Source organism: Amblyraja radiata, chromosome 5, assembly GCF_010909765.2.
Source record: "Amblyraja radiata isolate CabotCenter1 chromosome 5, sAmbRad1.1.pri, whole genome shotgun sequence".
Lineage (NCBI taxonomy): Eukaryota > Metazoa > Chordata > Chondrichthyes > Rajiformes > Rajidae > Amblyraja > Amblyraja radiata.
In genome coordinates, this window is record NC_045960.1 from 22990359 (window position 1) to 23051306 (window position 60948).

General features: G+C 43.3%; 1 protein-coding gene across 1 annotated transcript; it reads right to left on the minus strand.

The window, feature by feature from the left end:
• Positions 1-35480: 35480 nt before the first annotated feature.
• Positions 35481-57474, minus strand: LOC116973729 (29 kDa ribonucleoprotein, chloroplastic-like). Its single transcript, XM_033022038.1, has 2 exons — positions 56889-57474; positions 35481-36993 (listed from the first exon to the last, which is right to left on the minus strand). The coding sequence occupies exons 1-2, from the start codon at positions 57369-57371 to the stop codon at positions 36433-36435; spliced, it is 1044 nt and encodes a 347-aa protein (XP_032877929.1). The 5' UTR covers positions 57372-57474; the 3' UTR covers positions 35481-36432.
• Between the last annotated feature and the right edge of the window lie 3474 nt (positions 57475-60948).

The window sequence follows — 60948 nt, forward strand, 5'->3', positions numbered from 1 at the left end:
ATGTGGGTCCTTGTCGAAGGCTTTTTGAAAGTCCAGATACACCACATCCACTGGCTCTCCCTTATTCACACTACTTGTTACATCCTAAATTTGCATCCTCATTTGAACACATTTCTCCAGATGAAGCTTCAACAGTGTTTTAAGGTCTAGCATCATTCACATGCATTTGTACACAATGCTTCTCTAAAAATGTTTAGGATCCACATGCTTTGTAACAAGACTGTTCAAATTTGTCCTACTATATCAAAGATTGGTACACGTTATCTTACAGGTAAAATTACATTCTCATTAAAATTGAACCACGGAGAGGGAGCACTGTGGGAACCACAATAAGTCTTAAAGTTCCAGGGACCTGGGTTTGATTCCTTCCTTGGGTGAAGTTTGCATGTTCTCGTTGTGACCACAGTCACCCCCTCCCTCATCAGGTACTCCAATTTCCTTCCACAGAAATATTTACTGGGGTGGATGAGGGAAATAGGTGGGAGTCCAGGTGGGGCACTGTGGAGGGAAGGAAAAAGGGGTTGCGAGAGGTTATGTTAAATTGGAGAATTCAATGTTCATACAGGAGAAAGTGTAGTCCAGATAACTGTGGGAATTGGTAGGTTTATAGTAGACATCAGTCGAGCCCGTCCCCTGTCATGGAGACAGAGGTGTCAGTAATCGTCCATGTGAATTTGAGGGCAGGGTGAAAGTTAGTGGTGAAGTTAATCCATGAGTGCAGGAGCAGTCCCAATTCAGTTGTTGATTTAGAGGCGAAAGAGTTGGGAGATAGGGCGAGTGTATACCTGAAACAAGGACTGTTCCACATAGCCGACAAAAAGGCAGGCATAACCGGGGCCTACGCATGTGCCAATCGACCATATAACCATATAATAACCATATAACAATTACAGCACGGAAACAGGCCATCTCGACCCTTCTAGTCCATGCCGAACACGTATTCTCCCGTAGTCCCATATACCTGCACTCAGACCATAACCCTCCATTCCTTTCCCGTCCATATAACTATCCAATTTATTTTTAAATGATAAAAACGAACCTGCCTCCACCACCTTCACTGGAAGCTCATTCCACACAGCCACCACTCTCTGAGTAAAGAAGTTCCTCCTCATGTTACCCCTAAACTTCTGTCCCTTAATTCTCAAGTCATGTCCCCTTGTTTGAATCTTCCCTACTCTCAGTGGGAAAAGCTTATCCACGTCAACTCTGTCTATCCCTCTCATCATTTTAAAGACCTCTATCAAGTCTCCCCTTAACCTTCTGCGCTCCAAAGAATAAAGCCCTAACTTGTTCAACCTCTCTCTGTAACTTAGTTGCTGAAACCCAGGCAACATTCTAGTAAATCTGCTCTGTACTCTCTCTATTTTGTTGACATCCTTCCTATAATTAGGCAACCAAAATTGTACCCCATACTCCAGAATTGGCCTCACCAATGCCTTGTACAATTTTAACATTACATCCCAACTTCTATACTCAATGCTCTGATTTATAAAGGCCAGCACACCAAAAGCTTTCTTTACCACCCTATCTACATGAGATTCCACTTTCAGGGAACTGTGCACAGTTATTCCCAGATCCCTCTGTTCACCTGCATTCTTCAATTCCCTACCATTTACCATGTACGTCCTATTTTGATTTGTCCTGCCAAGATGTAGCACCTCACACTTATCAGACTTAAACTCCATCTGCCATCTTTCAGCCCACTCTTCCAACTGGCATAAATCTCTCTGTAGACTTTGAATATCTACTTCATTATCCACAACCCCACCTATCTTAGTATCATCTGCATACTTACTAATCCAATTTACCACACCATCATCCAGATCATTGATGTACATGACAAACAACAGTGGACCCAACACAGATCCCTGTGGCACCCCACTAGTCACTGGCCTCCAACCTGACAAACAACCATCCACCATTACTCTCTGGCATCGCCCATTCAGCCACTGTTGAATCCATCTTGCTACTCCACCATTAATACCCAACCATTGAACCTTCTTAACCAACCTTCCATGAGGAACCTTGTCAAAGGCCTTACTGAAGTCCATATATACAACATCCACTGCTTTACCCTCATCAATTTCCCGAGTAACCTCTTCAAAAAATTCAAGATTAGTCAAACATGACCTTCCAAGCACAAATCCATGTTGACTGTTCCACATCAGACCCTGTTTATCCAGATGCTTATATATATTATCTCTAAGTATCCTTTCCATTAATTTGCCCACCACTGACGTCAAACTAACAGGTCTATAATTGCTAGGTTTACTCTTAGACCCCTTTTTAAACAATGGAACAACATGCGCAGTACGCCAATCCTCCGGCACTATTCCCGTTTCTAATGACATTTGAAATATTTCTGTCATAGCCCCTGCTATTTCTACACTAACTTCCCTCAATGTCCTAGATGGTCGATTCTTGCTTTTATTTCTTATTTGTCTTATGTTCTTATGAAAATTTGTTGTTTTGATATGTTAATGACTTCCTCAGAGACTGCCGAACCTGCCATATTCCCATAATTTCTATTTTTCTATTAAATCCACTTACGATGAAATTACTAAGATGAATATTACTACAAAGATCCCTTGTCAGTGATATTCCCTTCAACTGTCAACATTTAGATGGGTCTGAATTCCTAATTCCTTATTGTTAATGCATCAAAGGTTGTTACTAGACCAATAGCTACAAGGAGAAGGTACACAAAATTGCTGGAGGAACTCAGCGGGTGCAGCAGCATCTATGGAGCGAAGGAAATAGGCGACGTTTCGGGCCGAAACCCTTCAGGAGAAGATTGTTTTGTGCGCAAAGGATGGACTGATCTTGCTTGTACCTGCTGGTGTATAGAAGGATGAGGGGAGATTTTGTCAAAATGTGGAAGATTATGAGGAATCTTGATAGGGTGAATGTGGAGAAAATGCATCCCCATGCTTGAGAATCTAAAAGTAAAGTTACTGTTTGGAAAAAAAGGTGTTAGGATTTGTTTTCCCTCGCTAAGATTGTTAATCTATGCCTCGTTTCATTCCAAACTAAATTTAGTATTGCCCGTCCCTTGTTGGGTTTGCTGCTTGGTGGCTAAAATATCTGAATTCAATATAGCAATTCTCTACCTTTATACACTAACCCAAATAAAATTTGTATTTTCCTCCACGATAACTTCCATAGTCTTGTCATTTATCAGATATTTGCCCACAAATCTACACATCAATTTCTTCAGATATGTTTGGATGTTCGTTGCACAAGTGGTAAACACTTTGTTCACGTCATTCAATTATCCTTCTCACAAATCATTTTTCCTTACTGCCCCCTTCCATTAGGTCTGAAAACTGGAACCAGGAATGTTGAGGTGCCATTTCCACATTCATTGGGCACGATAGTTATTGTGATCAAAGATTGAAGGTGGACCTGGTAAAAGTTTATAAAATTATAAAAGTCAGGGTAGATATTCAAAAGATTTTTCCTCAGGGTGGAAATGTCAAATACTAGAGGGCATAGCTTTAAGATCAGAAGGGTGAAAGTTTATGGGGGATGTGCAGAGCAAGTTTTTTGTTGTTGCAGTGATTGGTAGGTTCCTGGAACAAGTTGTCAGGGGGTAGAGGAAGCAGAAACAACAGTGGCATTTAAGAGGCTTTTAGATCAGCACATGGATATGTAGGGAATGGAGGGGTATGGATTACATATAGGCAGAGATTAGTTTAATTTGAAATTATGTGAGACAAATATTGTAGGCCAAAGGGGCTATTCCTGTGCTATGTTCATACCAACAAATTGTTACATCTGTCAGTGCCTTCAGCTCATCTATTTTATACAAAATTTCATAATTACATATTTACTATTAAGCACAAACATATGCCTTCTCTATCCATTTTCCAATCTTTGTCCTTTCCTCCAAATTATCCAACCAATTTTGTGCCTTCCAGTTCTGCTTTTTCCTTCTGAATACTCAGCATATCATCTCCCAACAAGAAAATTAGAAAACATCTGTCGAGAAAAGAAAAAATAATCACAGGGCATCTGTTTCTCATGCTGTTTGTAAACTTGCAATCTGATTGTACCCACTGCCATGGCATCAGAAGTTACAAATTAAATTTGTTGGATGTTCACTGTCTAAGCGTGACCTGCCATTTGAACTATCTATTCCACACTTTGCTACTGTTTTTCACCTCCTGATTGTTTCAGTAAGGAACTAGGCATGAGGAACAGCATCATATCCAATTTGGCACATTATAGTATTCTGCCAAAACACTGAATTGAACTATTTCAAATTCCAACCATTCTTGTCTTGCCTCACATTTCCAGCATTCAGTCTTTCATTCTCTCATCATTGAATCAGTCAAAGAGCTTTACTGCACAGTAACAGACCATTCATCCTACCTTATCCATGCTGACCAAGTTGGCATATTGGGCTGTTCCTATTTGTCAGCATTTGGCTCATATCCCTCTAAACCCTATCCAAATATCTATATTTTACAAGTTGTAATTCTACCCATTTCTACAGCTTCTTCTGGCAGATTATTCCAGATGAGGGCTACCCCAAATGAAAAAGTTTCCCAGGATCCTTGCCCAAGAAGGTAATACCTCCCCTTTCCCACCCTCTTGCCTGTGCCCCACCCAGGGTTATAACCATTTCTCCCACTATTCCCCCCTCTCCACTTTCCTTCCCCCTGTCCCCTTCCACTTATATCCCTTACTCTGGCTTCACACTTCATCTCTCCTTATATTATACCCTCTTGTCTACTTTTTAAGCTCACACGTTGTCCACCCAACTAACAATCAAACCCCCTCTCACCTGTATCCACCTATCACTTGCCACGCTTTGTCCCACCTCCACCCCTTTCAAACTTTCCCCCATACTACAATAAGTCTGAAGGGTCCAGACCCAAAATGTTGCCTATTCATGTTCTCCAGCTGCCTGACCTGCTGAGTTACTCCAGCGCTGTTTTTCTTGTAAATCAGCATCTGCTGTTCCTTGTCTCCGCATCTGATGAATCTCCTCTGCAGTCTCTCTGGTGCAATTATTCCTCCCTTTAGTTGTGGTAATCACACACAATACTCCAGGTATATTGGTCTATATGAAGTTTTACATGCTTGTACCACAACTCCATGCTCTTATATTTAATGCCTTGGGTAATGAAGGCCTTGTGAGATAGTATTGACAGATAAGATAAAAGAGAATCTACCAGTAAATGTGCAAATGAGTAAATAGGGAGAGAATAGAGCTCCTCAAAAATCAACGTCACATCTAAATGTCAGTAGATGGGCAAGGTCCTAAACAAATATTTCTCATCTGTATTATCCATGGAGAAAGATACTACCTTTGGAATTCGGGGAAGTTAGTGATGTATTGAAGAGAGTACACATTACAGAAAAGGAGTCTATATTATAATTGATAGACATGGATGGAGTGCCAGAAGACCAGGTCGCTTATGCTATGCTGCAGGCCAGTGAGCTTAACATCAACGTTAGGCACACGAGAGTTTGTGAGAGACTGGAACTACATGTATTTGGAAAGCAGGGAATGATTAGGGATAGTCAGCATGGCTTTGTGACTCACCAATTTGACTGAGTGTTGTGAAGAGGAGACCTAGACACTTACCACAGCATGATAGGCATTGCCTACATATACTTCAAAACCTTTGACAAGGTAGCGCATGGTTAAACAAGATCCCATCCAGGGTGAGCTTGCCACATGGATACAAAATTGGCTTGATGGTAGGAGACAGGGTGGTGGTAGAGGGTTGTTTTTCAGACTGGAGGACTACAACAAGTGGTGTGCTATCCAGATCTGTGCGGCGTTCACAGTTATTTATATTAACTATTTGTATGAGAATGCAAGTTTACAAACTTGAATTGGTGTTTAATGGACAATAAAGTAAGTTATCTGAGATTACAATGGGATCTTGAACAACTGGGCCGAGGAATGGCTGATGAATTCAGAAAAATACAAAAGTTGACAAATCAGGGCATGATAACCCGTAGTCGGGATCAAACCGGGGTCTATGGTGCTGTAAGGCGGCAACTCTACCTCTGTGCTGCCCCAATTTTAAAAACATGAACAATTATCAATGCACATTTAAAAAAATCCATGACTCTTTTCTATAAAGCAAAAATATAAGGAAAATATTCTGGAAAAAATTGCTAGTTCATCTTTTGTGACATCAATAAAAATTTGTTTTTTAAGCTCCCTCTTTCAACCATCTTCTCTACTTACTATTCACTCTTATTCTTTCATGGATAATTGGCATTTAGTTTGAATCTGATATGGAGATGCATTTTAGCCAAGATCTTTAAATAATCTGGCAGTTTCACTACTTTTGAAATACTATCCCAGAATGTTCTATTTAATTCATTTTCAAGGAACACTGATCCACGCTTTCTTTCAAAAATTAATAAAGGTACCCATTTCCATTCATCTTGGAAATTTTACAGCAATTTATAGGATATTATACCAAGATTGAATCATACAGAATTTTTCCATTTATCTAAAGTTATATATTAAAAATCCAAACCTCAGATTCTCATGTAAACTTAAGTATACATTCTAAATTCACTTCCAGATCATTAATGTGGATAACAAACAGCATAGCTCCCTACTACTTTTAACCAGTATTAATGTAGCTGGCCCAGTTGAATTTCTAGTCAATGGTGACTCCCACAATATTGATTTTGGGGGATTTGGCAATGGTAATACCACCGAATATTGTCTGGGTATTAGATTCTCTCATTGGAAATAATTCAATATTGACTTCAGCACTCGTACGCTTGGCCCCTCGCTATAGATGATGTGGATATTCTTGGAGACTTAATACTCTTTGCTACCTGTGATGCGGGTTCATCTCAGTTTAGGCATGCCTGGTGCTGTTCGCAACATACCATACTGCCCTCCTCAGTGAACCAGGGTTCATTCCTTGACTGTATAATAATGAGAAATGTGATGGCTGTGATGTTACAGACTTTAGAGATGTAGATTTCTGCTGCTACTGCTAGTGTACAGTGGTTCATGGATGACCATTGTTGAGCTTCTAGGTCTGTTCCGTGTTGTTTCCATCCAGCACAATTGTAGTATCATATAGTACAATGGAGGGTATGCTCATTGTGAAAGGAAGATTTTTCTAAATTGAGATAGATTGCACAATCTGAGATTCAGAAGCAATCTTTAATAGCAAATAAGATAATTAAGATAAATTAAAAGGATGTTAATGTATTGAGAGCAGTTTAGAGGAGGGTCACTAGTCTGATTAATTGAATGAGTGGATTAACTTGATTATCCTGAGGCAAAATTGGACTGGGTATTTATTTGAGTTTAGATGGATGAGGGGGCTCCCTCATCTGTATCTATTATCTACCATAACATGAGACTTATCTAGACAGGGTTTGTTTTCCACTGAACAGAGGACGACAAAGGGGATTGTGACGATGTACACAATTAGAAGAGGCAGTTACAGTGATCAGGAAGCACTTCCAACCTCCATTCAAATTCAGACTTTGCCACAGTATTGAGGTGGCCTTAATTAAATTCCCTCATATTGTTATGTGATTATTCCTGCTATTATATTTTCTTGTCCTTCACAATGCTTTTACAGTCTGCTGCAGGAACCCCAGCCCATGTCTGCTCTTGTAGACAAAGTATTTAAATCACAATCCAGATACATTTTGGCCAATCTATTGATTGAATCTATTGAATGTCAGGGGTTGGTACTCTAGCTTGTTAGTACGTGTGTGACATAAATACCATAATCGAGTGTTGCCTGGGTCTTACTGCATGCAGTTGTGAATTGCTTCATTTGCCAAAGTATTATAAATGGAATTAAATATTATAATTTGATGAAGCACCCTTCCAAAATCCTTCACAGACTCTTGATTATTTCCAGAAATTTGTTTATACTTTAGATTTCCAGCATCTGAAGTTTTTTTATTGCATTTTAATTGTAAAATGATACAGTCAAACCACTGACATCATGATGTAAAGATCAGTTATGAAGCAGCTGAAGATGATTTGGTCAAGGAAAATGCGAGAAAATCCTACAGTGATTTCCTGGGGCTAGAGGACTGACCATAGTCATAGTTCATTGTGCAAATTGTGACTTCATTCACTGGAGCATTTTCCTCATAAAGTCACTGACTTTATTTCTAACAGGGCACCTTAATGCTACATAAAAACAAGGATCTGCAAATACTGGTATACAAAAGACAAAAGTGCTGGAGTAACCCAGCAGGTCAGGCAACATCTATGGAGAACACTGATAGGTGACATTTCAGGTCAGGACCCTTCTTCACACTGATAGTAGTGGAGGGGAAAATAAATCTGGAAGAGAAGAGGGGCAAGACAAAGCCTGGCAGGTAATATGTCGATACAGGTGAGGAAGGTTATTTGATAGGTACAGTAGATGGTCAAAGAGCTGCAAATTGTGAAGCTAGAGGTAGGAATGTAGGTGGAAGGGAGGAAAGAAATAAGTGTAAGCGAGTCCAAGTGAGCACAGAGGAGGGGGGAAAGAGGTGAGAAGGCAAGGTTTATGTAGTTACTTTGGAAAACTCAATGTTCATACCATTGGGTTGTAAGCGACCCAAGTGGAATGAGATGTAGTTCCTCCAGTTTGCATGTGGCCTCACTGGCAGGAGGCCTAGAACAGAAAGGTCAGTGTGGGAACGGGTGGAGGAGTTAAAATGGTTAGAAACAGGGAGATCCAACAGGCTTCAGTGAAATGGTTGCTGAGTCTATGTTGGTCTCATCGATGTACAGGAGACCACATCGGTAACACCGGATGCAGTAGTTGAGGTTAGACATGGTGCACGTGAACCTGTCTTACCTGGAAGGAATGCTGCGGTCCCTGGATGGAGGTACGGGAGGAGATATAGAGACTGGTATTACATCTTCTGCGGTTGCAGGGGAAAGTATCCGGGAACAAGACGGGTTGGGTGGGCAGGGATGAGTAAACCAAGGAGTTGCAGAAGGAGTGGTCTCTATAGAAGGTGGTCGGGGTGGGATGATGTACTAGTTTTCATTACAACAAAACAAAGTTTGCAATCTCCAGTGCCCTCATAACTGGTATCAAACACAGGAAATAGAATTAGATGGAGACTGGCTTCTATGCTCACAATACCATTATTAACCAAGGCTGATTCTATGCACGTATGTGCAACTTTTCTTGCAAAATTACACCCCTGGAAGAAATTCCTGTAGTTTGTTTCCTTTGCTCTTTAAACAGACATAATTTTCTAGTAAATTGCCCCAACTGTGCAATAAAATCGAAGCATATGCCCTGCCACACTTCTAATTCATTGGCTGAAGCTGTGTTATCAGTAGACATTGCTAATCATTGAATCACTTGTACTGCTGAATCATTCATCAACACCACCACATATTCATTTTAAAATCTCAGTTACCATTCCTACACTTTATATTTTAATCTGAAATCACATCCACCAACATTGGGTTCACATGATTAAATCGCTTTCATTATTTTTCAATTTTCACATCAATACCATAAATCAACTGAATATAATCTCTACAAACAGAGCTAAAGCATTCAATTTGCAATACTCGGCACCAATCTCTGACTGTAAAATCTGATTTGGTTTTGACAAATCTGCAAGCCATATGTCTCGAATACAAAGTTCACGGCTTTAGTGTTTCTTCCGTTCCTAATAGCAATGAGTTCAGAACTCCAAAGCGCATCTTAATTTGGCATGGAAGTGACTGGCTCATGCCGAATAAAACTTGACTTGACTCTTACAAACCTCTACAGATGTACTATTGAAGGCATAAGCATAAGGTGAGACTGGGAAAGTTTAATGGTGATGTGCGGGGCAAGTTGGTGGTGGTGGTGGAGGCAGAAAAGGTAGCGCCGTTTAAGAGGCTTTAAGATAGGCACATGGAAGTACAGGGAATAGGTTAATATGGATCATGTTCAGGTAAATGAGATCAGTTCAGCTAGGCACCATGTTCAGCACAATCTTTGTGGGCCGCAGGTCCCTTTCCATTGCTGTAATGTTCTATGTGTGAGAAAGAACTGCAGATGCTTGTACTCGCTAGAATTTAGAAGATTGAGGGGGAATCTTATAGAAACTTACAAAATTCTTGAGGGGTTGGACAGGTTAGATGCAGGAAGATTGTTCCCGATGTTGGGGAAGTCCAGGACAAGGGGTCACAGTTTAAGGATAAAGGGGAAATCCTTTAGGACCGAGATGAGAAAAACATTTTTCACACAGAGAGTGGTGAGTCTCTGGAACTCTCTGCCACAGAAGGTAGTTGAGGCCAGTTCATTGGCTATATTTAAGAGGGAGTTAGATGTGGCCCTCGTGGCTAAAGGGATCGGGGGATATGGAGAGCAGGCAGGTACGGGATATTGAGTTGGATGATCAGCCATGATCATATTGAATGGCGGTGCAGGCTCGAAGGGCTGAATGACCTACTCCTGCACCTATTTTTTATGTTTCTATGCTGGTTTAAATCGAAGGTAGACACAAAATGCTGGAGTAACTCAGCGGTTGAGGCAGCATCACAGGAGAGAAGGAATGTGCAACGTTTCGGGTCGAGACCCTTCTTCAGACTGATGTCAGGGGAGGGGGCGGGACAAAGATAGAATGTAGGCTGAGACAGCAAGACTAGTGGGAAAACTGGGAAGGGGATGGAGAGAAAACAAGGGCTATCTGAAGTTATAGGAGTCAATGTTCATACCGCTGGGGTATAAACTACCCAAGCGAAATATGAGGTGCTGTTCCTCCAATTTGCATTGGGCCTCACTCTGACAATGGAGGAGGCCCAGAACAGAAAAGTCAGATTGGGAATGGGAGGGGGAGTTAAAGTGCTGAGCCACTGGGAGATCAGGTAGGTTAAGACAGACTGAGCGACCCACGATCATCGCACATTAACCCTACCCTACACACTCTAAGGATAATTTACATTTACGGTATATCAAGCCAATTAACCTACAAACCTGTACGTCTTTGGAGTGTGGGAGGAAACTGAAGATCTCGGCGAAAACCCATGCGGTCTTGGTTCTTGGTTTCTTGGTCCTCCAAAATATTCCAAATGGAATTTAAACTGGAGGTGGTCACAGGGAGAACGTACAAACCGACCTGAAACATCCAGGTTCAGGAACAGCTACTTCCCCACAGCCATCAGGCTATTAAACACAACATCAAACAAACTCTGAACAATAAGTCTATTATTACTATTGCACTTTATGTTTATTTATTGTGTATATATATATATATATGGTCTATGGTATATAGACACACTGAACTTTTATCTCCTGTTCTGTATTATGTTTACATATTCTGTTGTGCTGCAGCAAGCAAGGATTTCATTGTCCTATCTGGGACTCATGACAATAAAAATCTCTTGACTCTTGACAGCTAAAGCAGTGTACAGTAAGTCCTTTAAAAAAGGGGGGGAGAGGGGGGAGAAGGAGTGGAGACAACTTTTAAGAAGCCAGAGATACACAGCTGTGAAGCTCGGCGGACATTTAACATTACTGGTCGTTTATCCTTGGTTCTGAAAACTACTGCTTACGTGTTTTTCCCCCAATGAGCCAATGAAATTCACCGGTCAGCACTGGCTGCAACCTACGAGAACCTTCGACCTCCTGGCAACCCACCAGGACCTCCTGGCGACCCACCTACGGCACGAAAATTCTCGCTACTCTCCATGGCCACGACTAGTTCCCAGAATGTGGGAACTCCTCACAACCATGAAGGCAACTACCCGGCAACCATTCGCAAAGTCTCCTGCAGTCGCCTTAAAAGTCGTCTAAGTGGTACAGGCCCATAAGGCAGCAACTGTACTGCTGCACCACCATGCAGCCACCGATGCCGAGAACTATATTCTGCAATCTATCTTCCCAATTCAACACCAGCAGATCCTTTGGCTCCTTACAACCCAATCCTTTAACTTCCGACTAATCTTTGCAATGTTATATTCCCTCTCTTGTAGTATTATGCTAAATCAAACAACTCATCTATACCCATGATGATACAAGCCAAGCTCACAGAGCTTGAACACAATTAATTCTTATTCCAAGACCAACATAGCTTTGGACAGATGATTTACAACTTGGAACTTTGTACAAATGAAACAAATTTCATCCCCTTTGTGATGCATGCCGATTAAAATACATATTGACGCATTCCCTAGCTAGCAATCATTACTTGAACAGTGAGAACATTTCATATGAACTATTCATCTTAAAATCAATGATTTAAAAATACAAATCTGTAGTTACTAAAAGTTCTGGTTACAAGGTAACTATTATAATCTATTCCTTGCATTTCACTCAAAATACTTTGTGAAAATGTGCATGTGAAATACTTTATCAATAACTGAGTAAAAATATCCAAAATATGATCCAATGGCAAAATGAAAGAATTAAATATTTTGTAAAGGCCTGGTGCATTCACACTGCATTGGGAAATAATCAAGGTCCTTTTCACCCCGATTATTCCTTCTCGTAAGGCAGAAGATGCAAAAGCTTCAAAGCATATACCACTAGATTGAGGAACAGCTGCTTTGTTGTAATCAGACTAATGAATGATCTTCCCATAAGATAGGGTGCAGTCCCGATCTACCAACGCACCTAATGGCAAACCTTGCACATTTCTTCCTGCAACTGTAACCGTATAATGCTATAACACTATATTCTGCACTCTCTCTTTGTACTACCTGTTGTGCTTATGTATGGTTTGATTTTACTTGTATATATTATGTAAATGGATAGCATGCAAACAAAGCAATTCACTGTATCTCAGTACACGTGGCAATAATAAACCAATATCAATAAATGATTTAAATACTTACCAAGTGCTTCTGTTGGGGATCCCAATCCCCTTGGCATCTGTGTGATCCAGATTGTCAGCCAGCTCAATCCAAAGCCAGCTATGATTTCCTTCAGAAAGCTACAAAACAATATTACTTATTACTTGACTGAATGGGAGGGGGGGGGGGGGGGGGGGGGGGGGGGGTTGTTGTTAATCTTAAAAATCAATATCATTTCCAATTGCTTTCAGAATAATAACCAAATGATGTTTTTGTACTGAATGTCTTATCGAAAATGAAGAGAAAAGGCTAGAAATATACAATGGGTTTGGTCAACATATTTTTTGCTGTATTGTTCTGCTCCCTGTTGTCAATCAGTCCCTCACTCCTTCACAAACTCAACCTGCAACTTGCCATTACAGCCTTCATAGCCATGCTCACCAGACTCGGATCAAAGCTTATGTCCTATTTTACCACCCCCACCTTCACAAGTTTCATTCCTTTAACCAGCATTAGCCGTTTACAGAATTTATAAAAGTGAAAGATGTTAATGATGTTGACATCCAATGTATGCATAGCAGGCTCCCAAAAATATCAATATGATAATAAAAGCCAGCTAATTTTAATGTCATTTGAGGGTTGAATATGAAATACAAAGAGTGTTACTGAACAGGTATGAAGGATAAGAAATGGGAACTATAAAATCAAGTTGAATTTATTGTCATATGCACAAGTAGAGCGCAGTACATGTACAATGAAAATCTTGCTTCCAGTGCTATTACTAGCATATCTATAAATTGTACAAATTGTCCACGACAGTGAAGAGAAAATTACTATACAAAAAATAAGTAATTGGTGCAAAAATACACAAATAGAAAAGTCCATGGTAGTGCAAGATGTGGCTCTCATGTTGTTGCTGAGGTAGAGCTTTTAAGATACCGCACCGTCTATTTATATTCCCAATTAAGCTAATGGAAATGAACTGCAGTTCCAACAAGCAACCAAAGACTAATTGCTACCCTAATCAGTTTAATATCAGCAACCACCTACAAATGTGTAAATACAATGTCTGAGGAATTAAATAATTTACCCTGACCAATATTTCTGCCTGTCAACTACAGATTCCATTTTTGATAAACACGTGTTGAGGTGAAGTCAAAGGTCAAAGGTATTTTATTAGTCACATTCACATACACCCAGGTGTAGTGAAATGCTTTTTGCCATTTTGCAGCACACTAAAAAAAGAATACAGACATAACACCAATGAGAGTCTTAAACACATAGAACATCCCCCCACAATGGCTCCCACCATGAGGGAAGGCACAAAGTCCAGTCCCCAACCCCAGTTCACCCATAGTCGGGCCTATTGAGGCCTCCACAGTTGCCTCTACGGAGGCCCGATGTTCCTGGCCGTTCTCGCCGGGTGATATTGCTCCGGCGTCGGGAGAGTCCTCCCAGCGGCCTGGGACACCTGGAACTGCCGCTTCCGCACGGGAGGCCGCGGCTTCCGAAGCCAACAAGTGCTTTGTTGAGTGTAAATGCTAAGGTGTTGGTTCAAAAGGCTTTGTTGAGGCAAGTGCTGAAGCTTTGGCTCAAGAGACTTTTGACTGGTGGTGTATGCATTGAAGCTGGCAGTTATGTTGAAAAATGATATGCTGGATGCAGAGGCTAGTGGAGTGAAAGCCAAGGACCAGGGGATCTCTATCCTTATTCTGTGGTGTGGGTGGACAATACAGGAGGCACACACAGGTGAAAGTTCCATCCACAACTCTGGGGGCGGGGGAAGCACTAGCAGATAGGGTGGTAAAGAAAGTCTTCTAGTATGCTTACCTTCATTGAGTACAAGAGTCAGGAAGTCATGATGCAGCTCTTTCGGAGTTAGGGGAATGATGTGGAGGGTTTGGAGAAGATGCAGGAGGTTTAGCAGAATACTGCCTGGATTTGAGGGTTTCAGCTACAGGGAGATATTAGATAGAATTAGGAGTTTATTTCTGGAACGTCAAGAGGTTGAGGGGAGATTTGACAGAAGTACAGTATATAAAATGATGAGAGGCATAGATAGGGTAGACAGTCAGGATCATTTTCCTAGGGTGGAAATGTCCACACTAGTGGGCATAGCTATAAGGTGGGAGGGGAAAGGTTTAATAGAGATGTGTGGGATACATTTTATTTTAAACAGAGTAGTGGGGACCTGGAACACTTTGCCAAGGGTAGTGGTGGAGGCAGATACGATGCTCTTGCATTTAAGGCTTTTAGATAAGTACATGGAAGTGCAGGGAATAAAGGAATATGGATCACATACATGCAGATGAGATCTTGGCATAAAGTTCAGCACAAAAATTGTGGGTCAGGGCCTGTTCCTGTGCTGTAATGTTCTATGTAAGGATGCCATCTTTGCAAGAGACAGGTCTCCAGTTTTCTGGCACTGAGAATATACTAAGTATGTAAGGAACAAGACAATAAACTAGTAGAATAAAATAGTAGAATAAGTAAAAGATCAGCTTGACCTTTTGGGTCCTGAATAAGCTGACGTTTGCAATTCTGTACCATACTTGAGGAGCTGTGGGAATCATTAAGCTTGCATACCAAACTCCTCTGATAGTCCATCCTGTTATGCTCAGGGAAAATACAATGAATAATGGTGGGATAGAATGTTGTTTTCTGTGGACTTGGAAATTGGGTAAACAGAGACTTCTGTGGTATAACTGATAAAAATCCTTACATTGTTTAAGAAGGTACTGCAGATTAGTTTCCTGTTATGTAAGAGTTTTTGTAACTAAAGCCTGCGATTGATTACAGTATGACATGTGTAGTATGTGACAAGTGTGCTCTGAATGGGCTCAGCCTATGATTGATTTAAGAATTGTGTTAAATGTCATTGCTGCAACTCTGTATAAGCATGTGACCACGTTTCCTATACATTATAAAATACCCTGTATGTCTTCGTTCATTGGAGTGGTGGCTTGGGAGAGTCAAGTGTCTGTTGCTTACATGACTGAGTTATCCCCGACACTCCAGCCGGCAGTAAAGCTTGAGTTGGTTTACCTAACCCATTGTGTGTTGTCTGTTTTGTAGGCAGCGAACGTTATCATTGGCATAGTCGGCAGGATCTCGCTGGGACCGTCAACGGACGACTGAGTAAGTGGCTGCAGTGACGGGGAGAAAATTGAGCTCTAGTCAGACCCCTTGAGACCGACCTCCCTAAGAAGCTCCCGGGAACATCTGTGGTCCCTTGTTAGATGTTGATCTGGTTCCCTGCCGAGATCCTTAATATAGACAACAAAAGTGAGATCAATTGTGTATGTTTTTGCTACCAAGAGAGTAGTCGGCGATTGGGCATGGCAATCTAAAAAGGTTTGTCGCAAATGTGTAATTTGCTACTAGGAAAGTAGTTGATAAGAGGTTTTGCTGCTAGGAGAGTAGCCGGTAAGGTAATTTACTATGAGGAAATTAGTCGGCAATTGGCTCCGCAAACTAAAAAAGTTTGTCGTTCACAAAGTAGCCGGGCTGAGAGAGACTCAATGGGGAATAATCTGGAGAAAAATGACAGGGGAGCGCCCAATCAACCTGTGTTATTTGAATCCTAAAAGTAATAAAGATTATAGTGTTAAGTTATAAATTGACCAAAGGTTTGGATGATGAGTCATGGCCAGTCGGAGGAACATGGAATGTTGAAACTGTTAAATAAGCAGAAATGTTAATTTGGGAAAGAGATGCAGGAAAAAAATGGAAGAAAGCACTGATAAGAAGAGATCAGAAAACAAGCAATTAGTAGTTAAGAAGAAACCTGGTATGTCCTCCGGAGCCCCCTTGTCTGGCATCGCGACCCTGTTTATAGAAGAGGGTGAATGAGGAACAAAGTTGGGGATAGTGTAGATGTAAGATCCCGTGGGAAGAAGGGGGGGGGGGACTCCGGCACCCCTACAGGGAAGGGCACCCCCAGAAGAAAATGAAACTGATAGCTGAAAAGGAAGATGAGAAAGAAGAAGGGAAAGGGCTGATGCTAAAGAAGGAAGAGCAGTATTGAATCCAGCAGTGAGAGAGTTAAACACAGAGCACCAGAGAAACAGCAGATAAATCAAAGAAGACTGGAAAAGGTAAAAAAGAAGCATGAGAATTGAGGCTGCTCAAAAACATTTGCAGCCAACAGTTGGTACAGTTTAAAACAAATAGTTTGTGAGTGAGCTGACGAGTGTAGGGTGTGGCGAGACCCTGAATGACAAGAAGTCTGACCAATCACAATCTGGATCACTGTCCAATCACAGCGCCCATGATCTTGACTGACAGGGAATCAGACCATCCCATTGTGAATCACACCAGCCCGCCCACTCCAAGCAGATGAGGGCTTTTCTGGGCTTGGTTAATCCTTTTTCATTTTAACTCTCGCATTCCAACAAGACGACAACTTCCACAACAAAGACAGCGCTGGCTACTGCACTAGCCACACTGCAAGCCACAGCCCTCACAGTCCACCTGGCCATTATTAAGTGCAATGCCCAGACGAGTGGCCGCGACAAAGCAGCCTCCCAGGGGAATGCAGTTGCTCACTACCCGCACGGCAGCTTGCAAACTGCACACTGGTCACCACAGATCCAAAGATTCTAGTAGACAGAACGGTCTTGCCAGACATGAGGGAGGTATGTACATTACAGAGGGACGCCTCTGATGGCCAAAAATGACTATGGAAACGAGACCACGGGACTCTGCTTCACCTCTCTTGGACGAGTCTATGAGCCTGATGCATTTTTACTTGTCTTGCTAACATATATTCACTCCCATACCCATGCTGGTAAGAAGGGACTGATTAGGATGACAAAGGAAACATGATGGCACCCGAAAATTCGGTGGAAAGAGCCAATGGGGCATTGAAAAACAAGATTGCCAAGCTAATGGGAGAAATGGGACAGACCTGGATTAAAGTATTATCCTTAGCATTATTTGAAACGAGGGTAACGCCCCATAGTGCTACGAAACTATCCCTGGCAGAAATTATCTACTGTAAACCTCTACGAACCCCCTGGGGAGCAAGCATCACTCATGAAGGAACCTTAGATTTACACGCATTAAACAATGAAATGATAACCTATGTTCAGCGGCTCATATATATTCTGTCAGCATTACATCTACAGGTAAAGGAGTCCCAGAGGCCGCTCTCTTGACGGTGACCAGAGTGAAATAGTCCAACCAGGGGACTACATACTTATAAGAAATTGGGACCGTAAGAAACTCGACGCCCGGTGGAACAGGCCATACCAAGTGTTGCTGACTACACCAACGGCCGTGAAGGTTGAGAACCATCCTCGCTGGATACATCTTATAGACTGTAAGAAAAAAAGGACATGGCACAGACACTGCCACCCCTGTTGCTGGTCCTGGGAATGGCTCAGATTACCTTTTTGTCTAAGAGTTATGAATTTGCTCGCAGAGGAAATAGCAGTAACTGTTGGGTGTGCACTTCTGTTCCACACAACAGCAGTGCCACTAGTGCCAATACCCCTAAATCTAACTGAACGGCTGGCCTTACTCTGTTTTCACAACGCTACAGCATCTAGTAGTTGCCGAGTGATCAAGTAAATGGGACCCGTAGGTATGGGGGACTCGAGTATGATAATTTTAAAGGATGGTACACACCCCCATTTGAACCAGGGTGAAAGGTGAATGAAACTAGGGTATGGAAGATACCCCGGTTGAGAATAACGAGCAACCCCCGTATACCATTAAATACGTCATGTCATTGCAACTACCCAGAAAAAGGGGTATATCTGGGAAACAGCTCATGCACTATAATCTCTCCTCAGGGACCACCACGGTCAGTAAATGGAACATACTTTGTGCGTGGGTCATGGGCATACCCGTGGCTGCCAGGGATGCCACTGGGAGACTACAGCACTTGGGAAAGGAAATGGGGTAAGAACGACCACTGGAACGGGTGCTGTTATATAGCCTATGTTGTTCCCTATATGAGGGTGGTCCAGGATCTTGCAGAGGTAGCTAGAACCCCAAGAGTAAAAGGGGTATCTCGGAAACTCAGAGATATTGGATGATCGTTTTCCCCCCATATGGCATAGCTAGAGTCAAGAGTGTTTTATTGTCATGTCCCAGATTGACAATGAAATTCTTACTTGCTGCAGCACAACAGAATATGTAAACATAGTACATATTAGGGGAAGAGAAAAAAAAAGTTCAATGAATAACAAATATAGTGTAATAATAAGTCTTTTGCCATTTAGAGCTCAGAAATTATTCATTGTTGTGTTTAATAGCCTGATGGCTGTAGGGAAGAAGCTGTTCCTGAACCGGGACGTTAGTTTTCAGGCTCCTGTACCTTCTTCCTGATGGCAATGGTGAAATGAGTGTGTGGCCAGGATGATGTGGGTCTTTGATGATTTTGGCTGCCTTTGAGGCAGCTACTACGATAGATCCCTTCGACGGTGGGGAGGTCAAAGCCGGTGATGGACTGGCCAGTGGTCACAACTTTTTATAGTCTTTTCCGCTCCTGGACGTTCAAGTTGCCGAACCAGGTCACGATGCAACCAGTCAGAATGCTCTCTACCGTGCACCTGTAGAAGTTTAGGAAAATTCTCTTCGACACGCTGAATCTCAGTAATCTTTTAAGGGACGACCATGGCTGACAAGGGACGTCAGGGACAGTATACAAATTAAAGCAAAGAAGTACAACATAGCAAAGATGAGCGGGAAGCAAGAGGATTGGGTCATGTTTAAAGAACAACAGATGATAACTAAAAAGACAATACGGGGAGAAAAGATGAGGTACGAAGGTAAGCTAGCCAAGAATATAAAGCAGGATAGTAATAGCTTCTTTAGGTATGTGAAGAGGAAAAAATTAGTTAAGACCAAAGTTGGACCCTTGAAAACCGAAAAAGGTGAATTTATTATGGGGAACAAGGCAATGGCAGATGAGTTGAACAGGTACTTTGGATCTGTCTTCACTAAGGAGGACACAAACAATCCTCCTGATATAGTAGTGGCCAGAGGAACTGAAGGAAATCTACATTAGGCAGGAAATGGTGTTGGATAGACTTGGGATTGAAGGCTGATAAATCCCCAGGGCCTGATGGTCTGCATCCCAGGGTACTTAAGGAAGTGGCTCTAGAAATCCTGGATGCATTGGTGATAATAGACTCAGAATCAGTTCCTGTGGATTGGAGGGTAGCTAATGTTATCCCACTTTTTAAGAAAGGCGGGAGAGAGAAAACAGGGAATTATAGACCAGTTAGCCTGACATCGGTGGTGGGGAAGATGCTGGAGGCAATTATAAAAGATGAGATAGCCGAACATTTGGATAGCAGTAACAGGATCGGTCCGAGTCAGCATGGATTTGCGAAGGGGAAATCATGCTTGACTAATCTTCTGGAATTTTTTGAAGATGTAACTAGGAAAATTGACAAAGGAGAGCCAGTGGATGTAGTGTACCTGGACTTTCAGAAAGTATTTGATAAGGTCCCACATAGGAGATTAGTGGGCAAAATTAGGGCACATGGTATTGGGGGTAGAATGCTGACATGGATAGAGAAGTGGTTGGCAGACAGGAAACAAAGAGTAGGGATTAACGGGTCCCTTTCAGAATGGCAGGCAGTGACTAGTGGGGTACCGCAAGGCTCGATGCTGGGACCGCAGCTATTTACAATATACATCAATGATTTGGATGAAGGGATTCAAAGTAACATTAGCAAATTTGCAGATGACACAAAGCTGGGTGGCAGTGTGAACTGTGAGGAGGATGCTATGAGAATGCAGGGTGACTGCATTGGGGGAGTGGGCAGATGCATGGCAGATGAAGTTTAATGCGGATAAATGTGAGGTTATCCACTTTGGTAGCAAAAACAGGAAGGCAGATTACTATCTAAATGGCGTCAAGTTGGGAAAAGGGGAAGTAAACGGGATCTGGGGGGTCCTTGGAAATCAGTCTATGAAAGTAAGAATGCAGGTACAGCAGGCAGTGAAGAAAGCGAATGGCATGTTGGCCTTTATTATTAGAGGAATCGAACATAGGAGCAAAGAGGTCCTTCTGCAGTTGTACAGAGCCCTAGTGAGACCACACCTGGAGTATTGTGTGCAGTTTTGGTCCCCTAATTTGAGGAAGGACATTCTTGCTATTGAGGGAGTGCAGCATAGGTTTACAAGGTTAATTCCCGGGATGGCGGGACTGTCATATGCTGAGAGAATGGAGCAGCTGGGCTTGTACACTCTGGAGTTTAGAAGGATGAGAGGGTATCTCATTGAAACATATAAGATTGTTAAGGGCTTGGACACGCTAGAGGCAGTAAACATGTTCCCGATGTTGGGGGAGTCCAGAACCAGGGGCCACAGTTTAAGAATAAGGAGTAAGCCATTTAGAACAGAGACGAGGAAACACTTTTTCACAGAGAGTGGTGAGTCTGTGGAATTCTCTGCCTCAGAGGGCACTGGAGGCAGGTTCTCTGGATACTTTCAAGAGAGCTAGATAGGGCTCTTGAAAATAGCGGAGTCAGGGGATATGGGGAGAAGGCAGGAACGGGGTACTGATTGGGGATGATCAGCCATGATCACATTGAATGGCGGTGCTGGCTCGAAGGGCTGAATGGCCTACTCCTGCACCTATTGTCTATTGTCAATGTACAATTGCTGAACAAGATCGAGACATCAAGACAGATGCATCTCAAGACTGAATACTAAGCCCCCTGCTCTATCAACTCTCTTTACACTCGTGACTGTAGCTAAACACAGCTGCAATGCCATCTGTAAATTTGCTTTGGACACCACTCCAGTTGACCAAATCACTGGTTGAATGATGCTACAACAACCTCTTGCTCAATATAAAAACGAAAGAATGAACCAGAAACAGAAATTCAGCATGTCATCAAATACTCAAATCTCTACAGATGCACTGTAGAAAGTATCCTAATTAGTTGCATAATGGCTTGCAAAAACAATTCCAATGCACAGGAATGCAAGAGACAGTAGAGTGGTGGGTGGAGCCCAGTCTATCCCCATCATTACAGACATCTGTATGAGGTGTTGCCTTAAGTAACCGGTACCTATCAAGTATCTCCACCATCAGGGCCATGCTCTTCTCGCTGCTACCATAGGGCAGGAGATATAGAAGGCAGAAATCCTGTACCAGGTTCAGGAACAGCTACTTTCCTACATCCATCATCATAACACACCTTTTACACTATCATGAACTTGTTTTCTAAATATCATATGCATTAATGTATTGTTTTGTCTCGTAGTTTTCTTTTCACTGTCTTGCAAAGTTATGTAATTTATATATAATTTATGTTTTGTGTCCTGTCTCTGACGCTGCTTCAAGATCTTCATTGCACCTGACCATATTTGTACATATATGTGACTCTTGTAAGGAAACTCCAGAACTGGATAAATATTGGATATGGAGATGTTTTCAGTAGTGAAATAGTCCAGGAACAGAGGGCACTGCCCCAGAATAAAAGGATTTACCTTTAGAATGTAGATGAAGGGGAAATATATTTAGCTGGAGTGTGGTGAATCTGTGGAATACATTGCCACAGACAGCTATGGCGGCCAAGTCATTGGATATTTCGAAACAGATTGGCATCAAAGGTTACAGAGAGATGGCAGGAGATGGAGTTGAGAAGGAAAATAGATCAGCAACGATCGAATTGTGGTGTTCTCAATGGGCCAAATTGACTAATTCTGCTCCTATGTCTTGTATTCTTACATCACAATTAACTCGACTTGGTGACCTTTCAAAAGAACTGTCCCAAACAAAAGATAATTGACTAGAAATGTTAACTGTTATAACGTTACTTTACTCTCATTATAATGTGAACCAGAAGCAAAGCACAACACTTTGAGTATAGATCACATTTGGACTACAATTTCCATCAATTCCAATTATTTGTTTTGCCTACCCAAGGATATGCGTGCCTCTGAGCAAAATTAATCATTTTGGGGTGACTGATTTGTTCAAACCTACAAAAGTCTTAGAGAGCTTGACAGGGTCAATGTCGAGGTCTATGACCCTTGAATTAAAGCTCCAGAACTGGGGATTATAATTCTTGAATAAATGGCCATCCATTCAGTTTTAAGAAAAATATTTTCACTCAGAAGATGGCAAATCTTTGGAATTCTATGTCACAAGGTCACCTATCAAGAGGTGCCTGTAAACACTGCTCAGCAATAGTGCAGCACAAAGGTGGTTCAAATAATTGAAAGGAAAGTTTGGATTACCTGAATCAGTTAAGTGAAATATCAAAGCCAGCTACATTTAAATTGTATTAACACTGAACATGGTAAGCAAACTAGATAGCAGCAGAAGAATCAAAGAGAGGAAAGAGAATGGTCAAAACCAAGGTAAATGCTATCTTGTACACAAACATTATGTTATTTACCATGCATCTAAAAATGGAACCACACTTTACAAATGGTGAAAACCTAAATAAGCCCTAAAAAACTACAGGCTTGCATAAAACATTAACACCCCATGAAATAATTAACATGGCTAACCAAAAACTGCACTGGGTATAATGTACAAGAAAACCAGAATGCAAGATATGAGATGTTCTACAACTTTATAAAACTCCCATTAGATGACCTGAGAAATATATTCTTGGAGGTTCTGAGGAACTGACCCAAGCAGCAGAGGAACGTTTAATTAATACCCATTTGCCAACATTTAATTGAAGGCTGGTAACCAAGCATAAAGATTAAATTATAATTACATAAACCAGGGATGTTTTGCAGTTCCAATTTTACATACACTAAATAAAAACAAAATGCTTCCTCTGGTCTTGTAATCTACAATTAAAACTAAATTAGAGCCACATTTCCTCACGGAGATTGTATGCACTGAAGATGGCAGACATTGAAACAACTGCAAAAAAAGTGTTGCTAATTCTTTTCATTCCAAGAGGAAGAAAGATTCTAGAGGAAGAAAGAAGCGACAGTGGCTGACAAGGGAAGTCAAGGACAGTATAAAACTAAAAGAGAAGGCATATAATATAAGATTAGTGAGAACCCAGAGGATTGGGAAGGCTTTAAACTAAAAAGACAATATGGGGAGAAAAGATGAAATACAAAGGTAAGCTAGCCAATAATATAAAAGAGGACAGCAAGATATTCTTCAATTATATAAAGAGCAAGAAAGAGGCAAGAGTGGGCATTGGACTGATGGAGAATGATGCAGAAGTGATAATGGGGAATAAAGAAATGACAGAGTTGAATAACCTTTTTGCATCCGTCTTCACAGTGGAAGTCACCAGCAACGTGCATGAAATTCAAGAGTCAGGGGAGCGGCTATTACTTGGGAGAAAGTGCTTGGGAAGCTGAAAGGGCTGAAGGTGGATAAGTCACCTGGACCGGATGGACTGCACCCTAAGGTTCTGAAAGAGGTGGCTTTAGAGATTGTGGAGGCATTGACAGTGATATTTCAAAAATTACTTGACATGAGTGGTCCCAGATGATTGGAAAATTGCCAATATTACCCCGCTGCACAAGAAGGGAACAAAGCAAAATAGTGGAAACTATAGGCTGGTTAGTCTGACTTTGGTGGTTGGTAAGATTCGGGAGTCCATTCTAAAGGATGAAGTTACAGAGTATTGAGTTCATGATAAAATAGCCCAGTCAGCATGGCTTTGTGAAGGGGAGGTCTTGCTTGACAAATTTGCTGGAATTCTTTGAAGACTAGCAGGACAAATGAGTCAGTAGATGTTGTTTATTTAGATTTTCAGAAAGCCTTTGATAAGGTGCCACAAGTGAGGCTGTTAAGGAAGATGAGAGTCGATGGTATCAAAGGGCAGATACTAGCATGGATAGCAGGTTGGCTTGATGGCAGAAGACAAAGAGTGGCTACAAAAGGGGCTTTTTGTGGTTGGCTGCCAGGAACTAGCGTAGTTCCGCAGGGGTCCGTGCTGGGGCCGCTCCTCTTCACGTTATATATTAACGATTTGGACGAGAGGATTGAAGACTTTGTGGATAAGTTTGCGGGTAAAATGAAGATAGGTGGAGGGGCAGGTAGTGTAGAGACAGCAGGGACTCGGCATAAGGGCTTGGACAGGTTGGGAGAGTGGGCAGAGACGTGGCAGATGGAATATAATGCAGCAAAGTATGGAGTCGTGCATTTTGGTAGTAGGAATAAAGACGTAGACTATTTTCTAAATCGGAGGTGCAAAGGGACTTGGGAGGGCAGGTGCAGGATTCCCAAAAAATTAATCTGCAAGTCAAAGAGGTAGTAAAGAAAGCAAACTCAATGCTTGCATTTATTTCAAGAGGGCTTGTAAACAAAAACAGGGATGTAATAAGGCCGCATTTGGAACATTGTGAGCAATTTTGAGCACCATATCTGAAGGATCTTCTGGCTCCTACTTGTGGGAGAGTCCAGGACTAGAGGTCATAGCCTCAGAATTAAAGGACATTCTTTTAGGAAGGAGACGAGGAGATATTTACTTAGTCAGAGGATGGTGAATCTGTGGAATTCTTTGTCACAGAAGGCTGTGGAGGCCAAGCCAGTGGATATTTTTAAGGCAGAGATAGATTCTTGATTAGGACAGGCGTCAGAGGTTATGGGGAGAAGGTAGGAGAATGGGGTTAGGAGGGAGAGATAGATCACCATGATTGAATGGCAGAGTAGACTTGATGCGTCAAATGGCCTAATTCTACTACTATCACTTTAAATCTGGATTTGATAGATTTCTGTTAATCAAATACATTTTTTAAATCTCACTGGAAAATTGTAATGGTTTCCAGCAGTTAAATGCCTCTTCGTTGCAATAAATTATGAAATCAAGACAGCAAGAGGCCATTATGCCAGCTCTTTACAGTAAATTCAAGTCATACTCCCACTCCTCAATCCTAGAAAATAAATAATAAGCCATTTAGCCATCATTCCCACGCCATTCATTGTTTACTCTTAACTTTGCATCACTTCCCTTTACTAATATCCACTAATTCAATTATCCCTATATCTGCAAATGCTTATCTTTAAATATCTGTCCAATCTCCTTTGAAGCCATGAAATTAATCTGCATCCGCTACATCCCGAGGCACTACTTGCCAGATGGCAAAAATTGGCAGAGTTTATTTCTCACAGAACTGTTGGATCTTTATCCAATAATAAATTGGGTCCAAAGTCATGAAAATGGACCTATTTATCTAATTCAAATGTATCAAGACTTTTTCCCCCCGCTATCACATTTCCCCTAAGCCCTCTTTGGTCCAACCCGAACAAAATGTAGCACTCCAGTTGTGGCCGAGCCAATGTTTCATAAAGACTCTGTGTCATTTCTTACGCTCAAGAACCTTAACTTAGCATACTGCCTTCATCGCATGGTGTGGCACTGGAATTAATCAGGTTCGATCTGACCTTGGGTGCAGTGCAGTGTAAAGTGCATTCTCACTTTTACCTTTAGGTTTGGGGCACCATCTCTCTCACAATCCAGAAATGTAGTGCAAGAAGCTGAAAATGAACTCAAGGGGAGTTAATGGGCACAAGAAAATTGCAGGACTAGAGGCAAAGGACGGGCAACGGGATGGGACTGCTCTGCTGAAAGTTGGCATCATCTCCATGGGCTGTATGGTCTTCTCTGTTTTAATAAATATATTAATAAAATACAATGTTCCTACAACCCTTGTTCGATCCTATTTGGCCTGTCCTCTCCTTGCTCTTTAAAGTAAAATATTTCCCTGCACTACTATGCATTAAATTTCCCTGCTCCCCCAACGCGCTTGTTGTCTGCTTTATCCAGAATCTATGAGGTACTGCCTCAAAAAGACAGCGGCTATCAATAATGACCCCAATCAAACTGATCATGCCATCTTCACACTAGGAGGTAAAGAAGCCCCAAGTCCCACACCACCAGGTTCAGGAACAGCAACCTTCCTACAACCATTAAATGAAAGTGACTTATACAACTCTATAATCATGTCTGACTTCTCTATCGTGTCCTTCACTCCAACACCAAGGACGTAACGCATTATGCAACGCACACAGTGATACTTTAGACATTCCTGCTCATTCTCATGACTGGAAATCAGAAGGGCAGAAATGGCACTGGAGATAGCTCATGACTGTTCCAGCTGCTACGTTCAGGCAAACGCCTCCGTTGCCATGCTGAGAACGGAGAGGTTGAGAAGGAGTTTCTTCCCAGAACCATTAGGACTGTAAACTCCCATCTCACCAGGGACTAACTTTACTGTACCACTCTACTTTTTTTTTAAATTGCTGTTTTTCCCCCTTTTTCCTTCCGCCCACAATATTTAATATGTAAAAGAATATGTGATTCTGTTCCATTTTGTTGTAGTTTGTTTGGTTGTTTGTTTGTCATTTTGCACAAAGTCCGCGAGCATTGCCACTTTTCATTTCACTGCACATCTCGTATGTGTATGTGACGAATAAACTTGACTTGACTACATTTCTAATATTTACCATTTGCTCAGAGCTTTGTTCTAAGGTGAGGTGTTGGACTGCATCACTGTAAAGCAGAGAACTTATTTAAAAATAGCATTCATCGAATCCTCCACCTATCTACTATCCCAAACAATGGAGCAGAACACCTCCTAGAACAATAGTCCAAGAAAACTTGTCAAGTAAAGTCACCTTCTTGGGAAGAGAGGGAGGGGCAAATCCTTCAGCCCATTCAGGTTGAATGCCAAGGGCCAGGTGAACTATGGAAAGTTGAGGAGAGGTTTAAAAAAAGGAAACAGGCTGTTGAGAGCATGAGAAGTCCAGCGGTAAGTATTAAAGAATTCAAGAGTATTCCAAACATTAACAGGAAATTTACGTTGAAGGGAAGAGCATGATTGAAGTATTAATACATATTTAAGGTAAGACTTTATCAGGAAAGTATCAGCAAACTGAGCAACTGAGATTCTAAATGGGTTAAAGATTGATAAGAGACACTGCAAAGACCAGACACATTTTAAGCGGATAGGTCATAGGGTCCCAGGTGAGCTGGATCGTTGATTACTGATGGGACAAAACTGAAGGGTCCCCTATGACTACAAAACTGCACACGTTGCCCTTGCACCAAAAAAAAGTTTAAATCCAGACATGAAAAATGTTCTAGAAGGAATATTCAGAGTTTGGATGATGAGGGAAATCGAGGCTTTGAGTAAGGAGGCGGCATGGCACGGGTATTGGCAGCTGGGATCAAACTAAAGTAAGAAACTAAAAAAGAAAATCAGAAGAGCAAAAAGGGGATAGGAGATGGCTCTTGCAGATAGCATTAAGGATAATCCCAAGTACATAATGGGGAAAAGTGGAACTAGAGAGTGGGATCCCTCTCAAATCAAAGTGGTGAACTATGTGTGGAGCCACATGAGACGGGCAAGGTCCCCAGTATTTCTCAATTTTACCGTGGAGAGAGGACTGAGGAACTTGGGATCAAAGGAGAGTTAGATGAATGGATAAAAAATTGGCTTCATGGAAGGGTAATGGTGCAAGGTTGCTTCTCGAACTGGAGCCCTGTGACTAGTAGTGTGCCTCAGGGTTCGGTAACTAGGCTTACTAACTAGACAAACTACGGTTTGTCATCTATATCAATGATTTGGATGCGAACATACATGGCAAGATTAGCAAATTTGTAGATAATATAAAAGTGGGTGGTATTGCCGATAGATGTCAAAAATTGCTGCAGGATCTTGATCGTTTGGACAGGTGGGATGAGGAATGGTTAATGGAATTTAAGAGATGAGAGGTATTGTATTTTGAAAAGTTTAACATGGGCGGGACCTACACAGTGAATGATAGGGTTCTGGGAAGTGTTACAGAACAGAGGGATCCAGGGGCATAGTTCCTTGAAGGTGGCGCCACAGGTAGATAAGGTAGTCAAAATGGCCTTTGGCACACATCATCAGTCAGAATATTGAGTATAGAAGTTGGGAGGTCATGTTGCAGTTATAGAAGACATTGGTGAGGCCGTATTTATAGTATTGTGTTCAGTTCTGGGCACCATTACACAGAAAATATGTTGCCAAGTTGGAAAGGGTAGAGAAGATTTACGAGGATGCTGCCAGGATTCGAGGGTCTGAGCAATAGGGAGAGGTTGAGCAGGCTGGAGCTTCCTTGGAGCACAGGAGAATGAGGGGTGATCTTAGAGGTGTATAAAATCATGAGAGGAATTGATCAGGTAGACGCACATTATCTTGCCCATAGTGGAATCGAGAACCAGTGGACATAGGCTTAAGGTGAAGGGGAAGATTTAATCGGTATCTGAGAGGTAACTTTTTCCACACAAAGCATGGCGAGTGTCTGGAACGAGCTGCCAGGGGAGGTAGTTGAGGCAGGGCCTATTAGTATTTAAGAAATAATTAGATACATGGATGGGGCAGGTTTAGTGGGATATGGGCCAAACGCAGGCAGGTGGGACTAGTGTAGGTGGGGCATGTTGGTGGGTAAGTTGAGCCGAAGGGCCTGTTTTCACGCTGCGTGACTATGACTGACAAAATTTAGCACTCGCTTAGCCAAGTGTCGATTGATCAGAGCGAGGCAACATGAATTGGGGTGGGATAGAGGAGAAAAAAATAAATATCACACCGATTTGACATACTTTTTATAAACTGATGCAGTTGATATGGACCTAAAAGGCATTGAATGAATCAAGGAGGAAAAAGTCAGTTCATCCAGACAAATGTCTGTTTAAACCTCTGTTAGAAATCTTAGAGAAACAACAGGCCAGGCAATATCCAGAGAGAAACTTTAACGATGATCTGTCATTGCAACTTAAAAAGTGGGAAAACGTATTTTAAATATATGGACAGGGAAGGAATGAAGAGAAGGTGCATCGTGGCAATTCCCATGCACAACAGCACAACTAATTTTAGAGTGGTGCATCACGATCATACCAGGCCACGATGCATCTTTTCAGCTAGATCCACCAAGAACACAGCTCCTCCCCCCCTCTATCAAGTAACTCCATGATACAGTACCTCAAGGAGGCAGCATGTCATCCAGGCGTCAACTTCTCTATATCGGTGAGACCAAGTGCAGGCTCGGCGATCGCTTTGCCCAACCCATCCGCTCAGTTCATTCTAACCAACCTGATCTCCCGGTTGCTCAGCACTTTAACTCCCCCACCCATTCCCAATCTGACCTCTCTGTCCTGGGCCTCCTCCATTGCCAAAGTGAGGCCCAGCACAAATTTGAGGAACTCGCTTAGGTAGTTTACACTCCAGCGGTATGAACATTGACTTCCCTGGTCTCCCACAAAGCTTACTGTCTGCCTTTTCCTTTCTTCCCCCCCCCGACATCAGTCTGAAGGGTCTCGACCCGAAACGGTGCCTATTCCTTCTCTCCAGAGATGCTGCCTCACCCGCTGAGTTTCTCCTGCATTTTTTGTCTACTCTCCATCTCAATGTTACTATCGGGCAAGAAGTACAGATGCCTGAAGTACCACAGCATCAAATTCAAGATATGCTACTTTCCAACAACTAATCAACTTGCACAATCTTAATCCTACCTTAATTGTCATATATACCGACCGATAATGGAGCAGTGAAATTATTTTTCTGTAGGTTAACAAGCCCATTAACGTATTAACAAATATATATTACAATTAATTAATAATAGCAATACTTGGTAACCATAAGTACAAAACCAGTCAGTGCAACCAAAAAAAAGTGTATAGATCATATTTGCTGAGGAAGTGGTTAGTGTTCAAGAGTTTGATTTGCTGCGAAGAAGCTGTCTTGAATCTGGATGTCACGATTTGCAGGCTCCTTGTACCTTCTTCCCGATGGTAGCAGTAAAATGGCAGCATGGCCAGGGTGGCGTGCATCTTTAATGTTGGCAGCCATTTTTAGGCAACACCTCCAATAGATCCCTTCCACAACAGGAAGGTCAGTACCTGTGATGGACCAGGAAATAACTGAACATAACTGTCCACTTTTTCGATAAACATGGACTTGTTTTTTTCTAAACGAGTTTTGCATTAGACCTTTTTATTTTGCACAGCCTTTCTTTTTGAAATTGTGTAATTTATGTATATTTTTCTGTTATCTGAACTCAAGTATTACACTACCATTTTCCGGCAACTGATGGTTCTTTAATCCGGAAAGAAAATCAGAAGAGCACACTTGAAATCCCATTTCCCCCACCATGGGTGGGGGAGTTAAAATTGGCATGGAGCAAAAGTAATGCTGTAGTTGTTATGGGAGATTTCAACATGCAGTTAGACTGGGAAAATCAAGTTCGTACTGGACCCCAAGAAAGGAAATTTGTAGAGTGCCTTTGTCATGGATTCTTAGAACAGCTTGTATCGGAGCCTACCAGGGAGAAGGCACTTCTGGATTTAGTGTTATGTAATGAATCGGATTTGATAAAGGACCTCAAGGTTAATGAGCCATTAGGAGGTAGTGACCATAACATGGTCAGGTTTAATCTACAATTGGAGAGGGAGAAGGTTAGATCGGAGGTGTCAGTGTTACAGTTGAATAAAGGGGACTATGGGGCCATGAGGGAGGAGCTGGGACGACAGTGGAACAAAATGGCAGGTATTTTGAGGAATAATACAGAATGTGCAGGATCAGTTCAATCCTAGGAGGAAGAAAGATTCCAAGGGGAGTAAGGGACGACCATGGCTGACAAGGGACGTCAGAGACAGTATATAAATTAAAGCAAAGAAGTACAACGTAGCAAAGATGTGCGGGAAGCAAGAGGATTGGGTAATGTTTAAAGAACAGAAGATAACTAAAAAGACAATACTGGGAGAAAAGATGAGGTATGACGGTAAGCTAGCCAAGAATATAAAGGAGGATAGTAAAAGCTTCTTTAGGTATGCGAAGAGGAAAAAATTAGTTAAGACCAATGTTGGACCCTTGAAGACCGAAAAAGGTGAATTTATTATGGGGAACAAGGAAATGGCAGATGGGTTGAACAGGTACTTTGGATCTGTCTTCACTAAGGAGGACGCAAACAATCTTCCTGATATAGTAATGGCCAGAGGATCTGGGGTGACGGAGGAACTGAAGGAAATCCACATTATGCAGGAAATGGTGTTGGCTAGACTGATGGGACTGAAGGCTGATAAATCCCCAGGGCCTGATGGTCTGCATCCCAGGGTACTTAAGTGGCTCTAGAAATCCTGGATACATTGCCGATAATTTTCCAATGTTCTATAGACTCAGAATCTGTTCCTGTGGATTGGAGGGTAGCTAATGTTATCCCACTTTTTTTTAAGAAAGCGGGAGAGAGAAAACAGGGAATTATAGACCAGTTAGCCTGACATCGGTGGTGGGGAAGTTGCTGGAGGCAATTATAAAAGATGAAATAGCCGCACATTTGGATAGCAGTAACAGGAAAATAATCAGGGAAAATCATGCTTGACTAATCTTCTGGAATTTTTTGAATATGTAACTAGGAAAATGGACAAGGGAGGGCCAGTGGATGTAGTGTACCTGGACTTTCAGAAAGCATTTGATAAGGTCCCACATGGGAGATTAGTGGACAAAATTAGGGCACATGGTATTGGGGTTAGAGTGCTAAAAATTGGTTGGCAGACAGGAAACCAAGAGTAGGGATTAACGGGTCCCTTTCAGAATGGTAGGCAGTGACTAGTGGGGTACCGCAAGGCTCGGTGCTGGGACCGCAGCTATTTACAATATACATCAATGATTTGGATGAAGGGATTCAAAGTAACCTTAGCAAATTTGCAGATGACACAAAGCTGGGTGGCAGTGTGAACTGTGAGGATGCTGCTATGAGAATGCAGGGTGACTTGGACAGGTTGGGGGAGTGGGCAGATGCTTGGCAGTTTAATGCAGATAAATGTGAGGTTATCCAGTTTGGTAGCAAAAACAGGAAGGCAGATTACTATGTAAATGGCATCAAGTTGGGAAAAGGGGAAGTACAACGGGATCTGGGGGTCCTTGTTCATCAGTCTATGTAAGTAAGCATGCAGGTACAGCAGGCAGTGAAGAAAGCGAATGGCATGCTGGCCTTTATAACAAGAGTCGTCGAATATAGGAGCAAAGAGGTCCTTCTGCAGTTGTAGAGACCTAGTGAGACTACACCTGGACTGTACAGTTTTGGTCCCCTAATTTGAGGAAGGACATTCTTGCTATTGAGGGAGTGCAGCGTAGGTTTACAAGGTTAATTCCCAGGATGGCGGGACGGTCATATGCTGAGAGAATGGAGCGGCTAGGCTTGTACTCTGGAGTTTCGAAGGATGAGAGGATATCTCATTGAAATATACTAGATTGTTAAGGGTTTGGACACGCTAGAGGCAGGAAACATGTTCCCGATGTTGGGGGAGTCCGGAACCAGGGGCCACAGTTTAAGAATAAGGAGTAAGCCATTTAGAACGGAGACGAGGAAACACTTTTTTCTCAGAGAGTTGTGAGTCTGTGGAATTCTCTGCCTCAGAGGGCGGTGGAGGCAGGTTCTCTGGATGCTTTCAAGAGAGAGCTAGATAGGGCTCTTAAAAATAGCGGAGTCAGGGATATGGGGAGAAGGCAGGAACGGGGTACTGATTGGGGATGATCAGCCATGATCACATTAAATGGCAGTGCTGGCTCGAAGGGCCGAATGGCCTACTCCTGCACCTATTGTCACCCCCAAAAATGTGGTGCCTAGGCTGGGTACAGTAGCCGATCTCAGCCTGATAAGAGACCTCAGTGGCAATCGGCAGGTCAAAATTGACCCCTGTCGTCAGGACAGAGCCCGCAGATTAACTCCCACAACCTGGTATCTCAGTCCCTCGGCGGCTCAGGCAGTTGGACTGGCAAAACGGATAACCCATTTAGGCTCAGGAACCACGGGTGCTGGAAAATCGGTGATGGACTTGTATCTATGGTGTGCTGCAAGATTTACATTGTACTTGGACGTCACTATACCCATACATATGGGGGGAAAAACCCCAACATGATGAAAATACCATATAGGGGTGCAGGCAACGTGCAAACAAAGAAAAACATTGGAACTGAGATGCAGAACACAGCAGTGGCTGGAAATCTTACATTAATAATCACTCAGGTGTGTCTGATGACAAAAGCATTGTCAGAACTGTGCTTCAGATTTTCCTTTCCCAATTTAGTTTCCCCTCTACCATATTTGAGCACAACCATTCACCAATTCCTGCACTTCTCTCTCTCCTTCCCCCACTAGTCCTTACATTCAACGTAATTGTGAAATTCGCATAGAATTCTACCTGATGTCACAAGAATTCTTTACAAATTCTTGGTTCATTTCTCCAATTCTCCCGGCTACCAGGCTGCTCAAGTCTGCCCCACCATATCAAGTGATTTTGGTTGATTTAAGCCAAGAGTCGGCAACCTTGTTATGCATAGGGGAGGGGCCAGGATGCATGTCTGTGAGCGGATGGCGGGCCACATCAATCACGTGTACACATAGATCCCGCGCCGGATGGCAGGCATCAAATCACGTGTTCACATAAGGTAGACGAAAATGCTGGAGAAACTCAGCGGATGAGGCAGCCTCATGTAATCCTTACACGTCTCACCCGCTGAGTTTCTCCAGCATTTTCGTCTACCTTCGATTTTTTCAGCATCTGCAGTTCTTCCTTAAACGTGTTCACAGAAGGTGCGCTGCCATGCTGGCGGCTTTGCGCAGGATGCGGTACAGCCAGAGCTCGGCGCTCTGCCATGCTCGGCGGGCCAGATGATTATGGGGCAAAACATCTGCATGCAGGCCGCATGATTTTGGGTCACGGGCCCCATCGGCCCTGGGACAGTAGGTTGCTGACCCCCTGATCTAAACCAACCAAATCTTTTTTTCCTAAGTATCTTTATGTCTCCCGACATGGCTTTACAATGTTGAAACCAAATTTGGATCAGGTAACTGCTTTATAAACAAAAACCAATCCACACGGGTGACCAGTTGCCTACCGCTATTTCTTTATCCCAATTTGCCAACTTGTCATCATTAGCCATCAAAATTTAGCTTACTGGAGGCAGAAAGCACTTAGGCAGGGAAGTCGTATTAAACCATCTGCAAAACAGTGGCAAAAGCCACTGGAGAAGAATCTGAACATAAGGTTTGACATATTTGATTAATCAGTTCTGCATTCTCTACCAAATTGTTATCAGGTCTTACCATTTGGATCGCGTGGAAAAACTAGGCTGCCTTTCTATGAAAAGGATGAGGAAATTTAAATTCATGAAATATACACACTGTAGAGAAACTATGGGGGGGGGGGGGGGGGGGGGGGGGTTAGAAGTGGGAGATGGAATAATGATTTACAAAACCAACATGAAAACAGCTAAATGTTACCACCAGGTGTTGAAAACAATCCAAATATGGCAGATTGGATACTTGTGGAAGCAAAATTGTGATGTTTAAAAGGGCATATGTGGAAGGTTAGATTTTCCAACGTGGAAAAGAAATTGACATGAAACTAGCTCAATTGTCTATAGAGCTGTACAGAATTAATGGCTGCACCTAGCGTCATGTGAATGAAGTTATAGCTCATGACCTTTTATCCCTTCCATATACTGAAATAATCCCCAACACACATTGTCCATTCTTAGAAACAAGGCTTAAGAGGCTGGAAGCAACCCAACACCTCCTGTAATCGAAAAGGGATTTAGACAATATCGAAAGACTAAAATTTAACATGCAATTTACCTTCATTCTTCCTTTTGTTGATCACAAACTTCAAATCTCCAGCACTGACATCATTCAGAAATATAAAAGGAAATAACCACGACAGGATACATGTTTAGCATGAAAGGATAATCTTCAGATTCAGCTCCTTGGAGTGAATATGAATGGTTTATAACAAAGACAAGTCACTAGAATTCCTGAAGCTACTTTATTCAGATACATCCACTGGCAAAGATTGGTCTCCCAAGTGGCAATTTGATGTCCAAAAGAGGCTCACCAGCCGATGAAAGTACAACAATGGTAAATTAAAATTTAAATGTATACAGTTTTCAATAAATGTTTCAAAATAAAAATATCACGATCAGTTTGCTTTCCAAGAGGCCTGTGACAAGGTGTACGACAGAAGAGCTGCTCTGTAGTTGATTTTCTCATTATGTTTTAGAGACAAGTGACTCAGCACTCGGGTGTACTGTTGGCAACAGACAATGTTTCCCGCTCAAATGAATGATTTCTACGGGCTCCATTTTACTGGTCCAAGAGAAGATATTTAAAGGCATTAACGGTTAAAATGCGGGATGGTTAGCTTTTTTTTTAGAAAAAAAGGTGTTCAATCTTCAATACGAGATATTTAAGTGAAGAAAATCGGTCGGTCGATCAAAAGAAACTCGAGCGATCCGCATTGAGATCTTAAAGATGGCAATCGGATAAAGTGGTCAGGAAGTGGGAGTTAAAATGTTTTCCGCCCGATTTCGTTCTTTGCGCCGCATGGAATTGTGGAAAGAGCTCACCAGAAAGCGAAACGTTTCGACAAATTCCAAAAGAAGCTCACGGAAGGAGACTCGGGCAATTTAAATCGCCAACACACCGTCCCAATGACACAGAGACTCCGTGGGTCGGGTAAAAAAAATTATCACAGAAAACCACATGGCAAGCGGGGCGCAAAGTCGAAAGCCCAACTTAAGGAAGACCTCAGAACAAACAACAAGTAACAAGATTAATCAAGACAATGGTCAAACTGGGTTTCTAGCATTTTAACATAACAGGCAAATCAAATTCATTCACAGCGGCTTTCTGCGACTCCAAGAGCCGCGCTGGGCGGCAAGTCGACGGGAATCCGGCACAAACGGTCGATTCTCGCCCTTCATTCATAGTCCCGGTAGCGACCTCCGCCTCCGAAGTAACCGCTACTGCTCTGACTCCGGTACCCACCCGAGTAGCTGTCGCGGTCCTGCTGATCGTACCGGCCGCCGCCGCTGCCGCCGCTGCCGCCGCCACCGCTGCCGCCATAGCTGCTCCTCTCGCTGTCCCAGTAGCCGCCGCCGGAACCTCTCCTGCGGCTGCCGTAACTACCGCTGCCGCCGCCGCTGCTGCTGCCGCCCCGGCCGTAACCGCCTCGACCGCCCGATTTCTTCTCGGCCTGGCCCACTCGGATCTGGTGGCCATCTATATGTTTGCCGTTCATGGCCTGCAGCGCGTCTTTGGCATCCTCCGGGTTATCGAAAGTGATGAAGCCGAAACCACGCGATATACAGGTCTCTCGGTCCTTAATGACCCGTACCTCGGTGATCTGCCCGTACTTGGAGAACTGTTCTTCCAGGGCCTGCTCGTCTGTGTCGAAGTTAAGACCGCCGACAAACAACTTTCCTTCGTCCGACATGTTAGCAGCGAGATGATCGTGTACCTCACTCGACGACAAGGAAGCTCAAAATGGCGTCCACCACTCCGCGCCGCGCCAGACAAAGAGGAAGAGAAGGCCGGAAGTTTCGTCACTTGAGGTCACTGGGCAAACGCCCATCCGGAAGCTCGCCCCTGCTCTCTCCCGTCCCCTCGATGCAGCAGCGAATTCTTTGGGGATCGAGTAGAGTCTGTCTGTCTAATCAAACCAACGTCCAATGCAGGCACGAAGTACTAAGAACTTAGAGGGAAATAAATTCGTTTCAGAACACAATCAGTGAAGAATCTTGTACAACAACCCCGCCTGTTGGAAAAGCTTAGTGGGTCGAGTAGCATCTGTTGGGCAAAGGGATGGTCGGCGTTTCGGGTCGAACTCCTGCATCAGGACAAAATGGAGGGGGGTATTGCTGGTATAAAGATGAGAGGATGTGGTGATGCAGGTGCCAGAGGTATCTATTCGGGGGACCGGCTAGATGTGTGGTAGGATGAGGGAAGAAGATACTGGATAAAATTAAAAAGTCAGGCAGCATCTAAATGAGGAAGTTCATGTTTCAGATTAATGTAATTAGTTTCATCAGTTTTCATACACTGCAAATCTAACAATTGTGCTGGTGACGCAGTTGAAGATTTGTATTTTTTTTAACATGTCACACACTGGAGTCCCAGTTACATTGTTCCAATCTGCCAATAAATGTCAATCGACTGAATATTTGCCAGTTGAATATTTCTCAACGAGCTTTTCAGTACCAGATGCATTGAATTAATTGCCTCAATGAAGTTCAATATTCCCCTGCTTCAAAGCTATTTACCTCTATTGTCACACAAAGGAATCATTTAATTCAACAAGGATCTTTTCATGAACCTAAATTTATTTTTACCTCTGCGATCTTTAATAAAGTTCCAAAAGTTTCATCCTGGATACAAAATGAGAATTGTGGCTTTTATGCATTTTGTTTCTCTATTCTTCCAATCCTTTGCCAATGTGCGGGAGGGGGCGCAGTCCAGGTAACTGGTCTTATCGAGTCCACACACAAGATTAGAAGTTGTTCAGCCAGAGCTGAACACGCTTCTCTCCATCTGCATAAATGGTGTCTGTCTTGTGCTTCTTGTGCATGCTGGTGGAAAGATTGGTGGAAACAGGGCTGCGACGTGAATGCTCTTTCCTTGACCCCAAGGTAACTGGTAATCTTTGGGTTTGTAGTTGACGTCAGTGCATAGGCTGTCCCCTATTCAAGTCGAGAAAGGGGAGAGAGGTAGACAATGTAACCCCACTGGGTAGCCAATGTAACTCCACTTTTAAGAAAGGAGGGAGAGAGAAAACAGGCAAATATAGATCGTGTTAGCCTTACATCGGTAGTGGGGAAGATGCTGGAGTCAATTATTAAAGATGTTATAGCAGCACATTGGGAAAGCAGTGACAGGATCGTTCAAAGTCAGCATGGATTTATGAAGGAGAAATCCTGCTTTCCTAATCTTCTGGAATTTTTTGAGGATGTAACACGTAGAATGGATAAGGGTTGAGCCAGTGGATGTGGTGTAGCTGGACTTTCAGAAAGCCTTTGACAATGGCCCACACAAGAGATTAGTGTGCAAAATTAGAGCAATGGTATTGGGGGTAGGGTACTGACATGTATAGAGAACTGGATGGCAGACAGGAAGCAAAGAGTAGGAATTAACAGGTCCTTTTCAGAATGGCAGGCAGCGACTAGTGGGGTGCCGCAAGGCTCGGTGCTGGGCCTAGTTATTTACAATATATATTAATGATTTAGATGAGGGAATTAAATGTGACATCTCCAAGTTTACAGATGACACAAAGCTGGGTGGCAGTGTGAGCTGCGATGAGGATGCTATGAGGCTACAGGGTGACTTGGATAGGTTGGGTGAGTGGGCAGATGCAGTATAATGTGGATAAATGTGAGGTTATGCACTTGGGTGGCAAGAACAGGAAGGCAGATTATTATCTGAATGGTGTCAGATTAGGAAAAGGGGGGCACATCAGTCTCTGAAAGTAAGCATGCAGGTATAGCAGGCAGTGAAGAAAGCTAATGGCATGTTGGCCTTCATTGTGAAAGGTTTTGTGTTTAGGAGCAGGGATGTCCTACTGCAGTTGTACAGGATCCTGGTGAGACCACCTGGAGAATTGTGTGCAGTTTTGGTCTCCTAATTTGAGGAAAGACAATATGCTATTGAGGGAGTGCAACGTAGATTCACCAGGTTAATTCCTGGGATGGCGGGACTGACATATGATGAAAGAATGGATCGACTGGGCTTATATTCGCTGGAATTTAGAAGGATGAAAGGGAATCATAGAAACATATAAAATTTATAAATGGATTGGACAGGTTAGATGCAGGAAAAATGTTCCCAATGTTGGGGGAGTCCAGAACCAGGGGTAGGCCCTTTTGGACTGAGTATAGAAGTTGGAAGGTCATGTTGTAGTTGTATAAGACGTTGGTAAGACCGCATTTAGAGTATTGTGTTCAATTCTGGGCACCATGTTTTTTGGCAAGATATTGTCCAGCTTGAAAGGGTTCAGAGAAGATTTACGAGGATGTTGAGGGTTTGAGCTATAGAGAGAGGTTGAGTAGACTGGGTCTATATTCCTTGGAGCACAGGAGGATGAGGGGTGATCTTATTGAGGTGTATAAAATCATGAGAGGAATAGATTGGGTAATTGCACAGAATCTCTTGCCCAGAGTAGGGGAATCGAGGACATAGGTTCAAGGTGAAGGGGAAAATATTTAATAGGAATCCGAGTATACAGTATTATGTTCAGTTTTGGTCACCGTATTATAGGAAAGATGTTGTGAAGCTGGAAAGGGTGGGCAAGGTGGGCCGAAGGGCCTCTTTCTATGCTCTATGACTCTAAGAAAAAACATTGAATAAAATGAAGAAATTGGATGTTATTTGCATCATGTTCAACACAGACATTGGGGGCCGAAGGGCCCGTTCCTGTACTGGACTGTTCTAAGCTCTATTCTATTAAATAACAAAGGCTATATTCTACAATGTGTCTTTTTACAATGCTGAAGAGATTTTGAGGAACAAGATTATTCCGTTTTTTTACACCAATACACTGCACTTAACAAAAATCTACCCATCATGTGAAACCTTCTAAATAACAGATATAAATTAGATATCTTCAAGACCCAAAGTCAAGACGTTTTTTTCATGACAGACAAATCTTCATCATTTTGCCACCAATTTGGACACCAAAAATGTGACGTCAAAAACTCTGCCACATTTAATCATGAATAATAATTCATAAATAAACTTCAGTTGGCCCCTCATACATATACGTTTTGATAATGTTCTAGGGAAATATCTTTATCAATACCAGCAGAAAAATACAGTAACATAAAGATAATACAATACAGTAAAGATCCCGTAACGGTCGTTGTGCTGGGCATCCATTGTCACAATGACCGTTATCGGGGTCGATACCTCCGCAGGTTAAACCACAGAGGTTCCAAACCTCAAATGCTTTTCAAAAGCCCAACGACGTATCTTATGGTAGTAGCGATTTTTGGGCGAGTTAATTAGTTTTTCTTATTTTCCAATTTAATATCAAAAACATTGTGGTGTCAAAAACGTAACGACTGTTTACGACATATTTTCCGACTTTTTAAAATCAATTAAAAAAATGTTTTGGACATCAATTGGTCATCAAAACTAAGAAACTGAGCCAATCTTCAATTTGGCAACATACTGTCCCTTGTTTACCTTTCGTACGGACCAATTCGCTAACTTCATTCCTTTATGTCAACTTCGGGAAGCTCCGCAACGACCGTTACGGAGACATTTTACTTACTAAAAAATCAGCCCCAATCAAATGTTCTGAGGGATCATCGGCCATCAATATAGCTCAAATCAATAAGGTAATATTCCATTTAGATCACATTGGTGAAAATGTTTGGTTTTCGCTAATAATGTAACATTCGTTTACTGGGACACCAAACCTTTTAGTGTCCACCGCAACGTACGTTTTTTGGACATCCGGTGGCGCTGTTGCTAGCTGCCTCCGCCTTCAGTCCGGTATTTTTTTTTTTTTTTTTGTTATGTTTGAAGTGTATTTTTTTGTGGTTTTTTTTAATGACTTTTGTGGGGGAAGAGGGTACGGCAAGAGAGGTACCGTCCTTCAGTCGCTTCCTGGAGAGGACGCGACTATTATTCGAGTCGCGTCCTCTCCCCCCCAGCGGCCTTTCCTGCCGGGACCGACCAGAGCTCCAGCAGCGGTGGGGCAGCGCTGATACATCGCGGGGCTGCCGATGCCTTACCGGGGATCTCCGTTTGGAGCCCCGGAGTGCTGGGCCTGCTGCACCGACATCGTGGAGCTGTGGTTCGCGGAGCTCCCAACGCGGGCGGCGCTGATCAACTTCGCAGAGTCCTGCGACTCCGCCCGGCTCGGCCTGTGGACTTCAGGAGCCGCGGACTCCGGTGGGAGGCGACTGATCTGGAGGTCCGGGCCGCTGAGGATGTTCTCCGTCGGGGTTCGGCGTTCCATCATCCCGGCGTGAGGGCCTGAGCATCGGGCCGCCCGATGCGGCGACTGCATGTGCTCGGGAGGCCCCGACCACGGGTGAACATCTGGGAAGATCGGAGGGGAGGCTGACTGGACTATGGTACCTTCCTCAACTTTGGTGCCACTGTGGGGTTGTGTTGTGTCATGGACATTCTGTGTTTGTGCTTAAAAAAAAAAAAAAAAAGCTTTATTTATTTATTATTTATTTTATGTTACTGGATTGTAAGGAAAATCCGTTTTGTTGTCTCTTATGAGATAATGACAATAAATTGAATACAATCCAATCCAATGATGTGTTACGCACGTTGCGGTGTCCACTCAGATGGATGCAGTATTCTACTACATGATCAGGTGAATGAAGTGGAAACTGTGTTTGCAATTTTATTGTTCCACATGGTATAAACATAGAGAGGGATAAGAAATACGTGCACTTAAAGACCGTGGGTCGAGGTGCTTTTTCGTTTCATTTCGTGACCCAAATCACATATCTACCTGTATTTATAGCATGTTGTGTAAAAAATTATACCTAAAACTCGTCAAGAACAAAACCTGCACATATTTTTAAAATATGGGGAAAAACCTCCAATTTAGTAATTGTCCAATCAAGGCACGTTTGACATCGAGTCAGACGCCAATTGACGAATCATGCATTTAGTTTCATGCTGGCTAGGCAGCGAGCACACCGGGATCATGGCTGCCTACGAATAACATCAAAACAATAGCAAGGTTTCGAAGGAATAAAGGTAATGCTAACCTTGCTGATAATTTTGTTTTACAACTGATTTGTTTTTGTAAAGTTATGATGTGAACTGTTAAATAAAAATGTAGAGCTAGGGTTAGGATTAGGGTAGGAGTCAGTCAGTCGGCCGGGCTGTCAGCCGGCCGGTGGGTGCTGCGAGGGGTCGGTCGGGCTGTCGGTAGGCACTGCGAGGGGTTGGTTGGGCTGTCGGTAGGCCGGTGGGTGCTACGAGGGATCGGTCGGGCTGTCGGCCGGCAGGTGGGTGCAATGAGGGGTCAGTCGGACTGTCGACCAGCCGGTGTTACAGCGAGCGAGCGGACTGACCGGCACTATGGGGGTGCTGAAGGCACCCGGGCGGCGTGCAGGGCAGTGCTACTTCCCACCATGTTGACATTCGGTGTAATCGTGGCGTTGGGTGGGCTGCTGCTGATGATGACCCAGAAGGGCATGCTGGCTGAGGTGGACGCGCTGAGCGTATGGAGCCTGCAGCCGGTCCCAAAGCAGCTCAAGCCATGGGCAGCTCTGGAAGGGGGGGCGGGCGGGTTAGGGTTAGGCATTTTCCTCTCAGTGGAAGATGCCCGAGCCTTCCCCCAGCCTGGCACTACCCCAGTCCCACTATGGGCGTGATCCCCACTCTGCACACTGGCAGTCAGGTTCAGTAAACGGGGGAACGCACAGGATCAGCCCTCACCCATTAATTAGGTGAGACCCTGGACCTCTGCAGCAGTCTCACTCAACATACACCTCAGGTCGGACTCACAATTATATTCATTATATTATTTTTATAATATATAATTATATATAACATGTTTTATCTATATCTGTGCCAAATTTCAAGGAGATACCAGACATGTGTCACGAAAGTTAAATTCTAGACACATTTTCGATGCTCGGACCACGGACTATTACTGTGCCAACCAGGTCACTGCTACCAAAATGGATGACCCCACACTTTGCTACACTATATTCCATCTGCCACTTCTCTGCCCACTCTCCCAACATGTCCAAGTCCTTCTGCAGAGTCCATGTTTTCTCGACACTACCTGCCCCTCCACCTACTTTTGTATCATCTGCAAACTTTGCCACAAAGCCTTCAATCCCGTCCATTAATATACAACGTGGAGAGTAGCAGCCCCAGTACCAACCTCTGTGGAACTCTACTAGTTGTGTGTGTGTGTGTGTGTGTGTGTGTGTGTGTGTGTGTGCGTGCACCTGTGTGTGTCTCTGTGCGCGCGCGTGTCTCTGTGCGCGCGCGTGTCTCTGTGCGCGCGCGTGTCTGTGTGTGAGTGTGTCTCTGTGTGTGAGTGTGTGTGCCTGTGTGTGTGCGTTGTGCGTGCGCGTGTATATAATATATATATTCCGGTTGAAATCTTTCCTGTCGAGTCCAAAATCACCTTATCTGAAAATTTCATGCGGCAAGTCTGCCCGCTGCCCTCTCCCTCTGTCCTCTCCCTGTGTCTGCCCTCTCCCTCTCTCTCTGCCCTCTCCCTCTCTCAACCCCCCCCCCCCCTCTCTCCGGGCCTGCAGGTTGGGGGCTATGAGTGAGTAGGGCCGGAGATGGGGTAAAAGGAACGAATGAATAATATTAATATAATATCAAGGGGGGTGGTTAGTGTGTGTGTGGGGGTTGGCCAGTGTGTGTATGTGACGCCGCAGGCCGCACCCCGCCCCCCCCCTCCCGCTAGTAACTATTAAAGCGCTGATCTTGTATATATGTGTGTTATTACATCTTCTCGAAAAAACTACAGGTTAACGATAAAATATTTACCTATTCCGGTTGACATTTTTCCCGTCGAGTCCGAAGTCACCTTATCTGAAAATGTCATGCTTTATTTCTCTACCTATTACTGAAAATGTTTAAAAATATCAAAAGACTTTGAATTTAAATGAGAAGCTCTCTCTGATGACGTCGCAATGGGTCTGCTCCGCGCCGTCTTCCACGCGCTGCGAGTGACGTCACCCCCCGACCCCTCCCTCCCCTGCTATTCAAAAGACGCTGCTGGAGATGAAGTCAGGCCCTGGACTGAAGTGGCCGAACTTGGGTTGGCGCCTGGAGGGAGTATTGCGTTCGGGAACCAGCCCTCCCCTGTGATGCCGCGCCCCCCCCCCACCCCTCAAAATATACCTCTCTCCCTCACTGCCCCCCCCCCCCCTCCACACTCCATCTCTGCCCCCTCCCTCCCTCTCAATGGAGTGGTGAGTATTGGAACCTATGGGTGAGTGGTGGAGTATTGCATTCGGGAACCTGCCCTCCCCTATGACGCCGCACGCACCCCCCCTCACCCTCTCCACCTACCCCTCCCTCTCTATCCACATCTGCGCAGTTGGGGGCGATGCGCGAGTGGATAGGGCGGGGGATGGGGTAAAAGGTGCGAATTAATAATATTAATATAATATCAATGGGAGGGGTTAGTGTGTGTGTGTGTGTGGGGTGGTGGTGTGTGTGTGTGGCGTGGTCTGTCTCTGTGTCTCTGTCTGTGTGACGCTGCAGGGTAATATTGGCAATTTTCCAATGAACTGGAACCTCTCCTATCTCTAGTGATTTTTGAATTACCACTGTCAAAATCTTTAAAGCCACCTCTTTCAGAACCCTAGGGTGCAGTCCATCTCGTCCAGGTGATTTATCCACCTTCCGCCCTTTCAGCTTCCCAAGCACCTTCTCCCTAGTAATAACCACTCCACTAACTTCCACCCCCTGACTCTCTTCAATTTCAGGCACGTTGCTGGTGTCTTCCATTGTGAAGACAAGTAAAAAAGTTATTGAACTCCTCTGTCACTTCTTTATGCCCCATTATCACATCCCATGCATCATTCTCCAGCAGTCCAATTTCCACTCTTGCCTCTTTCTTAGTCTTTATATAGCTGAATAAACTCTTGCTGTCCTCCTTTATATTATTGGCTAGCTTACCTTCATATTTCATCTTTTCTCCCGTATTGCCTTTTTAGTTACCTTCTGTTGTTCTTTAAAAGCTTCCCAATCCTCAGGCTTCTGACTAATCTTTGCTATGTTATATGCCTTCTCTTTTAAATTTATACTGTCCTTGACTTTACTTGTCAGCCATGGTCACCTCTTTCTCCCCCTAGAATCTTTCTTCCTCTTTGGAATGAAAAGGTCCTGCATCTTCTGGAAATGCTCAGAAATTCCTGCCATTGTTGTTCCACCGTCACCTCTGAAGGGGCTCTTTCCAGTCAATTTTAGCCAGCTCCTCCCTCATGCCTCTGTAGTTCCCTTTGCTCAGCTGCCATACTGACACATCCAATTTCACCTTCTCCCTCTCAAATTGTAGATTAAAACCTATCGTGATCACTACCTCCAATGGTTCCTTTATCTTGACTTCCCTTATCAAATCCAGTTCATTACATAACACTAATTTTCACAGTCTACCTGCATATTGAAATCTCCATGACCACCGTAGCATTGCCTTTTTTACATGCCAATTTTATCTCCTGATGTAACTTGTATCTTATATCCTGGCTACTGTTTGGGGTCCTGTAAATAACTCCCATTAGTGTCTTTTTACTCGTATAATTTCTCAACACGATCCACAATGACTACTTCTAATCCTATGTCACCTCTCACTAGGGACTGAATTTAATTCCGAACCAACAGAGCTACCCCACACCCTCTGCCCACCTTTCTGCCTTTCAGATAGGACGTACAACCCTGAATATTCAGCTCCCAGCTCAGATCCTCTTGCTGGCACGTCAATGCCTACAACATTATACCTGCCAATTTCCAACTATGCTACAAGCTCATCAACTTTGCTCCTTAGGGATCCATCCTTCTACCTTGTGCCCGTAACAAATTGCACATACCTAAAAACAACAAAGTGCTGGAGTAGCTCAACAGGTTACACGCGCCTAGTTGCTTTAAGTGCTGATAACCCCTTGTTAGGCCTGTAGAAACAAGGAACTGCAGATATTGGTTTACAGGGATATTACTTCATATTCTGGGTTGTAAACTATCCACGTGGAATATTAGGTGCTGGTCCTCCAGTTTGCATGTAGCTCTCTCTGGCAGTGGAGAAGGCAATGGACAGAAAGGGCGGTATGGGAAGGGGAATCAAAACAGTTAGCATCTTAGAGATCCAGCAGGCCTTGGCAGAGTGAGTGCAAGTATTCAGCAAAAAAAGTGGCCTAGGCTACACTTGGTCTCTTCGATGTAAAGGAGGCCACATCAGGAACACCAAATGCAATACATAAGGTCTGAAGAGGTCACATGAACTTGTCTCACCAGGAACGGCTCCTGGGTGCTCTGGATGGTGGAGAGGGAGGTGGCATGAGAGCAGCAGGAGACAAGGGCGAGACAAGGTCCATCTACAACAGCAAAACTACGTTTATTGAAGAGATCTTGGATATGCTGGAGTGGAAAGCGTCATCCTGAAAGCAGATGCATAGAGATGGAGAAATTAAGAGTAGGATTTGGCAGTCTTGGACGAGGCAGAGTGGGAAGAAGTGTGGACAATGCAATCATGGGAGTTGTTGGATTTATAGTATATGTCAATCGATAGTCTGTCCTCGGTGATGCAGGCAAAGATCAAAGGGGGGGGGGGGGGGTTCAGAGATAGTCCAAGTTCATTTTAACAAGTTCTGCACAGGTGCAGTCATCAATGCAGCAGAGAAAGAGCTGGGGAAAAGTGCCAGGATACGTTTGGAACAAGGAGTGTTCAACATACCCAATAAAAAGCAGGCATAGTCGAGGCATGACTTAGGAACACGACCAGCTAGCTGCAGGTTACGTCCAAGTCACACACCATTCTCACTTGGAAAATAAGCACATCCCTTTGTCACCGAATTCTCTGATAGCATCATGGATAGCATTGTCACACATACTAGATGTAGAAATACCAGCCGTTAAAAGACATGAAATCATGGCAATAGTAGTTTCGGAGTTTCAATATTTAATTTGTAAAAGAAAACATTTTCTTCAAAGACAGTAAATCCAATTATTCTGTCAATTATCATAAATCATAATCCTCCGGTGCTGAGCCACCTGCTGATAGTGTTTCTCAGTACTTCAATGGTCAAAATATTTATGAGCCAGAGCACTTGGATGATTATATCTAACATAGCCATTTGCTTACCTATTTTTCGTAGGACTCTTGGATCGAAGTCATTGGGAATTAACTTCATTTCCTGTATTGCTGTAATCTATTTTCTTCTTTCACTGTGAAAACAAAACACTCATTGAAGTCTTCCGACATCTTTTTGGCCACCACAGACTTGTATTGCAATCTCTATTTGCAAACTGTTCCCCCACACAAGACACAGAAAATCCCAAGATAGACACAAAATGCTGGAGTAACTCAGCGGAACAGGCAGCATCTCTGGATAGAAGGAATGGGTGATAGTTTCGGGTCGAGACCCTTCTTCAGACTCAGAATCAACAAGTTAGTCGGTGTCAGGAGCAAGACGGGATCCAGGGAAAGGGTGGATTCTATTAGTGACCAAATGGGTAAACTATGCATGTAGTCAGGAGATGAGGGAGAGGTGTTAAATTAATACCGCTTATCTGTGCTGTGCCAACACAAGCAGACAGAGTGGTAAAGAGGCGAATGGAATGTTTGCAGTCATCAGTCAGGGCACTGTGTACAAAAGTCAGGAAGTTATATTGCAGCTTTATAGGACTTCCGTTAGACTGCATTTGGAGTATTGTGTGCAGTTCTGGTCACAGCGTTACAGGTAGGATATGGAGACTTGGGCGAGAGTGCAGAAGAGGCTGAGCAGAATGTTGCAGGGATTAGAGGGTATTAGCTATAAGGTGAAGCTGGACAAACTTGGATTGCTTTCTTGCAAATGTCAGAGTTTAAGGGGAGACCTGATAGAAGTATAAAATTATGAGATTGGGTATATAGAACTCCTCTCCTCCCCCATAGTATTATCCTTGGGTTTCCTCATCAACAGAACACAATTGGTATGAATTTGCAACATTTCCTTGTTGATAACCATAAGCATAGCAGCACCTCAAGTTTGTGTGTTCAGCACCCTGCTCTACTCTCACCATCCCATGTTTGTGTAGCCTGACACATTTCCAACTCTATCTAATGATTCAGGGTATAGGAGGGAGATGGATCATCTGATTGAATGGTGCCAGAACAATCTTCCTCTCAACATCAGTAAAACCAAGGAACTGATTGGGGATTTTAGAAGAGGAAACCGGTCTTCATTGACGGATCGGTGGTGGAGTCAACAACTTCTGAAGTCTGAAGAAGGGTCTCGACCCAAAACGTCACCCATTCCTTCTCTCCAGAAATGCTGCCTGTCCCGCTGAGTTACTCCAGCATTTCGTGTCTACCATCTAGGTTCAGGAACAGCTTCATCCCAACAACCATCAGGCTATTGAACACGACAAACTCCAACTGAAATCTGAGCTGCCTTAATTACACTCGAGACTTTTTTTTACACTATATTGGTTTAAATCAAAATTTAAACAGTGTTTGCAAACCTGTAAGAATTTCATTGTTCTGTTTCGGTGTATATATATGACAATAAAACTCTTGACTTTGTATGGAAAAAACTTGTATGCTTTATTCCGATGCAGGATGTTGACCCAAAACGTGGATCATTACTTTGCCACCATAGGTGCTAATGGATCCACTTGTTTCATTCAGCAGTTTGTTTTTTGCCTTTTTGTTTTCATTTAAAAGGGGTAAAAAGCTGTCATGTTTGAATCTTCACAGTTGAACGCATGGGTGTTGCAGACTTCCCGGGTTAGGTTCCCATTCACCTCCTCCCTTGGTAGAAATGCATTTACAACTATTTTGCATCAACTATGTTCGTCTCACAAATTGGGATAATACTAAACAGCCCATTCGGGAAGGTGTGAATGGAGGTTTAATCTATCCAAGGTCACCAACTATTCAGGGCCAAGCTCAACAAATGGAACCGTTTGCTAGAAAATTGTGGCCTGTTTATAATGAAAGGAGGAATAATTTAAATCACAATCAATTGTCAGAAGGTGCACACCACAAATGGTTACTCTCAGAATTTATTGCCAATTCAGCTAAGTCAGGACAAATTTGGAAGATGCATGACAAAAATTCAAGTCCTGTGGAAGCCACTCACATCTAGGTGGAATAGATAAGAGAAGTAGCATATGAACTCTGTTGAAGGGACCTGGGAAAGTGGGGAAAGATACAGTAAATTAAACAGCAGAATTCTGGAAAAGGCACAGGACAGGGCAGGCCAAGTCACAATGTGAAGAGGCCAAGTTAGAGGACTCCCCCTGGAAAAAAAGTGCAGACGAGCAGTTTAACTGACAAAGGAGAGAATGCTCTGTGAAGAGCTACACAGCAAGAAATAAGGATGGGAAACTAATCCTGGGGTTGGAGTCTCAGGGCAGATGACTGGCCCAAGCTTAAAGGAAGTAGCGAGACCAGAAATAATCAATTCTACCAAGTGAAAACGTAGAACCTAACCTAGAAGTTCTGCAACAGCAACGCATTCAACTGTATGCACTCAAATGTGTCAGCCACAGCAGCCTGATCAATTAATTAATTGTAGAATAAATTTATTTTAGATACAGGGATATCGCTAAGTAGTGTACCTGAAGGATCCATGGATCTCCAATTGCCCAGTCTGCTCCAAGGTCAGTGTTTCCACACTTGCTGCCTGACCAATTTTATTTTCCACCTTTTTCTTATTTCCTTCATTAAGAATTCTTCACTATCCTCTCCAGCAAGCATCATTGACACCATTAAATCTCTTGGTTTCCAGCGCTGGACATCTCTCCACCTCTTCCCCTTATCTGCAACTTAAAACAATCGTTTTCTCAATCTTCAACTCTGAAAAGCATCCATGTGAATTAACTTACTTTAGCCCAGCTGCTGCCTAATTGCTGACCCATGGACTGCAATTGATAAGGACAATACATTCTCCATATTAATTCTCAACACCAGTGCCCCATTAGGGTTTGTTCTCAGCCTTGCTATACTCCCACACACTCATGACTGTTCAGCAAAATTATGTTCTAATTTAATCTGAAATTTTGTAGATGCTATCATCGTCATAGCATGGATCTCAAATAATGAGGTGAAGTACGGGAAGGAAACAAGATCTTAGTAACATGGTGTCAAGGCAACAAAACCTCATTCAATGTCAGTCAAATAAAGGAATTGGTCAGTAACTCCAGGAAGAGGATGGAGTACACACCTGGTACTGAAGTGGAAATGATCGAGAGCCTCCAGTTTATCTTTCACACTACCCGTTGTATTTGTGCAGGATGTGTAGGAAAGAACTGCCGATTTAAATCGAAGGTAGACGAAGATCATCTTTCTCTGGAGAGAAGGATGATCAGCCACGATCACATTGAATGGCGGTGCTGGCTCGAAGGGCCGAATAGCCTACTCCTGCACCTATTGTCTATAGTCACAAAATGCTGGAGTAACTCAGCGGGACAGGCAGCATCTCTGGAGAGAAGGAATTGGTGACGTTTCGGGGCTAGACCCGAAACGTCACCCATTCCTTCTCTCCAGAGATATTTGTGCATGATATGATTTTCCTGGATAGCATGCAAATACTGAATATGGAATTGTTGGAAGTCATGACAACAAAGTAGCAATGAAAGATAAACCTTAGACATAGAAAGCTGGAATAATGGGCGAGATGGAATAGGTGACGTTTCGGGTTGAGACCCTTCTTCAGATTGAGTCACAGAAAAGAGGAACGATAGATATAGACGATGGTGTAGAGATATAGAACAATGAATGAGAGATTGGCAAATATTTACAATATATATCTAAAGTAACTTGGAAGGCAAAAAAGGCACAATTTCTGGGATAGACACCAATATCAGCAGAGACGCACTCAGGACAAACAAAAAAAGCAGATTTAGAGATAATGCAGGCATGGGAAATGTTTAATTTTAAGAAAAGCCTCAACTTTGGAAACAATTGAGAATGTTAAATGTACACTTAAGAGGCTATTTACAGAAGCTAGAATAGGTGTATGGCATTTTAATTGGCAAACGTAAAGTTAGATGATGAGTTTAAATGTCTTGGACATTAATAAGGACCGCATACTCATGAGAACACCCAATAGTTACCTATTGAGCAGTCAAGCAAGTTTTTTAAAAAACATTTTGTATTGATTAGGAAATGAATGGAAATGGACAGGTGACATTTTTGTCAGGACCCTTCTCCACAACTGTGGTAGGGAGATAGGTGGTAGAAAGAAGTGAGGGGAAGATTGGGATAAAAGCTGACATGTGAAGGTGGAGGTGACGCGAAGATCAAGGGGCTGCAGCTGGCCTAACCTGATAAGACGGGCATGAAATGAAAGAGTGTAATTGGAGGTGTGGTGTAACAGACTGCCCTCCTCCATTGCCCTAATGAATGCACACGCACACAAAGTGGAACCATATCAACCCAACAGCCTGAACACTGATCACAAATTTCAGGCAAACCACCACCCCCTCCCCTGGCTTTATTCTTTTGGTCTATGCGTCTTTCCATACACACCTCCCATTCCATCACCCAGTTCCTCTCCTCTTCCTACTCTTCTCCCATTTCCATCTAACCATCCCCCTCCCTCTAGTTTTGTTTTATTCACCCTCATCAGGTTACACCAAATGAGCTCGTCTTTTCCACTTACCTCCAACCCTTGGAACCATCACCACTGTTCTTTCTCCAACTGACTCTCTTGTCAATCAACACCTCCTTACCCCAAATCTACCCATTTGCCAGCTTTCACCCTATCCCTTTCTATTCTTTCCTCTGCACCAGCCTTGAAGGATCCCGTCCTGAAACATTGCATGTGCATTTTCTTCTGTAGATGCTGCCTGCCCTGCAGAGTTCCTCCAGCAGTTTGTGTTTTGCTCCAGATTCGTCAGTCTCATGTCTCCAGATATTTCAAAGATGTGGTTAACAAGGAACAGAGAAGAAACAATCATAAACATCAAAAGACAAAGTGCAGGAGTAACTCAGCATCTTTGGAGAACATGGATAGGTAACATTTCGAGTCTGGAACCTTCAGACTGATTGCAGGGTGGAGGGACAAATAAGGCTGGTGGAGAAAAGGGGCAGAACAAAACCAACAGATAAAAGGTGAACACTGGTGTGGGGGAGTTGATAGGCATATGGTTGAACAAAGGCCAAAGTTGAAAAAAAACAGGTACGACAGATTGAAGAGCTACAAATTGTGAGGAATGTAGGTAAAGGGAGGAGAAATAGGTGTGAGTTCAAGTGGGTTACAGTGGAGAGTGGAAGGGAGTTGGAGGTTACCTAAAATTATAGATTTCAACATTCTTACCGTTGTTTTTAAAAGATACCCAAGAGGAAAACAAGGTGCTGTTCTCCCAGTTTGTGCATGGCCTCACTCTGGCATTGTGGCCCAGGAGAGAAAGGTCAGTATGGAAATTGGAGGTTAAAATGGTAGGTGGCACATCCAGTATACCTTGGTGGACCAAGCCTAGGTGTTTGGTGAAACAGTCGCCGAATCCACACTTGGTCTCAGTAATATACAGACCACTGGGAACACCGGATGCAGTCAGTGGGTGGGAAGAGGTATAGGGACAGGGGCTATCTCTCCTGCAGTGGCAGGGGAAAGTACCCAGGGGAGGGTGTGGGAATAGGTGATGTTTTGGGTTGGGGCTTATCTTCAGACTGATTGTAAGGAGGGGGCATGGACAAAGCATGGCAGGCAATAGGTGAACACGGGCTTGGGAGGGATATGATAGGCAGATGTTGGACAAAGTTGCGAATAGTAAAGCCAGAGGAAGGAATGTATGTAGAGGGGTTGAAAAGGAATTAATATCATTGCTGAGGTGACCATTGTACCGTTGACACTGTGTTAACCTACATATGACAAATAAAACTGAACTCAACTGAGTTACAAATTGTGAAGCCAAAGGAAGGTTCTCCAGCGAAGTTGTCTGACCCACTGCATTACTCCAGTACTTAGTGCCTTTATTTTAGTAAACCAGCATCTGCAGTTCCTTGTTTCTACAACCATTATCATCAACCTCCTAATAAGTAGCTCATATTTAAATACCAGCTCTTAACAATTTTATTCCCAGTATTGTAACAAACTAAATATATACGCATCTTGGAAATGGGATACATTTCAAAGAAATTCAAGAGACCAGTCTGAGGCAGAAAGATCAGTTCCACAATTAAGTATGTCAGTTCACATAACAATGGCCTGACAGTAGGACCAGATAGGGGGGAACAGCAAAGGTCATGTGATTTGATAGCCAATCTTCCATTTTACCGCATGTGCACAAGCTGTTATGGGGCAATATTTGAACCACAGAATGGCTCAATGATGGCTCATCCCAATATGGGAATATAACGACCTACCCCTAACAATCCATGGTATAATCACCAACAAGACATTCGAGGTCACCATCTTTGTTTTATTTTGTCACGGGCTTTCCTTTCAGAGCAGAGGTTGATGCACTGCATTCTGTCATCCAGGTGCTCTGGATTTGGTGGTCCTTCTTTTTCTTCATGTAAACAACATTGAACCAGTCTCAAATGGTTTGCATTGATTAGACCAACATATTTAAATACAATAACAAAATTAATATCCCATTTGTCGTCCTTCGTCTGCTACTTCACTCGCCAAAGCATGGCAAATTCTCTTTCTTGTAAAGACATAACTACTGGAGTAACGCAGCAGGTCAGTCCAAATCTCTGGAGAACATGATAGGCAATGCTTAGGGTGGGACCCTTTATGGGTTGATTGTAAAGGCACCTGGGGCAAAATCTGGCAAGTGATAGGTGGCTACAGATAAGGAGTTTTTGATTGGCTGATGATTAGGCAAAGGCGAGAGATGGAAACGGCCAGGTTTGGGGAGAGGGCAAAGAGAAGCAGCTGCACATCCAGACGGGACACACGGAAGTGGTTTTAGATTAGTCACCCAAAATTTGAGAATTCAATGTTCACACTGCTGGGTTATAAGCTATCCAAGCAGAATATTAGGTGATGTATCCCTGTTTGTGGACTCACTCTGGCAATGGAGGCCCAGGACAGAAAGGTAGAGGAATGGGAAGGGAAGTTAAAATGGTTAGCAATTGGAAGATCCAGCAAGCAGTGACAGACCGAGCACGAAGGTTCAGCAAAGCGGTCACCTAGTATACAGTTGGAGGACACACAGGAACACTGAATGCAGCACTTGAGGTTAGAGGAGATGCGTATGAACCTCTGTCTCATCTGGAAAAGCTGATTGGGTCCCTGGATGGATGCGAGGGAGGAGGGACAGGTGTTCCATCTGAGATTGCAGAGGAAAGTAACTTTACTTTGGGTGATTTGATTGGGATGAGTAAACCAGAGTTGTGGAGGGAGGCAACTTTGGAAAGTTGTGGGACTGGAAGGATGTGACTGGTAGTGGGATCGCGATGAAGGGGCGGAAATGTCGGAATGTGTTGGATGCAGAGGCTGGTGGGGTGAAAGACAAGGACCAAGTGAACTGTTCTTGTTGACTTTTTGGTGGAGGAAGAGAAGAGAAAGAGTGCAAGAGCATGACTATGGCGCACAGGAGACAGGGATGAGGTATCCATCTACAACAGTAGGAGGTAAACCACATTTAATAATGGAATGGGATATCTTGAATGCCCTAGCATGGAAAGCCTCATTTTGGGAGCAGATGTGTCAGAGAAATTCTGGGATCTCTGTAGAATTAAGAGTAGGGTGTGGTGTCTTTGCCAGTCTTGATAACAGAGTTCATAAGGCAGTAAGTTTGTAGATGTCAAACCAGAGTTGTTGGCTAACCCACCAAGTTACTTCAGCATTTTGTCTTTTTGTAAACCAGCACCTGCAGTTCCTCGAGTCTTCTCTTCCATTGTTTGGCTTGCTGAAAAAAAGTTTTCCTCATTGCAATAAAGTGCTCAGTACACTTAGTATCCCAGTAGATAAAAAGGAATTGAAATCTTCCACATCTACTAACCTAATGTTTTTGCATGTCAAACGTTTACATCCAAATTTATACCCAGACTTGTCAAACTGGGAGGATGTCCCTTGTATCCCAGTTAGCCCCCCCCCCCCATCTTTAATTCAGTCAATATAGTTTCACTTTTCATTCCGTTGCCTTCATTATTAAAAACCCATGTAATGAGGAAAGCAAGCTGCAAGTCTTGCTCCATTTCAACACACTTTGGTGACAGCTTAAATATATCAGATCCAGAATCTACCTTCTTTTTTCACATATTCATTGTTACATTCGGCCAGATTATTTAGCCTTTTATCTAATGTTCCATGTATGTTTTTCAATGCGGTCACATTTAATTCCTTGAAGCCAATGCCCACCCACTATTTCGAGGATAGTAAAACTACATTAAGAACACCGATATAGTCCCCATTTTAAAAAAATCGCCAGAACGGTCACAGGAATAGAGACTTTGAATTAATTAATAGAAGCCAGGCTACAAACATCAGTGCATCCGCCAGGCAAAATGAATAAATTGTTACTACTTTACAAAGAGTAAGCAGAATGCCATTGTAAAAAGGAAAAAGCATGTTAATTCCATGATATAAAGGAACGCAAAAATGGCTTCTACACAGGCTTTTTGAAAAACACAATAAAAAGTATACGTTCACTCCAAACTAATATCTAACACGTTTATTACCTTAGATTTGATAGATTTTGAGGACCACCTTCAAACCTTCTGCAGTAATAGGAATCAAGTTATCAGGGTGAGACATGTTTAGCAAGAAAAGACAATCTTCAGATTCATCTCCTTGGAGTGAATGGTTTGTAACAAAGACAAGTCACTAGAGTACCTGAAGCTATTTTATTGAGATACATCCACTGGCAAAGATTGGTCTCCCAAGTGGCAAATTGATGTCCAAAATGGACCATACTGGTCGATGAAAGTACAACAATGGTAAATGAAAATTTAAATGTATACAGTTTTCAATAAATGTTTCAAAATAAAAAGACCACGATCAGTTTGCTTTCCAAGAGGCCTGTGACAAGGTGTACGACAGAAGAGCTGCTCTGTAGTTGATTTTCTCATTATGTTTTAGAGATAAGTGACTCAGCACTCGGGTGTACTGTTGGCAACAGACAAGGTTTCCCGCTCAAATGAATGATTTCTACGGGTTCCATTTTACTGGTCCAAAAGATATTTAAATGCATTAAAAGCTGTAATGCGGGATAGTAAGGTTTTTTTTTTTTTTTTTAAAGTGTTCAATCTTCATGAGATAATTAAGTGAAGAAAATCGGTCGGTCGATCAAAAGAAACTCGAGCGATCCGCATTGAGATCTTAAAGATGGCAATCGGATAAAGTGGTCAGGAAGTGGGAGTTAAAATGTTTTCCGCCCGATTTCGTTCTTTGCGCCGCATGGAATTGTGGAAAGAGCTCACCAGAAAGCGAAACGTTTCGACAAATTCCAAAAGAAGCTCACGGAAGGAGACTCGGGCAATTTAAATCGCCAACACACCGTCCCAATGACACAGAGACTCCGTGGGTCGGGTAAAAAAAATTATCACAGAAAACCACATGGCAAGCGGGGCGCAAAGTCGAAAGCCCAACTTAAGGAAGACCTCAGAACAAACAACAGGTAACAAGATTAATCAAGACAATGGTCAAACTGGGTTTCTAGCATTTTAACATAACAGGCAAATCAAATTCATTCACAGCGGCTTTCTGCGACTCCAGGAGCCGCGCTGGGCGGCAAGTCGACGGGAATCCGGCACAAACGGTCGATTCTCGCCCTTCATTCATAGTCCCGGTAGCGACTTCCGAAGTAACCGCTACTGCTCTGACTCCGGTACCCACCCGAGTAGTTGTCGCGGTCCTGCTGATCGTACCGGCCGCCGCCGCTGCCGCCGCTGCCGCCATAGCTGCTCCTCTCGCTGTCCCAGTAGCCGCCGCCGGAGCCTCTCCTGCGGCTGCCGTAACTACCGCTGCCGCCGCCGCCGCCCCGGCCGTAACCGCCTCGACCGCCCGATTTCTTCTCAGCGTGGCCCACTCGGATTTGGCGGCCATCTATCTGTTTGCCGTTCATGGCCTGCAGCGCGTCTTTGGCATCCTCCGGGTTATCGAAAGTGATGAAGCCGAAACCACGCGATACACAGGTCTCTCGGTCCTTAATGACCCGTACCTCGGTGATCTGCCCGTACTTGGAGAACTGTTCTTCCAGGGCCTGCTCGTCTGTGTCGAGGTTAAGACCGCCGACAAACAACTTTCCTTCGTCCGACATGTTAGCAGCGAGATGATCGTGTACCTCACTCGACGACAAGGAAGCTCAAAATGGCGTCCACCGCTCCGCGCCGCGCCAGACAAAGAGGAAGAGAAGGCCGGAAGTTTCGTCACTTCAGCAACCGCCTACCCGGAAGCTCGCCCCTGCTCTGCTTCTCCGTCGCCCCCTTTCATTCAGGGCGGCGGCGAGCAAAGATGGCGAGGTCCATTGGAATCAATGATGATGATAGAGCGGAGCTGATCTTTGATCAGTACCAAATCTGGGGTGAAGGGGAAATACGTTCGTTTCAGACGAGACCCATGTAATAATTCGTGCGTACAGGCATATACCTATCACATTTAAAGTATTGAATCTGACCATCCAAGGCAAATGGTTATGCTCAACTTGCAAGACAATCTATAGACCGCCATTAACACGGTGAACGCACCCGTGTGCCGGTTGGGCACAGGTCAATGATTAAACTGATATGAGAATGGTCTAACTGGGATCAAAAATAGGAAAGTGACTACCGAGTCGAGTGAAATTAAACAGACAGTGTCCAGGAAAAGTGGGGAATCACCATGTTCAGCTGTGAGAAGTTATATACAATGTGGAAACGGGCCCTTCAGCCCAACATGCCCACGCCGACCAATATGCCCCATCTACACTAGTCCCACCTGCCCCCACATTTGGCCCATATGCCACTAAACGTTCCCTATCCATGTACTTGTCCAATTTTTTAAACATTGAGATAGTATTTTCCTCAACTACTTCATCTGGCAAGTCGTTCCACATACCACCCTTAGTTAATGTAAAAAAAAGTTCAGGTTCCTATTAAATCATCCTATTATGATAATTTTTAATATAGTTATGCAGGTGATATTTAAGGTTACTGACACTAGGAAAATATTAGGAGATGTTTATTATGAACAGTGATGGATACATTTTAATTGCCAAAAATATTTGGAGTTATGTTTATGTAATCCAGATTAGTGGGAAGGATTGAAAAACTTCAAGAGTCAAGAGTGTTGTACTGTCATATGTCCCAGATAGGACAATGAAATTCTTGCTTGCTGCAGCACAACAGAATATGTAAACATAGTACGTAACGGGAGAAAAAAAGTTAATGTGTATATATACACATGCACATAGAAACATAGAAACATAGAAATTAGGTGCAGGAGTAGGCCATTCGGCCCTTCGAGCCTGCACCGCCATTCAATATGATCATGGCTGATCATCCAACTCAGTATCCCGTACCTGCCTTCTCCATACCCTTTGATCCCCTTAGCCACAAGGGCCACATCTAACTCCCTCTTAAATATAGCCAATGAACTGGCCTCGACTACCCTCTGTGGCAGAGAGTTCCAGAGATTCACCACTCTGTGTGAAAAAAGTTCTTCTCATCTCGGTTTTAAAGGATTTCCCCCTTATCCTTAAGCTGTGACCCCTTGTCCTGGACTTCCCCAACATCGGGAGCAATCTTCCTGCATCTAGCCTGTCCAACCCCTTAAGAATTTTATAAGTTTCTATAAGATCCCCTCTCAATCTCCTAAATTCTAGAGAGTATAAACCAAGTCTATCCAGTCTTTCTTCATAAGACAGTCCTGACATCCCAGGAATCAGTCTGGTGAACCTTCTCTGCACTCCCTCTATGGCAATAATGTCCTTCCTCAGATTTGGAGACCAAAACTGTACGCAATACTCCAGGTGTGGTCTCACCAAGACCCTGTACAACTGCAGTAGAACCTCCCTGCTCCTATACTCAAATCCTTTTGCTATGAAAGCTAACATACCATTCACTTTCTTCACTGCCTGCTGCACCTGCATGCCTACTTTCAATGACTGGTGTACCATGACACCCAGGTCTCGTTGCATCTCCCCTTTTCCTAGTCGGCCACCATTTAGATAATAGTCTGCTTTCCTGTTTTTGCCACCAAAATGGATAACCTCACATTTATCCACATTATACTGCATCTGCCAAACATTTGCCCACTCACCCAGCCTATCCAAGTCACCTTGCAGTCTCCTAGGGGGGTTGCACGTAAGGTCACTGGGTCATAGAGCTTGACGCACGGAGCCGCTCAATCCATCTGGAGGACATCCGTAACTTCCGGTATATGTTATTAATACAAGAAATGCGTACTTTCCTACCTGTTAAAAACCGCCAAAATGTTGAATTTTTGTGCTCTAAAAAATTGTGGAAGTCGGGGTAAGTGTGAGAGACATGTACCCAACTTCAGAATTCCAAAAATGAAGCGAAATGAAGGTAAAGAGAAGCGAGAGCTGAAGGGACAACAACAGCTAAAGTGCTTGGCGAACATTGGCCGTGCAGATATCGGAATTGAAAATATTGGGAATTATCGCGTTTGCTCACTGCATTTCATGAACAGTAAGGTTTTCTTGATTCCTTTGGTATCTAAAGTCTCAGAAGTGATAAATCTGGCTGTAAATTTTGCTTCAGATGTGTTTTCTTTTTGTATGTAAAAACCCACTTGAGAACCATGGGCGATTTTAAATTTTTACAGCCAGATTTATCACTTCTGAAACTTTTTAGATGCCAAACGAATAAAGAAAAAACACAAATAATGCCTTAGTTGATGAAATGTAGTGAGCAAACGGCCAATATTCGCCTAGCACATTGGCTGTTGTTGTCCCTTCAGCTCTCGCTTCTATCTACCGTCATTTCTCCTCACTTGGATTTCTGAAGTAGGCTAAATGTCTCTCACGCTTATTCCGATTTCCATAATTATTTACAGCGCAAAAACTGACAATTTCGGCGGGTTTTAACGAGCCCGCTACGCTGGAAACAATGGTAAGTGCCAACCTGCAGTACATCGCGTGTACTCCATTTGGCGTAGCGTAGCAACAGTACGGGTCATAGGTCGTGCCCCGACTGCCGTGAAACCTCCCTATACTCAAGAAATAAACAAATATAGTGCAATAATAATAATAGTCTATTCAGAGCTTATTTGTTGTGTTTAATAGCCTGATGGCTGTGGGAAGAAGCTGTTTCTGAATCTGGATGTTATATTTTTCAGGCTCCTGTACCTTCTTCCTGATGGTAATGGTGAAATGAGTGTGTGGCCAGGATGGTGTGGGTCTTTGATGATGTTGGCTGCCTTTTTGTGGCAGCGACTTCGATAGATCCCATCAAAGGTGTAGAGGTCAGAGCCGGTGATGGACTGGGCAGTGGTCACAATTTTTGCAGTCTTTTCCACTTCTGGATGTTCAAATTGCTGAACCAGGCTATGATGCAACCAGTCAGTTTGGTCTCTACTGTGCACCTGTAGAAGTTCGAGAATCCTCCTTGACATACTCACTCTCCGTAATATCCTCAGGATGTAGAGGTGCTGACGTGCCTTCTTTATATTTGCATCAGTGTGCTGGGTCCAGGAAAGATCGGAAATATGCACGCCCAGGAATCTGAAATTTTTGACCCTCTCCACCATCGTCCCATTGATATAAACAGGATTGTGGGTCCTCATCCTTCCCCTTCCAAAGTCCACTATCAGTTCCTTGGTTTTACTGATGTTGAGAGCCAGGTTGCTGTGCAGGCACCATTTGGTCAATTGGTCGATTTCATTTAAAAACGAAC

What these genes read in the sequence shown, in the direction of transcription:
- LOC116973729 (XM_033022038.1), bottom strand. Translation starts at nt 57,371, where the DNA reads ATGTCGGACGAAGGAAAGTTGTTTGTCGGCGGTCTTAACCTCGACACA. An exon ending in GTCGCTACCGGGACTATGAA is followed by an intron (nt 36,994 to 56,888) that starts TGAAGGGCGAGA and finishes ACGCCATTTTGA; the next exon opens with GCTTCCTTGTCGTCGAGTGA.